This window comes from Ambystoma mexicanum, chromosome 4q (assembly GCF_040938575.1).
Source record: "Ambystoma mexicanum isolate Mex_15411 chromosome 4q, UKY_AmexF1_1, whole genome shotgun sequence".
NCBI classification, from domain to species: Eukaryota; Metazoa; Chordata; class Amphibia; order Caudata; family Ambystomatidae; genus Ambystoma; species Ambystoma mexicanum.
Genome location: NC_090928.1, coordinates 581,374,576 through 581,446,664, shown reverse-complemented (window position 1 = coordinate 581,446,664; position 72,089 = coordinate 581,374,576).

Here is a 72,089-nt window from a genome sequence, read left to right as displayed (position 1 = left end):
AAAAAGGGGGGTAAGGTATCCACATGCTCCTTTGTTTAACAAGAAGTCAAGCTGTTTTAAGAAAAATCAATCTTGGGGGAGTTGTGGAGCAGCTGTGGAAGATGGCCGCTTAGTTGTGAAACTTTGCTAGACGGCGCAAAACCGTAATTAATAATTGCCGTTAATACCATGGTGGCAGCTAGGAGACGAAGATATTCAACGCCTAGTGCGACACTGCACCAGGTACTGGCTGGTGGGAGCCCCTGCGGGTCCATGGTAGTGGTGGTGCTGCCCTCCGACCACCACTGAAAGGAGGACCAGGGCAGATGTCTAACTGGTTGCCCCCCCGGATCTGGATCCGACAACGACCACTGTATGCTGAGTGAGCCTCCTCAGCAGCACTGGTGCTCCCTGCAGGGGACTACGATGAGAGCTGTGCCCGCTCTGGGCATGTAAAGAGAAGCTGCATTGTGGGTGCTGTTACGGCGCGATTGTGGTCATGGTCCCTTGGGTTGTGGTGTATGAATGGCCATCCTGTGGGCCTAGGACAGGACCCGGAGCAGCATCGGTGACCATTTTATAATTAAGGTTTGCCGAGGGAAGGTGGAGACTGCAACAGAGCACAGTAGTAAATCTGGTGTGTCACGAAAATGCAGGGCTTCAGGGAAGGAAGGTCAAGAAGCTGGCATCCCACAAATATTCAGCTACTGTCATGAGGGAGTTGGGAAATATGCCACGGTTGCCCACTAGACCATGCAGGTGACTGCAAATGTAGATCTTGGGGCCTAAGTGATAAGCAGAGGACACTGTTGGGTTGGACATAAGACCGTGGTGTTGCAAGACATTGGGCCTCATTACAAGTCAGGTAGAATTGGTTAACGGGGTCCGCTAATGGATGCGGAGCTGTTATTCCCATTCCGCCTGATTACGAGGTCCCCTCGCGGGACCCGCTAAGGACCCCTGGTAAAACGGCCCGTTGTAACCTCCCTCACCCATTCCCATTGATCCCTATCAGGGATCAAATGGGAATGGGGAAGATCCGGGCCCGGGTTCCCTGAGGGAAGAATTACCAGGCCCTCCAAACTCAGAATGGCCTGGTAATTCCCCATTCAGGGAACCCGGACCCGGTTTTGGAGGCAGCCATGCCACCAGTAGCGGCATGGCTACCGCCAAACCCGTAATGAGGCCCATCGACCCCCCATCATGCAGGCTACCTGGGATGTCTTTGTGCACAGAGACACCAGAGACTGGAATACCTGCCCTGTGACCAGCGTGGGGTATTCTACGTTCAGAAACCAGGAGGTGGTGTTCTGTGCCATTTGATGGGGTGTGGTGCCCGAGAGCTTGGTGGAATTAACAGAACTGCGCTGCCTTGGCACTAACATCCGTCCACTGTGCAACAGGACCAGAGGAGCGGGTGGGGCTAAACAAGCTGGCACAATGGACAAATTCACTAAGGTGGCAACCTGACTGGAAAAGGATGGGTTGGCCCACGCCGCGGCAGCCCTTGAACGACCAGAGGGCACTCCTCTTTCGGAAATGCAGCAAATGATGGCCACTATGACGAAAGGATTTGCTGCAGTTAATGAAAAATTAGACAACATTACACTGAACATTACCACTCTCCGGGGGCAATTGGCTAAAGAAGTCCAGCAAATAAATGAAGCGGTAGAAAGGATCGGGATAATCGAGGATACTGTGGAAAAACTTCAATCAACAGTGCAAGTACTGGCAAAGGACATGAAGTATGTAAAAGCCAAAGGTGATGACCTTGAATCCCACTCCTGGAGAAATAATGTGAATATAATAGGAGTCCCATAAAACACCCTCACAGGAAATATGGAGCAGGCAGTGGAGCAGCTGCTTAAATACCTACTGGGGGATCCCCACTTTTTGTCCTTCTTTGCTGTAGAAAGAGCACATAGGGCGCTGGTCCAAAAGCCAAAGCCTGGAGACTTCCCTAGTCCTATAATTGCTAAAATCATCAGCTGCTGCAACAGAGATTTACTTCTGAAACTGGCAAGGGACAAGACAGGGATCCTGCTTGGCTCCCAGGTCATACGAAGTTTCTTGGGCTTCTCTGTTGCACTTCAGCAGGAGCCCCAACAGTTTCTAGAGGTCAAGAAACTATTGCGGGAGTGCAACATACCATATGCAATGCTCTTCCCAGCCCGCTTGTGTTTTTAATATCTGGGCAAATTGTATTTTTTCACGGTTCCAGATGAGGCTGTGAAATTTTTTGAGGCCAAAATACTGCTTCACCAACTGCCTGCTACACCCTTGGATGATCTGCCGGCAACATGAATGCTTCAATTCCTAATATGCCTTAAGGTGCTTGTCATGTGTATATGTTGATTGTACTGTAAAGAAGTATCAGTGCAACTGTGTACAGCATATACCTGCAGTGATGTTAAGAAATGGGCCAAGCAGTCAACAGTATGCCCCCATTTCAATGGCTTAATGTTTTTTTTACTGTTGGACACCACCCATGGTTCTGAGGCAGTCCCATTTTGGGGTAGGGTTAGGTGGGAGGGCATGGTTCACACTGCTAGTTGGGGGAAGACAGTGAGGGTGCATAGGGAGGGGTTCGGGTGCAGGGGCAGGTTGGCTAGTGAGCGAGTTGGGGAATGGCGGGGGGAAGTGCGCCGAGGGGGGAAAGTTGAAAAACTGTCTTTGCAGACAGGGGAGTGCCTCTGAGTGGTCTAAATTGCACGATTCCTGTGGCAGGATCCTAGGAGGCAGGCATATTTGGGGAAGGAATGTGACTCCTTGGAAGGGAAATGTTGATTAATATGATGAGTTGGAATGTGCAGGGTGTGGGCAACTACACTAAAACCAGAAGTATCATGTCATACGTAAACAGGCATAGGATTAATGTACTATTCCTCCAAGAAACACATGCTATAGCCGGGGTTTGTGTAAACATAGCTCCGTCATGGGGATGAATAGATATTTCACCCCTTACTTGACCCAGTTCCAGGGGGGGGAGCCCTGATTCTTATTCACAAGTTGCTCCAATTCACTGAGAGGAGTATGCATATTGACCCTGAAGGCCACTATGTGATTGTGCATGGCATCTTCAAATGCATGGAGGTACTCCTTGTAAACACATATGCTCCAAATACGGACTCCCCGGAATTTGATACAAATGTAGCAGAGATTGTATCCACATATCCAGGGATACCCATCCTCTGTGGGGGCGATATGAACCTCATCCTTGATCAGAATGCCGAAGGGATGCAGACAACCCATAGGGCCCCTACCATGGCTGCGCGCTGCCTACTAGATCAAATGAACACCTTAGCTGTCCGAGATGTGTGTCATCGCCTGTACCCACAATTACACCTTTTACTCATCAGTGCATAATATGGCATCCTGTATCAACATCTTTTTACTATCCCAGTCGCTCATGGGGAGGGTTTTGTCAGCAGATATCCTCCCATGTACATTGTCAGACCATTCGCCTGCAGTGGTGCGACTGAGGATGGGTGGGGGGCCACTTGGTTCAGAGCGGGTAGACTTAAGTCTGAGGCATTACCAGACATATCGGCCTCATTACGAGGTTGCCGGTCCGGTAACAACAGTGCCGGTAAGCTACCGGCACTGTTGTTACCGGACCGGCAAACTACGAGTTCTGCGGGCGGGTGCCATCTCGCCCGCAAGGTCTGACCTGGAGGGTGGAACGGCACCTGCCCACAGACCTTGACGGATGCACCGGCACCATTTATGAATGGTGCCGGTGCATCCGTCCTCCCCATTCCCATAGAGTCCTATGGGACTCGAATGGGAATGGGGTGTCATTTTTTCCAGCACCCGGCAATGGGGAATTACTGGGCCCGCCGGGGCTGTAATGCCCTGGTAATTCCCCATTACCGGGTGCCGGAAAAAAAAACGACGCTGGCGGCCAGGGTCGTAATGAAGTCCACAGAGTTCAAAATTGATATAGAATATTACATTAAGAATTTCTTCTTGAAAACCTCCCCAAATGACATGCCACATGGCATAGGATGGCAGGCGCTCAAGGTATTCATTAGAGGCATGGCTATTTCTAGACAATTTGGAACTCTCAAGACCATCCGACGAGACTTGCAAATATGCAAGGATAAACTTATGGGGTTGGACAGAGCGTATGCTGTGGCTCATACCCTGGAAACACTTACACATATAGGCGCTGCCTTAGAGCAGTTCCGAGAGCATGCACAGAGGGAGACAAGGGGGGTCATTCCGAGGTTGGTGCTAAGGGAAAAATGATGCCGGTAAAAGAATACCGGCATCGATTACCACTACAGGATATTCTGACTAACCAGACCGCTATTAACGGCATCGTAAAGTACGATGCCGTTAATAGCGGTCTGGGTGCACGCACGTGACCCACCATGCTGGCATTAGCGGCATGCCGTAAACCGGAGTAGATTTCAAGTGAAGCGGACATGCAAATAACGACCTCATGAAGGCAGAAAAAGTGCTTACCGGCATGCCGTAAATACCGGCATCGCCGACCTCCCGTAAAAAGCCCTGAGCAGTGTTCCCAACTGCCACAGGTGCACACTATCAGCACAGGTGGAGGCAATGGAGTCAGGCCCAGCACAAAAGGAGTACACCAACACACCACACCCCCTCCCACACCAAGATGATTCCAATAGTAGTAGCATTACTGGAGCTGGAGGACTTACTTGCATTGCCACAACATCAACAACAACAACAGCAGCTGCCACCACAGAGGAGACGCAGGAGGAGAAGGAGGGTGAGACAGGCCCAGCATGCCCCACCAGTGCAGCCACTGTTACCACGCTGGCAGTCCCCAATTCCTCTCATCAGAGCCAGTCCTTTCAACCTAATCCCTGAGCAGATCCACACCCTGTACCGTCTGGACCGGTACACCATCACCACCATAGTGGACCTGATACACAACGACATAGTGAGCCTCATTCAAATACGGACCGCCATCCCCCCCTCTACTGAAGGTAGTGTCTGTGCTCCTCTTCCTTGCCACAGGCACCTACTAGCACACAGTGGTGCACATGCATAGCATAGCATAACCCTTATTTTCCTGGATTCTGAACCAAGTGCTGGATGCCCTCCTCAAGCACACAAGGGACTACATATCCCTGCCAGAGACTCCCGGGAGATATTTGATACAAAAGTTGCCTTCCATGCACTGGCAGGCATGCCAAATTGTGTAGGTGTCCTCGACTACACCCACGTGGAGTTGGTGGTCCCGCATGCCATGGAGGCGGTGTACCGCAACCGCAAGCAATACCACTCCATCAATGTGCAGATGGTATGTGATGCCAGCAAGATCATCACACGTTGTTGTGCCCGATATCCAGGATCAACTCATGACTCTTTGGTCCTGCGGAACTCCACGCTACCACGCTTCATGGAGCGGCATGCTGGACCATGTGCCTGGCTGCTTGGTAAGTAGCAGGACTGGCACATGGCATTGAAATGGGGGGAGAGATGCACACACCACCATGCTGCCAATGTTGATGTGACTGCACGATGTACACATCACCGGACACTGTGCCCCAAACCATCACAAACCGTACATGACACCCAAATGCCATATGAATGATGTAAGGTCGACTCCTATCACTATGTGGCTAACAGGAAACCACCCCACATCCCACAACACGTGCACCACTCATCAGTGACCCTCAAACTCTGTAATGCCATCCTGCACCATGCAGTGCATATGCACCATGTTGCTGTCTCCAGCATATCACCACATAGGACAAGCATCCCTGGGAGTGCATCAAACTGAACCTACTAGGGAATCCACTGTCTGGCACAGGGCCGGCACACTCACAGGAGTGCTGCATGTCAACATGGGAATGATCAATGCGGATTGCCCAATATTGCACAGACTACTGCCGATTCCTCTAATTAAATCTCACAGGACACAACACCTCATTAATTTGACACCAACACTGCTGTATGCATACACGATGCATGTGCAACAAGATGTCAGTGCACACCATGTATCATCTTGAAGCTGCAACCCACACCATTAGTCCATGGCACAGAACACATTGAGGGACTGAAAATGGCGTCAATGCATCCAGGGACATGTGCATGTGGGCAATAATAACCTGCAGGCATGTGTGACTAGTACAGCTGTCCATCAAGATTCGCCTAACATTTACCTTAATTTCCTTCTCATGCAGGTGATAGTGGCTATCCCTTGAAGCCGTGGCTCCTCAGCCCTATCCGAAACCCACAGAACAGGCACAAGGAGGACTACAATTGTTCCCATACCCGTACCCGTGTGGTCATCGAGCAGACCTTTGGCCTGTTGAAGGCACGATTTTGCTGCCTCAGCTGGTCGGGTGGGGCACTCCTCTACAGGCATGAGAAGGTGGCCAAGATCATCATGGCATGTGTAATGCTGCATAATATGTGCATCCGCCGGAACGTGCCCCTGCCCCCTGACATGGAACTACTACCACCTGATGATGATGATGAAGGGGAGGAGGAAGTCCGTAATGGACCGGCCTAGTGCAGCTAACTCTGTACGCCACTCCTCTCTGCCCTGATGGTTGTCCTGTACAAACTTACAAATGAGTGCAGTGAGCAGGTCAGTCCTCTGCGGCCCTGCGGGTGCACCTGTGGATGTGCTGGGAACCTGGCTGTCATGCCCAGCCTGCTCATCCTCCCCAACACTGAAAACTGGACTGAGATGTCCCCGGGTGTGGTCATGGCCAGACTGCTCTGGGTGGTGGCGTTCCCGGTATCGATCGATGATACTTGGGGGGATACAGTTTGGGTTGGGGTATGGACCACATCAATTATATCGTCCTCCATGGTGCCCCAGATGTCCTCCTGGCTGTCATCCACTGTCAGGGGCGCCGTGGCTGCCACCTCCCCAGCCAAACCAGACTCTTCCGAATGGGGTGTCTCACAGGTGTCTCCAGGCAGACCCGTGGGTGGAGGTGGTGGTGATGCTGTGCCCTCCACGGGCCTTGGTGGCACAGGTGCAATGTGTACCTGCTGTGGCTTTGATGCTGGGGCACAGCACCCCCTGGCTTGTCCCCTGGAGGTTGATGGCTGGTTGCTGTCCTCCTGGGGCCTCTTTCGGGGTGTTGCCTGTGCAGGGGTAGCGTCCTGCCCATCGCTGTCATGGTCACGCGATGACGCTATTTCCGGTTCTGATTATTAGTGGTGACCGTAAATAGCAGTGACCGCTAATTCCGGTCACTGCTATTTACTGTCACCGCTAATGCCGCATTGGACTATGTCGGTAGTGTTATCTGCGCTACGCATGATGCCAGTAAGGGCTTTTTGGGATCCTTTTGCGGCATGCCGCTAGATACCTTACCGGCATGGCGTAAAGCTCGTGCCCGCGAAACGTAATAGTCCTCTATTAGCGGATTGGTGCCAGCACGGACACGCTATTTGCGCCATGCCGGTAAGGGACGTTACTTACCTCCAAACTCGGAATGACCCCCAAGGTACTTTTCCAAACCAGTGGTGGCTAGGAAATATGGGGAGGAGGAGTGACCTGGGAGAATGCTGGCTCGCATGGTATGCTGTGAAACAGTGGCCACTGGTTAGTATTGTGTTGAAGACCATGGCTACGACTAAAGGCCATAGCTAGTGGCTGGTTAGTATTGTATAATACACAGTGTACACGGGTGAAGGCCCTCGCTTATTGCATGTTATTATAGTAAAATGTACAGTGGACATGGCCAAAATATGTACAAACTGCTCAAAGTAAAAGGCCATGGCTAGTGGCCCATTTATATGTTAGAATATATAGTTGGCACAGCCAAAGATTGTGACTATTGGACAGTATTGTGCTAATGTCAATGGCTAGTGCCTGACCAGTCTACATAATATAAAGTGGACACGGTTGAAAGCTGTACCACTGGTAAAGGCCAAAACCTACAGTTGGTAGACTGTTAGTGTTTAACAATATTCAGTGCATATGGGTGAAGGTTGTTACCACTGTTCATAACTGAAGGCCATGACTAGTACCCATTAATGTGTTAAAATATAGTTGGCCATGCACACTGACCATGCTGAAGGCCATGCTTAAGGCCAGTTATTGTTGTAATGTAATTAGTGGTGTCACCAGTGATGGCATCACTGATGTAATTTGTAATGTCATCAGTGTTCTCATACAACATGTGATTAGTGATATCATCAGTGATGTGGTCTGTGATGTCATCATTGTGGTCATAGGCTGTGCAACAGGGGGCACACAGTTAAGGTGGCTTTAACTGAATTTCAGGGGTTTTGTTGCATTATGTTCTCACCATAACATCCCTGCAACTAAAGTTGTTCCTTGAATTTCAAGGGTTTTGTTACAATGTATTGCTCACCTTAACTTCCATGCAACTAAAGTTTTTTCCTTGAATATATATACACACACATATGTGTTCAATAGGAGGGGTTGATCAAGGGATATGGGACCCATCAATTAAAGGATTCAATGCACTCTACTTAATTTTCAATGCCCAATGACAGTAACTATTGCATCCAGTGCTCCCTCAAACCCCCATCCATTTCGTGATTCTTTTGAGTAGGATGGTATAGTCTAGTGTTAGAGACAGCTGAGAAATCAAGGAGAATAACAGATGCCTGATAATCGTCATCAATAGTCATGTAGCGGTCTTCTCATATTTTACATAAAAACAATATACATAACACCAATAATTAATAATAATAATAATAATAATAATTATAATAATAATAATAATAATAATAATAATAATAATAATAATAATAATAATATTACTTTGGGCCCCATTACAAGTTTGGTGGTGCAGGAAAAAAGTGCTGGTAATTCCGTTAACGCCACTTTTCTCGCACCAACAAATTATAATTTTTGCCAGATTTACTGCTGTCTAGGTTATCATGCTTTAAATCCACTGATTTTCAGAGGAAAAGTGGCCGATTCACCTGCAGTTTGTTGCTGGATGTAAACACTCCACTTTACCTCCAGAAATCTGCCGATTTATCGCACAGTAATTCTGCCAGTGGTAAACCTGCCAGAAATCCCCATGGACTCCAACAATAGGGAATTATCACCATTGTAATCCTGTAATAACGCCACAGGACCAAGTGACAGCAACGGTAATTGAGTTTGGTGATATTTTTGGAAGATTTACCACCAGAATACTGCCAAACTCGTACTGAGGCCCTTTGTGTTTTATATAGCATACCATGCCAAGTTTCTACTGGTTCAAAGCACTGTAATAATAGGCATCATTCTTAACCCATTATATTGGTACTTGATTTATCAACCTCGGAAGGATGAATGGCCAAATTGGCCATTCGCTCTGGATACAAACTTGCAAAATGCAGACAGTCCTCTTGGCAGAGAAGTACTCTAATTGTGAGCTATGGATCCAGGCAGTACATCTCTTCTGTTATCACCATTTTAGCAGCTGTGCTGAGCCTTAACCCACACTGGTGGTTTTGAAGTGTGTTGATTTGTTCCATGCATTCCTGGTGCTGACCCATCGCTTCCTTTTAGAGAATTCTGCTGGAGTGTAAGGAGATTTGAGATCAGCCTTTTTGGCTAGAATCTTAGTTTTGGCTGGTGTTGTTTTCAGGAGAGATGGGTTTATTGCTTGTTTCATGAAGGCAGGGATTTTTTCTGTGTGAACAAAGCATTACATATCTAACATCGAGAACCAGTGTGCGGAAGACTTCCTTGTGGCGCGATACAAAATATGGCTCTCTTGGAACGTTGAAATCTATGCTTTTTCTGGCAACATTCAGTACTTTCCATTTTCCTCTTATATTGTGATTATAGGATCAATACCTTTACATAATATCATTTGGCACAAATCTGGGACAAGGACAGCACCTAGACAAGTGCTAGACCACGTGTGTTCGATACTCAGTGACACACTTATTTTGCATTTAGTAATTCTTATTGATTATTATGCTATTGTTCTGATGCATTTTGATGCAGACCACGGGTGCAGTAATTGTTTAAGGTTGCTTTTAAGTTCTTTCTTTCATGTTTACTATTGGAGTCGACAGAACAGTCTTTTTTTCATTGGGTCAGTCATGGCCCAACAAACCCATGGATGCTATGCAAGATCGAGTCATTGGGGCTCATTACGGGGTTGCGGATAAAACCTGCTGAGAGGCAGAGGGTTACCAGCAACCCTGTAAGACCCTTAGCACCACCTCATATCCTGATGCCACTGGGATCTCAGAAGCAGTGGCGGTAATGGTAATCCCCATTTCCATGGAGTCCAATAGGCACATAGAACTCCATGGAAATGGGGTAATTGAAGCACCGGCATCATTGCTATCGGTGCTGATGCTTCAGTGACAATTGTAGAGGAGCAAGTAAATGTTTTCTCACCAGTTCCCGCCCCGTCACCGCCGTCATATTGGAACAATTGAAGAAAAGCCATAGATGGGACCCCCTGTATTGTTCCTATACTGCATCGAGTGTATAAGAGACGTTATGCACTCAGACAGCCATACAGATTGTACCCTTGCACTGAAAGTGTGGAAGAATATTGCATGGAGGAAAGCTACATGGAAGGTTGTCACCTGCCAAGATGTCAGAATGCATATGTGAACATCATGGACAGACGTTAAAGTAAAATCTGATGAGGACAAAGTGATGTCATGAAGAAGATATATGAACCGATGTTGAAACAATATGAAAATATTAAGTAACAATGTATTTGAAGAACTGAGTGTAAAAGGAACCTAAAACTAAAGTAATCATGGATTGAAAGAAAATGAAGTAACTTACTGACCAATAACTGTAAATACTCAGTAACGCAAGGTAGAAAGACAACATATAGAAGCTGTCGATAGAGGATAATATAACATGGCAAGGTCTGCCATATTAGGAAAATGGAGAACAGCTCACGTTGAATTTAACAAAGCTACCTCAGAGACAAGCCAAGGCTGTGAGAATCAGGAGATGTGGAAAGACAGCCCCATGAGAACACCCAATGATAAGTCAAGGTTGGCTCAAATCGAAGATGCTATTTTGGGGGATAAGTACAAAGCACAAAGGGAGTACATGGATAAGCTTTAAATATGGAACATTCTTTATAGATGGAAGAAGACAAAAACATCTGTGAGAGCCAAACTGCTGGTTAGTTACAAGTTTATACAGTTCACATGAGATCGAGTGAGCAATATGTAGAGGCCAAGAGGAGAAATATCACCCTGCATAATTAAATCAAATAGCAGTAAATGGAAGGCTGAAATGAACAAATTTGCTGTCTTTTCACACGTGACTCCGAAGTCAAAAACAAAGGCTATTCATTAGAGCCTTAAGTTAAGATAGTGGTGTGCTCACATTCCCTTCAATGTTCCAGAATAGTGAGCAGCAACAAGGTGAACTACAAACGAAAGACTTTGGCTGATGGCCTACCGAAGACAGATGATAGACTAATTGGAAAAATGGGAAGAAGTCTGATGGGATACACCCACCTATAATTTGTTTCACGTACGTGCTGCTAAGGAGCTAAAAGTCCAAGGTTTGGATATAATGCCAACCAATCAGTGGGGTTGGTGAACAACCTAACATACAAAGTTGCAGGAGCCAATCCACTGATGTTTTTTTCGCTATAATCAGTACTATACAATTTCAGAGGTAGTTCAAGGCATGCCCTACAGACAAGAGGTAGCCAATGAAGCACTGATCCTTATATATTCTATAAGTAGATATGCTCCTTTCACCAATCCCTTCCCTCGATACGTTTTGTGTTTTGCCACATAGAGTGATGTCATAGATGATGCATATTGAGGTATAAGGCATGTAATCAAATTAGGTTGTGAGTGTGCAAGTATCAGTCCGATGTTTGCCAGTTGACCCTGCTTTATTAAACTTAGAATAAAGTATTACTTTGCCATACTCTTTGAGCCTGTCCAATTATTTGGTCAAAGATCTATTATTGTAATTCCATCTAGCACAAAAGACGCTTCAAGGTGCTAGAGCACACAACCATACTGGTAGGGGCCTGAAAACCTGGCAGGTCAGGCCTCCTGGAGGATCTGTGGCCCCTACCAGCATTGTTGTATTATGGCGGTCCGGAAAGGGTGCCGGTACGTTGCTCCCGGCACCCTTATTCCTGGACCGCCATACTTATAATGAGGGTCATTGTTTGAAAATCATGCCAACCACACAGTCCATTAACGGAGCATATTGAGCACCTTGTGTTTTAGTGCAAGGCATATTATCATGCAAGATTTTCATGTTAGTGCTAGAAGCAAAATGTGAACATTGGCTTGTTTGTTTCCTCAACAGGTCATATAGGGGTTTGAAGCCCTGAAACATGTCAGGATATTTATATGGTGGACCATGATGTGATATTTGATAGCATTTACATAATCAAAAGTGCATTTAATTTGCTTATGAATTCAGATTGGAACTCATTTCTGATAACCAGTGAATGTACCACATCGTAGTTAATGAGATTATTTCACCTGCACTAATCAGAACTGTTGAGTGTAGCACATCATGCAATTGCTCAATCAAAAAGCGGTCGGACTTCTGAGTACAGTATTAAACCTCTTCGAGCAACTATAGAAACCTGTTGACTCACCACCGGCTTGCTGGTGTGCAGTTTCAGGTTGTTGATGGGTCCGCCTGTCCAATTCCCCGAGCCACTGGTGGACAGTGCCACAGGCAGATCATCTGTCATTAATTAGTACAGCTTCACCACCCTTTACGGTAACTCGCTGGATCCCAAAGTGAAAGTACATAGAGTCCGACAGCAGATAAACATTGCCCATTTCCATACCTATTCTTGATGTGTGTGTGTGGTGGTATGTGTAGAGTGCATGCACACTGTGAGGCTTTCTGGCACTAGTAGCAAGTCTCCACTGCATCTGGCATAAAGGCAAAAGGGGGTGCAGATAGTAGCAGCCTGTGTGAGCCTGCTCAATATCTATGATTGTAAAGCCCTCCATTGCTTCTAGAAACAAGGCCCAGGCTCAATAAATACCCCGATAATAATAATAAAATCTAGATGTGATGGTAAGGTTTTCCTTAGTGTTCATGGAAGAAAGGAAAACCATCTAATTTCCTTAGGCATCTCACTGTAGTGTGGAATATCTACCAAGGTATTCTGTGGCGAACTGAGACAGCCTGCAGAAATTCAGGGGTTTAGTTGATAACACATTGAAAAAGTAAAGTAGCATAAGTAACCAGAACCCTAATTCCACACTGTCGCTCAGGTAACAGTGGCTGACCCCCCTGCTCTTAGACCCAGGAAAGCTTTAGCTTTAGCAGGTAATCAGAGAGCTGACTTCATGAACAGCAGTACAGCAAGCAACCAGACTCTAGATCACTGCAGTTTTGGCTCCGCCAATTGGTACAATCTGCTGATAACTTGTGTAAATTAAACAAAAAGGCAGTGCCAGATTATCCATTAGGCCAAGTAGGCACTGGCCTATTGGCCCCACTCCTTTTAGGGGCCCCGGCGCCCGTCAGTGCTTCATTTGGATTTTGTATTTGTGCTCAGATTTCACCACAAACAAATTCAGGAAAGTGAAAATGTAAATTGTTGTTGCTTTATTAAAACATTTTTAAAAGTTTTTTTGTTCAATAACAGTAATAATTGTTAATGTTTGGTTTTGTGTAACACAATTGGTTTATTAAAATTGTTGCCTGGTAATAGTTAAAACGTACTAGGAGATAATTTGCAAGGGGGCCCCCGATATTCCGACTGCCTAATGACCTCCACAGGGTTTAATCCAGCACTGCAAAAAGGAAGGGAGGGCACATGCAACGAGAAAAGAATTTATGTGCCTAGCGAGCGAGAAGTGGATGAATTTCTACAAAATGCAACCAGAAGCGCGCATTTCATTCATTAAAAGAAATTAACATAGCGACAAAATCAGATTTACAATGTAGAATTGCAAACTCCTGTGCATATGAAGAATAAAAGGGGATTTGTAGGGTTTAACACACGCGTGAGATACCCGGGATAGATCCCATACATTGAAAAAACACTTTGGTTACGGACCAGGCTGAGAGATCAGATCATGTTATAAGTAACATTCAACACAACTGGAATCGATAATTGGACCAGATGGTCATGTTAGAACGTACTACAAGGACAACACTAAGAGATGACCATTACCTTGAAAACGACCAAGTGTCGAAACACGTGTCGGCTGTAACAAGAAAATAAATCCGGAAAAACACAATCTATGACTCTTAGATTTTATGTATTGCTGAATAGACTAATAAGGAACACTGTGCACCCTATCTTATACAGGCATACCGCGAATCACCAGCACAAGTAATCAACTCCTGTGCATATGATGTCGATACCAGTCACACTATGTGTGCTTTGAAAAGATGGCATCTTTGGCAGAATTAATTTCTAAGAACCATTGACATTCAATTCAGAATTGTAATGCAGATAGTTTAGGAACACAAACTGGCTGAAGAATTTGGTTGCATTTGGTCATGATTTCTATGCAAAACCACAGCCCAGAGTGGAAACACGAATCTCAAACAGGACCCCAGACAGAGAGAAGAGATGGCTGAAATATCCTTTCACGTGTCAGGGTGGGTTGTGGAAATCATATTTAATAATATTTACAGACCACAGCCATTGGTGTATTGCACCATCTCGGGAGGATAGCTAAGCGGCAACGTGCTCCCCTTGGAAGCAAGACGGCACGGCGCACCACAGGTTCGATCCCCGGGTTCGCGCTTAGCAACCTCTGGGTATTAAGCGCGTTATAAATAACCTATCATATCATATCACTGAGAATCAAAGGTGTCAGATACCAACTTTGCATCTCAGGCTGGCATGAGGAGGTTGCCCAAAGTGCTGAATCTTCCAATGTTCACAAAATGCAGTTTGTCTAATTAGTCTACTTCATGGTTCCCCAGAAGTGGGCCTAAAGCGACAAATCTATTCCATGTTTTTAGGATATCCACACAAAATATATTTGTATACAGTGAGATACAGTTACAAAGCCAGTGGTTATCCTAAAAACCTGGTGTGGTTAGGGTTATGGAGGACCAGACCTCGAGACCACTGATCTATTGTAAGTTCTGTTGGTAGCCCCAAAAGAACAGTCAGAGGAAAGAGGCAAATTTATCATGAAATGGACTAAGGAAGGTTAAAATGAACGGATGCTCTGCTAATAGCAATGCATTCCAGCCACCACATGCATGCAAAGGTGACCAATCAGAGTGAAGGACACACTCTCTGACTTAAAGGATAGTTCCGGGACTTTTTTTTTATTGTCCCTACGGTTCGGCCATGTGTTTTTAAGCATAAATCGGTAGATCGTATAAAACTTTCCTATGGACCTTACCCGACTTTTCGTCCATTAACGCACTCGAAATCAGCTGCCATTTTGTGATAATCCTATCACTTTCCGCATCGCCCTGGCTCACCTGCTTTTGCGGCACTAAATCAAATCCCCCGCCCCTGAGCCTGACATCAGCAGACGCGCACCGCCCATTTCCCAACGCCAAAGCACGTCTCGTGTCAACAATCGCTGCACCTCAGCTAATGGAGTGTCGCCATGGAAATGGCAGGACGCCTCTTTCCGCAATAAGTATAAACACACCGTTTCACAACACGCAGCAGCAGATTTTCGATTCCATTCCTCTCTCTGTGTTACTTTGAGTATTCTGTGACTCGTTTCTGTGCTCTGGTCAGCTACCTTCGCTGCTTCTAGGCCTTGTGAACACCTGTACCATCTCTGTAAATTATTTTACTTTCTTTACCACACAATGGCTACAATAATGCCGTATATGTACGAGCCCGAGTACACCGAGGAGGAACTATTGGAAAGGCAAGCACGCGAAAACGATGGGGATTCGGACGGCAGTTGGGAGGACCAGTCAACGGATAAAGAGCCTGGACCATGTCGCATGGACGGCGTCTCCACCTGGTGCACGTGCAATCGGTGCGAGCTAATGCCAACTGAGGAGGAGAACTGCTGCTGCCGTGAAAATTCCGGGTGCTTGGCCTACATTTCGGAAGGCGATCCAAGTGCGCAATGCATCACCGAGCTGCCAGAGTTCAGGGAAGCCTGCCTCTCACGGACCATGTAGAGGATGATGATGGTGCTTATGCACGAACTTCGCGGCACTGTTCGTCCGCGTAATCCGAGTAACGAGTAAGTATACTCTGGTTGTGATGTCAGTGATGCCACTACTATGTCATGGTCGTCTCCCACATAAAAAATTACATCTACATATCATTCGAATGCATGTAAATTGGTTCCATATTGTGCATTTTCTAGATAGAATTTTTTTCAAAGCAGAATGACATTTTTTACCTGAATCGACAGTGATGAGAAAGTTTTGTCATTTTAATACAGTTTGCATCTTTCATTTTCACAGGTGGTACAGGCTGGTGGCCTATCGTTGCTTCACTTGGTGGCTTCACGGGAGGCTCGGACACCGCGTTCGGAGAGTAATACCTGCCTGTGCGGTACTTGCCATTAGACAACATTTCCCCAGCGACAGTGGACAATACCGCGGATTTTCCCTGTATGTGCTGCAACCGGAACTTTACAATGTGTAATGTTTATTATTTATGTTCAATTGAAATTAAGATCTAAAATAAAACCCAACATATATTTTAAAAATGGTTGTTTTGATTTTTTAAATCAATCTAGTGTGTCTCCATTGAATAGTCTTCCTGTGCCTTGTCTTGTCACACCACATGTCTCCGGCCAGCATCCTCCCTCACGCTGGCCGCCCACCTTCAATCCACATAACCGTTGAACCCATATGCAGCAGACATACATATGTTATTTTGCGGGTTGGCATCAAGCCTCCCGGCCTTGCCTCCTCCCCCAAAAATACTTACCACACCACTTTGTTCAAGCGTTGGCAATAAAAGGAAGGCCGTTGGATTTTATTGATACAAAACATGGTTATAGGTAGATAATCCATATGGTTGATCATAATAAATCATCCTTTTGGACACCGGGTACAGAGATGACCCCCTCTGGCCCGTGCCGCCTTGCCACCACAGGCCAGCCTGCTGCTGACTAACTGCCTAGGCATCCAGGGTCTCCAGGGTGAACTGCAGCCATATATTCTCCTGGGAGGGTGAGGTATTTATAAACTCACCCCACTGCCTTCCATGTACTAGATCCTGCAGCCTGCCTCTTACATGCAGTTAGATGGCCTCTCCTTGGTGAGGCCCTGCTGCAAACGAGTCTTGTCTGCACGACCACCGCCCCAATCCACCCCCCGCCCTCTCAAAGGCCGTTCGCACCGGGGTACTTGCGCTGGCAAGTGGAGCTGTCAGGGAGCGATAAAGGCCAAGAGGTGCCAAAGACCATGTACACTTCAAAGTGGTCTATAGAGCATGTGTTGTTGTTCCCATGTCTACCTCCAGACCCCGTGTCTCCTGCCAAGCATCCCCCCTCGCGCTGGACGCCCCCCTGCAATCCACATAAGTGTGTCTCCATTCACAAGTCTTCCCGTGTCTTGTCTGCACGACCAGCGCCCCAATCCACCCCCCCGCCCTATCAAAGGCAGTTCGCACCAGGGTACTTGCGCTGGCAAGTGGAGCTGTCAGGGAGCGATAAAGGCCAAGAGGTGCCAAAGACCATGAACACTTCAAAGTGGTCTATAGAGCATGGGTTGTTGTTCCCATGTCTACCTCCAGACCCCGTGTCTCCTGCCAAGCATCCCCCCTCGCGCTGGACGCCCCCCTGCAATCCACATAATGCCACGACATATACACGTCATTCATTCACAAACACACCCCTGTTTCGAATTCTTTATAACCCACTTCAGATTTCGAATGAGAACTTCTTTGCGCTTTGCTAGTCAACACGTGAAGGTGCTGGTTATCTGCTCTTCGTCTCTGTCAACTTCCGTGACCACTTCGAGCAAACTCGTCAGTTTGCAACGTGTGAACTGCTCCCTGTGCTACGACAAGAAACTACTCTGATCCCTGCATCTAACTGTTTGTTCGTCAAGGTAAGGCCATGTACCATAATCATTTGGCGTCCAATTTTTAAATTTATATCTATTTGCTAGTAGTCATCAAATTAGTAGTGAAAAGTAATCATCAAAGTAGTTTGTAAATTAGTAGTCAAAAGTAATCATCAAAGTACTTTGATGACATCAAAGTAGTCATCAAATAGTCATCAAAGACAGTACATGCAAGAAACTAGTCACATGTTCTGAGTTTAGTCAAATTATTTTTCTATTTTTTTAAAGTTATTCATATACTTATGCACATGTGAATAACGTGTATAGTTCCAAGAACCTAAACGAATCTTGCATTGGACCTTTTATGTGTCATTTAATTTTTTAACACATTGGTATTCATTGAGAATTGTTGATCTTTACTTTTCAGAACTTTCCACAATGCCTGCCTGTTCCATTGGCGGTTGCCCTTCTAAGACCCATGATAAATCTGAAGGTACTATAATGCATGTTTTCCCTAAGACAATAGATCAGATAAGAGAATGGGTTAGATATTGCGGGTATCCACCGTCTGAGCTTGAAAGTAGAGTCCTAGAAGTCTTTGCGGACAAGAGGGGTGATTGATACCGCATCTGCAGCAGGCACTTTAGCTCAGACATGTACTTCACATCATTGCTAATAAAGAAGAACACACCGCGAGCGAGGCGAAAATTGCTCCCAACCGCTATTCCCACTCTATTCGTCCACATCCCTCCACTGGTGAGTCAAGTTTACGGATCTAGCTCTCGGCCTTGCGGTAGTGTGTAGCATTAGCTAACAATAATTTCCACATTTATGTATCCACTCAATATGAAGGCAGAAGATTCTCCATCCGTGTCGTTTTTGCAGTCATCAGCCACTTCAAGCGCCTATCGGGTAATCTTACTTGGCTATTCTGCCACTGACTTGTTTTAGGCATGTAAATCAATAGTTTTAATTTATCGTGTAATTATTTTACCTAATGGTACACCCTTGTACTCGTCCTCTAGTCTTTCTTTTCAGTTATAATTATTGTTATCCAAAATAATGCAAGTACTGTCTTTCAGAGAGATGCTGAGGAGTCCAACGTATTGACGACAACCGTTGATGTCACTCAGATGCTCGAGGTACGTTTCCGGACAGTTCCATCGATGGAGATCATCAGATCTTGCACTCTTGTAGCGTGATTGTTACACACAATGTTTCTTTCCTTTTAGCCATTGATATGTCCTTCTGTCGTCGCCCTCCTATGTGTCTTCTTTTTTCAATATTGTGTTCATTACTAATGAAAGTCCTATGTTTCAGGGAGTCGATGGAGCATTAGTCCAAGAAGAAGGGGGAGCATGCAGTTACGGGTCGGCGCAACAGCTAGCAGAAGTGTGCACCGCAGTTACATCGTCCCTTGATGTTCTTATGCATTTCGAGGTATGGATACTGACAGTTCGATCAAGCGAGATCATATGACGTGATTACATCCGCTATACTTCCTTCTTTATTAAGGCAAGTACTATGTTTCAGGGAGATGACGGAGCTTCTTCTACAAGAACATCACCCCTAGTAGTCGATGCAGATCTCTGGGTGGTGACACTTCCAACGATCGAGCAAATCGAATCATATTTAAATGTCCATTATTTATTTTTGACAACTGATCATTTGTGCATGTCTATTCAGATGAGCCGTTGACGCCTGCACAAAGTTTATGTTCTTTCCATACTAATGCAATTACTGTGTTTCAGGGAGTTGTTGAAGCGTCATCTTCAATAATATCATCAATGGAAGTCTATGCGGAGCCCGAGGTATGGATCTCGACAGTTCCATCTAACTAGATCAACAATGCCTGAATAATCTTCGTTAGAATGTTCTACACAATGCGTTGATTCGTGTATTGCTAATGAGATATACGTGGGTATTGGTCCCCAAGTACATTTTGTGTTTTCAATATTATTATACATACTAATGAAAGTTCTATGTTTCAGGGAGTCGATGGAGCGTCAGTGAGTGATGGATGTGCTAATCGTGAAAATATAGTCGTTGCAGCGCAAGAGGAAGTGGAGACATGCACACACGAGTCGGAGCAACAGCGTCCAGATGTTGAAGTTCGAGGCAAGAAAGTTTCAAAGAAAAGAAAGCAAAAGAAGGTTAGTGTCCCGGTCACTATATTATGTTTTTTTTCACTGTTAATAGTTCAATACTGTAAGTTGTGTTTAAACTGAACATCCCTTTTCCAATCTGTCCTCTAGTTGCGAGTGGGTGTACGAACTAGATCTACACAGACAGTGAAGCGAACGAGAGATGTTGCTTGTCAAACCTTTTGGCAGGGACTTGAGACTGGAGATGCATCGTGCCAATGGGAAGAATATGAAGTGATTGACAACGGAGCTATACCACCACAAATCATTGATAGTGAATGTCCTCCTGGTAGTTCGGATGCAGTCGGAGATAAATTCACAGAATCCACACCCGCAAAAACTAAGACCGCGAGAAAGTTGAAGAAATTGTTTTTTTCTCCCATCGCCGGTGAAGGAACAGATGTTTCAATGGAAGAGAATGTAATGGACGACAATGAAACACCATCAATATCACTGAACATAGCGGAAGATGATATCAGAGATTCTACCTTTCATGTGAGTGACATGTCCTCAACGTTACAGGCCGAACCAGCTGGGATGCAGAGTGACAATATAAGGAAAGAGGCCAAATTCATTGTATTCGATAGTTGTTTGATTGATATTATTATTATTATGCTGAAATGTGGGCATTTGGTTGGTGGGGAAGTATGTGGGGAGCCATTGATTAATGTGACTCGTGCAATTCGAGGCACTAACCTAAAAATACATGCCACCTGTACACAATATCATCCGTTCTCATGGTCTGCACAACCCGTGCTGGGGCAACTGCCAGCAGGCAATCTACTTTGTGCAGCGGCCGCACTTTTTAGTGGTTCAAGTTTTAAAAAGTTAGAGTCTTTCTTTCAGTTTGTGGGAATCCATTTCATTGCGAAAACTCAGTTCTACAAATACCAAACCGATTATCTATTTCCAGCCATTAGCGAAGCTTGGAGAATGGAAAAAATGTCTACTGAAAGTACATTCGCAGGCAAACGGTTCAGGCTAGCCGGTGATGGACAGTGCGACAGCCCAGGATTTTCAGCCAAGTACTGCACCTACCACTTTCAGGACATGGAAAGTAAGAAAATTGTGAGTTCGGTGGTCGTGCAGGTGTCACAAAGTACATCCTCAGTGGCCATGGAGAAAGTTGGCTTTGTAGCATCATTGCAAGAACTACAATCGCGGGGAATGGTGATCGACCTGATAGCCACGGACAGACACGTTTCAATTGCCAAGACAATGAGAGAAGAGTACAAAAATATAAATCACCAATTTGACGTATGGCATCTTGCAAAATCAATCAATAAAAAAATGTCGGCTGCAGGTAAAAAAAAAGATTTGAAAGGTATTACACAGTGGTCCAAGTCAATCAGCAACCATCTTTGGTGGAGCTCAAAAACATGTGGAGGGTCGTTGGAAATTCTACTGGAAAAATGGCGGTCAGTAATGTTACACTGTACCAACGTTCACCGTTGGAACACAAACCAACATTTCCACAATTGTGAACATGGCCATTTGTCCACAGAGGAGGCACGGAAGAAGAAGTGGTTGATTCCTTCATCACCCACTCACAAAGCCATTGAAAAGATTGTATTTGATAAAACTATAACAAAAGATTTGAGGGGACTCACGGAATTCTGCCACACAGGAGATTTGGAGGTGTTCCACAATATGTGCCTAAAGTACAGGCCAAAACGATTGCATTTTGGCATGGAGGGCATGATAAATCGGACTCTTCTAGCGGTCTTGGCACATAACCATAATGTTGGCCGTCAACAAAGTAGGACGACCGGAACTTTAGGGACGCTTCGCTACAATAAGGCCTTCACTAAAAGAAGTAAACAATGGGTGATCAAACCAGTGTTTGAGGATATGCAATATGAGTTTATTGAGAGACTTATTGTCGATGTCATAGATAGGCACATACATGGAGTTGTGAACGAACCTGTGCAGGGGACAACTGCATTGCCACCCAACATTGCCTCTGTTCCATGTCCACCTAAAGCAGAGCTCATTGAGAAATACACATCGCGGTTTAAATGATTGTAATTTGATTGTCTGTTCTCTCGAGTCTCCTCATGTCGCAGGCCCATTGAATGCTATGTATTGTGTAAATAAAAGTGATTGCTCAGCGTACATGCAATGTGTCTCTCCACCCTTGCCCCTCCCTTCACCGTGCAGTAGTGCGAACCACCCGGGTGTCACCTGTGACTTTGCTCTCGAGTCTGCTCATGTCGCAGGCCCATTGAATGCTATGTATTGTGTAAATAAAAGTGATTGCTCAGCGTACATGCAATGGGTCTATTCCACCTTGTTCATTTGCGCATTAAATTAAACCAAACAGTAATATAAATCATTTTTCAAAAAATATAGAATGTCTCCGTATTTATGGTTTTCTGGGGCTGCAAAGCACGCAGACAAAATGCAAAGATGCAGTGTAAATTTCAAGTCCTGTGAGATGGCCTTACACTGAATGTAGCTAACTAGGAATGTGTGCTCGTTCAAAGTGAAGGTCAGCTGCTTTGATTTTTTGCTCGGGTGCCGGAATGGCCCACGACTCAGTATAAGGTTCTATTGTTATTTGACCTTGACAGGCCGGGACCATCCCGAAAGACTTCTTTTTGGGGGTGTGGTGCAGTAACGTGAAAGATAATGAATATAATTTCCGAAACGAAAGCCATTTAATGTTCGTTCATTAGAAGAAATCACGTCGGCATAGAAGGAGTGTTATTTCGTGGCTGCCCGACACACAGATACAATGGAAATTGCAAATATAATGTAAGTAACTCTTTAGATGAGTTTATACCGCAATTTAATTACTATACAGTAGCTTTAAAGACGGGTTAAGTTGTACTTGTTCGTTCTATGTGGCATATTGTTTTGTACAGCGCACTATCTTGAGGAGAACCATCTCCTTTTACGGAAGCACCTCAAAACCTTCCTCTTTGCTTCTGCTTTCTCTCTCCCTCTCCCCTGCTACAACTGGTCCACTGTCTGCGACCTCGGTCCTGGGCCCTTCCACTCTCCACCTGCACTGCCTCCCTGTCAACCCCTGCACTGGGGGACTGTCTCAGTATCCTACAGCCCCCCCTTCCCAGCACTTGTTCTGCACTTACCTTGCACTCGCCACCAGCTGGCCCTATGTATTTATTATTTTATGCTACTTACCTTGTACTCCACTTCCCCCCTCCCCTTCCCCTTGCACTTTTACCTTCCCCCTACCCCTGCACTTGCGCAATCTGAATTACACCTGGCCTAGTAGGGTCGTTGTCTGTCTTCTCCTTGTCCCCCCCCCTCCCTGCCTCGCCACGCCTTGAAACACTTGTGTATAGGCGCGTTGCAAATGCCATATTATATCATATCAGTGACGAAGTGGTCCACTGGCGCTCAGGCGGCTCTGAAAAAGGCGGAGGAGAGGGGGTGGGTTACTGGAAATGACGTATAATACCCAGTTGCACTGTCCTAGCTATGAAACAATTTCCCGACCTAATATATAAAATGAATAATTTTCAATAAAGATCTGATGGTGAGACTAATTTCATTTTTTATGTTTTTAAAACAGGTACATCCTGCATTACTGTCCGTGTCACGAATACCAGACACCGGCGGATGGCTTTTATAGCCGCCAGTTGCTTCTCCGCGTGAACAACGTTACCACCCTGACCATTTTATGGGACGATCGCCAAGTACAAGTATGCCCTTATGCGGTACTAACGGCTAGATGCAACATACATACCATTGTGGTGGCCTAGTGCCTCGTTGTTGGAACAGCCATGCGATGATCAGTGCGACCGAAGAGCTTATTTTATCGTAAACCAACACCCTGTGTACTGCACACGAACATCGCTTGCCTCAAGACAAACTATTTTGGATCGAGAGCAAATAAAAATGCAAATCGCTGAATATTCTCTAAACATTTGATGTCAAATAAATGTACTTCACCAAATTTACAATCTTGCGGTTTGATTTGAAAGTACAGTTTCATATTCCGAATTGTGGCGCGCTGTGTTGTGAGCTGATCTGTGTTGGTTTCCGGGTTCTGTGTGGAGTCGCGTAGAAGACGCCTGGGCGCGTTTGCCTACGCAGCACAGTCACGTCACAGAGAGAGGCGGGGAATATGAATGTTTTGATAAAGTCTGTTTCAAAGGCGAGGGATTTGATTTAGTGCCGCAAAAGCAGGTGAGCCAGGGCGATGCGGAAAGTGATAGGATTATCACAAAATGGCAGCTGATTTCGAGTGCGTTAATGGACGAAAAGTCGGGTAAGGTCCATAGGAAAGTTTTATACGATCTACCGATTTATGCTTAAAAACACATGGCCGAACCGTAGGGACAATAAAAAAAAAGTCCCGGAACGATCCTTTAACACGCATGAGCTATCATGAGCTGGCCCTACTGGTGGAGTTAAAAAAAGAGTACAGACTGATTGGTTCAGCCAGGTCTTTTTCTGATATCAATTGTTTCAGAACATAATAGATGAATGAACTGTGCTGGATTAGCAGACACGTGGTAAATATAGGGCCTCATTACACGGTAGGCGGTAAGGGTTTACCGGTACGGTCCCTTTGCGGGTTGGGGTATTTAACACTTGCTTTTTGTAGGCGTTAAAAACCAACCCGCAAAGGGACCCAGGGAGCTAATGCTTCCCCATTCCAATTATGCCCTATGAGGCAAAAATGGGAATGGGGAAGGGCAGTGGTGGAAGGGGGAATTACTGCCCCGCCAACCTTGGAATGGGGCGGTAATTCCCCTTTCCACCAAGGCGGTGCCGGTATTTTACCGGCATGAACCATGGCGCTAACAGCGCCATGGTTCTCCTCCTACCGTGTAATGAGGCCCATAGTGTGCCCTTCATGATAGATACTCTGTCGGTTGTTTACTGAAACCTTTTGCACAACTTCAGTTGAAACCCTCTTGGCTGCTTACACTAGAAGGAAGTAGGCAAGGTGCATAATGGAAAGTGCTGAGCGGGCTCATGCTCTGAAAAAACGTCAAGATATTGGGCCTCATTTAGAGTTTGGCGGATGCTTAAAACCGCAGTTTTATCGCTGGCATAATTAAGGCTATTTAAAGATAGCACCCCACTAACTTTACACGGGTTTAAAGCTGATGGAAAATCTGCCTGTCTCTATGTATTGCAATGGGGACCGGTGAATTTTCCGCCAGCTTTCCGCCTGCGGAAAACCAGTGTGAAACTATTAGTTATATACCTGTCGAACCATTATCCCTGCAGCTCCTTGTAGCATCTTCATAGTCATAGATGGCGATTCATAACAAGTCTAAACTGGGTTTATTAAAATGATGGGAAACGTGTTGTGCGGTGAAACCGGGTAAGGTCTGTTGGAATGCTGTGGATGGCAGGCTGCAGCCCTACAGACAGGGGCGGTGAACTGCATCTGGAACAGGCCGTTCCGGGTGCTGGAGGGAGTTGTGCCCAGCCACATACACTGAGCGGTGAGTGTGGTTATGTGAATTGCAGTGGAGCACACACCGCTTTAGTTATCCACACAGAGATGACAGTGCATAAAGCTTGGTTTATATGGGGTGCTCCAGTGAGTGGCAGACCCACAGAGTTGCCCAAACAGTGTGCTGATGTCCTGGGGAAGTGAGGGGAGGATACATTTTTTGCTCAAACAGCCTGGACACTCTTATTGGGACATAAACTGGCAGCCATCTTGTCCACCACACTGTCTGAAGAAATCAGCATAAACGCCATTGAGTATTAGCCAGGCCCACCTTATGACATAAAAACATTGAAGGAACGCTTTCCTCATGGAGGCCATATTGGGTCACTACAAACAAGATAGCCAAGAAAAAAGAAAGGAAAACAGAGAAAGTTAGCCCACCTTCAAAGTCTAGCAATGAGCATGAAGCTCAGCAGTCATGAAGCTTTGCTACTAGACATAAACAAATCTGGATCTTGTAATGAGTTCAGCTGGCCTGGTTAGCAGCCAGAAACCCACAGACAAAAAGTCGAATAGCAAAAAAGCTGCTCTGCGGGATGCCAGTGGCATTCTCATTCCAAGCTCTCAGCAGATAGCAAATCAACTCGTGAAATTCTGCGCACAGCTTTACGAAGACCACCCTCAAGTGGCTTTAATAAGTGACTGGCTGCAGATTGCAAAACCAGTAAGGCGCCAGGCCCCAGTGGACTTACGATCACGTTTCATAACACCTTTCAGAACGAAATTGGCAAAGATGCTGCTGCCTTATTCACACGAGCTGTTGCCTAGAGGGCAGTCATGGAAACGACTCCAGAGGCCATGAGAGAGTTCTCAGCTAAGCTTGAAAGGGACCAGAAACAGCCTGCAAATTACTAGCCTTTTTCTTGTTTAAATCAAGATTCAGAAGTGTGCATGAACATTCCTATTTATCATTTAAATATGTATTCAGTTTTGACATTATTCTTGTGAAATTTCGGTGAGTTTTATATTTATCTCAATGTCTGTGTTTTTAGCAAAAAAAGCCTTGTCTTGAAATAGGTACACAGGTTTTTCTCCCCATCATAGTGTGATCATTGTCCAGTTGGTCTAAATAAAATCTTGATACCTTAACTTGTGTCTTTCCTTTTTTGGGTTTTTTATTCATTCAATTTGTGTGTTAAAATTATTAGTCCATATCACAAAGAAACATGCATCACACAATCTAATTTAGGTTTCTTTGTGATATTGATTAATAATTTGAACAGTTATATTGAAAGTTACATTGATGATTTAATTTGTTTTTCTAATTAAAAAAGCACTCCTACGAATGCACGAGGGTGTAGAAGAAGGTGGATTAGTAACAAGGCACGCAGGAAGAAAAAGATATTAGCAGAAGCCAATCAAATCAATAAAGCCCTGGTAGGCAGCTATGGAAGCCCAAAGGACCAAAGAAGCATCTCAAGCATAGGCTCTGATGGGGTCAAGCGATAGGCCAAAGCAAATGTTGCTGCCCCAGCGAGGACCCACTGTTCAAGATGGTATGCCCAGTTCATCCTGAGGTGGTTTTCTCTCATCCTAGATGTGGACACGTGACTCGAAAGGTGAACCTCACCAGATTATAGGGCAGCAGGGAGAGCAAGAGCTCACGCTGACACCTGCAGAGGGAGATTAAGAAGGTGAAGGCAGAGCAGGTAGAGATGCAAGGAAAAACAAACGCTGATAAGCAGGCAGGTAGACAGGCTGAAATGAACAACCGGACAGCAGGTCAGTAGGTAATGAATTACCCGCAGCTGTTAGGATTTAGCGCAACATTATCACTTTTGCTGAGGCAACACTGAAGACTCATGCCGGATGATGTCCTGGATGACCAGGTCTACTCCTGCTCCAGTGCGTGCTACATGTCAACACAGAGAGGCACAACACACAGTCCCATCAATCCATGGTACATCAGTGCCACGGTACCGCGACCATCCGTGCCGTCAACCAGCCAATGCCGACAGGCTCCAGAGGAACAGTTGCCTCACCTGTATGCAGGGCTGAGGGGGGTAGCCTTAATAAAGGAAAGTTGGTAACTGTGCCTGGGAATACCATTGTGCTTAGTACAAATAGAAGCACAGGGTCAACACATAGCAGAAAAGTTGCATAATTGTAGTTAATACAATGTCGTGTAGTATTTAGTATGTAAAAACATCTCGGTTATATGTGGTCTTTGAGGACCGGATGTCTCTGAGGTAGCAGAAAAGTCAGAACGGATGGGGCCCCAATATGGCAAACAAGCTGGAGGTGTAAAATATGCAGAGATGAAAGAGGCGATCGAAGCGGATTAATGACCAGAACCTGGAGACATATCCACAAGTACATATAGATTGGCGACTGTATAAAACAGGCAACATTTTTTTTAAACTCCCCTGATAATCCTCCAAAGGTTTAGAGTACTCGGGTGCACGAGGATAGTGCAAGTTAAGCTGGGAAATAGATTCACCAGCCAATAGCACTAGAGTAGTTTTTACTGCTTTACTACAATTCAGCGGGTACCTTCTTTGTGTGACATTCTTATCCACTTGGGTTTCAGTTTACTAAACAACCCTATATCCTGGTATGAGGATCACCATCTTCTCCCCACTAACCCTACTACAACTCTCCTTACTCCTGCAAACACACTACACACCAACCATCGATGCCACTCTGTCATGGCAAACACAGCAAACTACACCCTCACTGACACCAAACAGAAAAACTCAACTCATCCTCCAATACCTCACACAATTGCAACACAGACAATGAATCCTTCTCCACGGGCGCACAAGACCTCCGACATAGACTCAAGCACCCACATGCCCACTGACTCATACAGAGTGACTGTTTTTTTCTGAAATGAAACTACCAACACAACAGCAAAAGCACTCGTGCCCTATCCCTCTCCTCCCATTAATTTAAACCAACACATTCCTCTTTTTTTCAGATCCGCCTGATCGTCTGGAGACCATGCAAATGGCAGTAGTGCACAGTATAATTCCTGTTAACATAAACAATACAGTAACTCTACAAGGTGGTTTTGAAAGAGATAGCATTAAGGAGGCCAGTGGGATATGCTTTCTGGTTTTCCATTGCCCAAAATGCAGATGCCTGTGGGTTAGGATCCTCCAATAACTTTGGCTGCTATGTTAACAGCAGATGTGGAATACGAAAAGATGCAAACAGGTTATCTGATATTGTGATGGAAAATGTGTTGAACATTATTTGCATTAAAGAAAGTAATAACACATGCAAACAGCTGGGCATGCATTAGGTATGCTATTAGATGCAATTAGATCTAGATTAAAGCACATGCACAGTGGAAAGAACTTACCCTATGCAGTGAAGGAGCTGCTCATGAAATAGTTGGAAAAACCTAACCCTGCCTCCTCTTTTTCAGGTATTCTACAGCGCCTGGTGACAATGCAAAGGGCTGCTGAACACAGTTTAAATCCCAGTAGCAGAACATAACCTAACATACATATCATAGCCTGTATCATCTTCAAATCCTGTTGCATCATCTACAAGGCTGTCACCCTGAAGTCCCAAAGCTACCTCACTGAGAAATTCAGCATCTCCAGGGGCGTGCAATCCACCAGAATTAAGGAAGCGTGCAGACTTGAACTTCGGCGTGTTACAGGAAGGAAATAACCAGAAGACTCCCCAAGACTCTGGAACCTCCTCCCCATCAATATCAGACCTGCCCCATCACTTCTACAGTTCAGGAAAGAGCTCAAGAACTTCCTCTTCCCGGAGCTAGTTCAGCGGGCAATAAATATCCTAATAATAATAATGGTAATAATTATAACCTCACACATGTCTGAAGCTTGCATGGAATGGTCCTATGTGCATTAATTTCTTGCAGATCCCTGAGGGCTGCCTCACAGTCGCTCTGGCTACAATCAGACGACTTGGAAACGGATGCGTGTTGCCTGCCTGCTACATGCAGCACAAGTTGGCAAAGTGAAACCAATCTCATTTGGATGGTACTTCCTTATCCCAGTTGAGTCGGGGCTCAGTTTTCTGCCACTTGTTGCTCTATTTACAAGACGCAGCAATTGGAGCAGCCTACTGCCACATGACGCTGGTTATGCAGACCTCTTGTTTAGGCACCGTGTTGCCCTATCCAGAGGGTGTTTAAACCCTGCTGTTGATGCTAGAGAATACTAATCCTGAATAGCAAGACAGATGCTCTACACGTATTTATGGGATGTTTGTCTTTCAGACAGGGTTTCCTGACAAGTGAGCATGTATCTAAGCCTGAGAGGATCAGTGCCCCTTATGTTTGCATGTAGGTGCGTGGTTTTATATGGTGCAATCTTAGCTGAGTATCAATGGATACACATCCAAGTGTATAGCATGGGCCGGCTGGCTTAGGTCAGGGGGTGGTTCTCCCGATTTGAGAGCTAGGTAATTGTAATTGTTTATTCATATCGATGCTTAATACCCAGAGGTTTTTAAGCACGACCCAGGATCGAACCTGTGTTGCTCCGCATCGTCAGCTCGTTGCCCCTGAGATATCCTGCCCATAGGTCATTCACTAAGTTTGGGGACTTACATCTCCTTACGGATTTCTCTTTTAGATTTTGGAACATACAGAAATGCGATGAACCAGACAGGCCGACACAAACTGCATCCGACTTTTTTTTGTTATCGTTTTTTTTAGTGCCAAGATGTTTGCGCCCTTCGATTGGCGCAGGTGTGCTGCCTGCCAAAACCTGTGTTGTGTGTAGTTGAGTTCCCCACTTAGAGAGAGGCTCAACTCTACTCACCACTGTCTGCTCTGTACTAATAACACACGACGGACTGGCACTTTACCTTTTCTGCAACTGTTATATACAAAAATACACATGTTCCGTTGTTTTTTTAAAAATCTTGTGCTAGAGAATTTAAACTCGTATGTGTATATAAATAATATTATAACAAGCATTGGCAAAGCCAAATGTTTTGGCTTTTGTATAGGCAAATAGGTTAGGCGTTTGTCAGGCACTGCCAAAATGGTACTACCCAGCCATAACATGGAAACAGCTGGAATAGGGTGTGATTACTTGAACACATGAGAGCTTTTCCTGGAAAATGTTAATGTTAAAGGTATTTATACGGCGCACCGTCACCACTGCTGTGGCCCCCAGGTACTCCGGTGGATTTGAAAAGGTGGGTGGGGGGTTAGTAGGGTGTAGTGAGAGTAGGACAGTGAGAGTTTAGATGTCCTGTTGGCCACTTCAGTTTGGTTTGCACCGTTCGCTGAGTTTAAGTGCGCTTTTCGATGGGTGCCAGAAGTCCCATGTGCTGTTGTGGCGGGTTATGTGTTGTTGGTTTGTTGTTGCAATGTGGTGAAGTGCGGATTGCTATGCCGAGAGGTGGTTGTGTAAGTTTCTGTAATGTGAGTATGCGGAAAGTTAAAATTTTGAAGGTAGATTATAATGGTTTTCAAGTATTTGTCGATTTCATACCACTTTGTCTTCACGCTTCTGCACCCAACCTCCACGGCCATCCTGTGTGTTTGGTACTCCAACTTGACAGCCTAGTTGGCAGGCGTGCTGCGCAGTCAGAGCTCTCTTTGTGTGGCTCTAGTGGCTTGAGTATCTACCTCATTTCTGATCCTTTCACTGCCCTGCGGAAAGTGTAGTTTTAGTCACAAGACGTGTCCCTTATTGTCCATCTTGTCAGTTGTCCCCACCCATCCAAGTACCCTTTAGGAGTGGTGGCGTGTGGGCCTGGGTGGGCAGAGCGTGTCCACCCCCACTTTTATAATGGAGGGGAAGCTTAGGGAGTATGGTTTGCTACCGTGGTATTCACGGTTTCGTTTTAGTCCTTTCATCCAAGTTGATTCCTCCTGAATCTGGAGCAAAGAGCCAGGTTTTGAGTAGTTCTCTCAACTCCAAATGACCCCTTGTGTTGCGTATGTTTTTGGTAGTTTATTCCAGGTTGAGGTTGCCAGGGGAGTGAAAGATGATCCTCTGAGTTTTCTTTTGTTGTAGGGTTTTGGAACTAGGCGAATGTTGTTGCTCGATCTGAGTGATCTTGTCAGGTTCTAGATGGTAATGTTCTTCTTTATGAACTCTGCTCCCTGCCTGTGTACAGCTCTGTGCATTATGCACATCATTTTGAACTTTATTCTCTCTTTTATTCTCAGCCAGTTTAACATTTTCAGCACTGGGGCAATCTGTTCTCTTCTCAGTAGGCGGAGCAGGAGTCTTGTCGCAGCATTCTGGATGCGCTGAAGTTTTTTTAACAATCATTCATGCATTCCTAGTTATAGTCTGTTGGCATAGTCTACTGTGGACATGATGAGTACGAAGATGGTGAGTGTTTTGTGGGGGAAAGAGAGGAATGGTAGAATCCTTTTTACTGCATGTAGCAGGAAGAAACACTTCCTGATTATGGCGTTTACTTGTGGTTAAAGTGTTAATTTGTTTTCCATCAAGACTCCCAGGTTTTTTGCTTTTGTTGATGGTGTAGGTGCTGCACCCAGTTCTGTTGGACATGGGATGTAGTGGTTGTTTTCCTCACTTTTCGCTATGATCATTATTGCCTATTTTACCTTGATACACACGCCAAAATTGTTGGCTTTGCCAATACATGTTTTTATTATGGCTTCAGTGGAAGGAACAAATTCCATTACACCAGTAGCGCATCTACAGCTGCAATTAGGCAATTAACTCTCAGAAGACTGCTTAGGAATAACACTGGCAGGAAAAAGTGATAGAGGCAACTTGAAGACATCCCAGGAGGATGAGATTAGAGAGTGAGGGGCGTTTAGTGGTTGAAAATGGCCAGAGGGATTATCTTGGCCCTGGAAAGTCAATGGGTGGGTAAATAATAGAAAAACACCCACAGGCGTCGTGTCTGTACCTATATGTCATCACCCTCCAATGCAATAGTATTGGTTTGTAGATGGCATATACGCACCACCGAAGCGACTTTGAATGCTTTAAATCGAGGGAGAGTAACGAGGTCAGAACCCATAACGACTGGGTGCTGCTCTGTTTATCTCCCCTTGCAATGTGCACAGGGAATGAACTCCCTCCACTGCTAAAAGTATCTACATCCAAAAAGCATTTAATTGACCTGAAGAAGACTGGAACACCAGAAGCAATCTCACACTGTACGGCCGAAACCCATAGGAGTACAAGGAAATGACATGGGTGCAAAGCAACAGGGTTAGGATACCCCGATTTGATATGGATGTTGTGAAGTAGCAAATGTGTTTAAGTTAGATTTCTAAGCAAATATAGGCATTATCGAAATAGTATAATCTATAAAATGGTATGCTACTTTTAACATTGTACCCATATTTTAAATTGTGATTATTGCCAGAAGTCAATACGATTTGTAGACCAAATGTGAAATGCATGACTTTGTGTGCAACTTTTCAGAAAAAAAGTATAGGCCCCTTGTGAGTATTCTAAAAAGATGGACTGCGAACATGGGTTAGATGTTCCCTCTTCAATGGGTATTTCTCTGCAGAATGCATGCACATACCTGTCCATGCATTTTGAGTTATTTTTCACGGGGTTCTTTTTGCAGAAGGTTATTCGGATTGTCTTTTTATGTTTGAAGTAGTTTGAGCAGAAGAGCGCCTTAGCGCTCTTTTATGTTTGCACTGTGATATGGTGGCTGTTTTCCACCCTATTATCAATAAAACAAACTTATGGGAAAAGATTCTCCACTAATGTTCCCTTTAAATTCCCTCAAAACACAGATCCAAGGAATGGCAGAGGTGATGCTTCCATTTTACAAGAAGGGCAGCCTTGTCGAGCTGCTCCTGGAGACAGTACTATAAGCCCACTTCAGGCGGCCCTCTACTGGGCACATGCAGCCTGTCATGCCTTGCAGGAAGTCTGAGAGTGTGCTCAGGGGCCTCAGTGAGCAGTCTAGTATACGCGTGGTGCATTATAAAACACTGACGAATTAATAATAATTACAATAAATACGTGCTTCGCTGTTCATTCCCAAAAAGGCCATTGTAAAAGGATGAGCGACCACCCTTCCCCTATCCCCTATCCCCTCTTCCCCCGACCCATCAAAGCATCCCTTTGCCCGTCTGCCAGAAACTAGAAAGTGGAATATAGATCCCACGAAAGACTGCAAGTTAATTATCCAGAGACCACCTGCTGCACCAGGAGCAATTGGTGTGACATTGCAGACATATGACACAGCGACCAGTGACTCTCAATTTCAGTGTAAGTATTCGAGAAGCTCTGGCTGCTATTTTGAGCTCACCCCCATCCAGTTTGTGATTGTGTAAACACAGCTAGTACCTGGATAAACTGAAAATGGCCTCAGGAGAGCTACCCTGCAATATGAACTGACATCCAGCACAATACATCGTTCCTGTTGGAGGCCTGTGGTGAAGGGCTGCATAGGGAAGCTGCATTCTGAAGTACCAGTAGCTGGCCTTATGATTGCTCCACACAGGAGCTGATGCCAGCCAATGGCAAATCAGAGTGGCCACCAACATGGAGCTGGTGCTCGCCAAGGGCACTGCAGAGCGCCCTCCACGCAGACAACCGGTACACCCAGAGACAACAGACATGCATCTGGTGCCCGCCAAGGAAATACAAAGTACTCTCCATGCAGGTAGTTGGTGCTGAGCACCCTTCACACATGAAGCAAGCTGGTGTCTGCTAGTCACAGTACAGAGCACACTCACCACATGAAGCTGGTGCACGCCAATGACACCACTGAGTAATCTCCACGGTGGAACTGATGCCCGTCAATGACACCACAGAGGGCCCTTCACACACGAAGCTGGTGTCCGGCAAAGACACCACATAGCACCCTCACCACATGATGCTGGTGCCAGCCACTGACATCACAAAGCACTGATCATTTGTATGTCAACAGTGTCCTGATGGCCGCCAGAGACTCTCCAGGTAGTCAGCTGGTGCACATCAATGACTTTATAGAGCTTCCTCCTTACTCATTCCTGCAACAATAAACAATGCTTGAGGTGAAGTGAAAATCATTTACATTTGACAATTTTATGAATTTCTTGACAATTTAGGAATAGTTAGCAGAAATGGCAAAATATTTGGCAAAAAAGAAAGGATTTACCATTTCGTACTCCACACTTTAACTTTTGCTCGAGAATTTTTTAACAAACTCAACCCACTGAGCAACATGCCAAATGTATCCACTTATTTGGCTGGTAGAACAAACTGTAAATTACATTGTGTTGAAAAAGAAACCCGATTTTTTGCTAGGCATTTAATTAACTTTCACTGAAGCCTGTATTTATTTTTTGGGGATGCAAATATTGATATCCTATATAAAAGTACCCAAATATGAAGCATATGTTAAAAAATATCTTCATGTTTTTTGCTGTTGAATTGTTCTCTGTTTTCAATTATGCCTTCTTGCAAGGCATAATTGAAAACAGAGAACAATTCAACGGCAAAAAACATGAAGTCCTGGAGCTTTACCTTTTTTAAGATCAGCGAATGCTACATTAAGATCATTGTCAAGACTTGATTGTCGCATGGATTAGGGTGACCTCCGTCCCTAAGTACCGAACAGGGAGATACCAACAACTTACTGTTCAGTCTTTAGGGCCACAGGTGGCAGGTACAGGAACACCGAAATCCCCAAACGGCTGTTGATGAAACAAGCAATTAGGCATACAAAATACATTGGTCTGTAATACAAGCCAGGCATAATGTTGATATTAGCGAACATGGTCTTACCTATTGATGTGGGTGGGGATTTCGAAAAAAGGGAACCCAAGAGTGATGGTGCTTGATGAAGTATCCCTGAGTGGTGTGTGCTGTACCCTCAGTGAGTGTAGAAGCAGCAGCAAGAGGAGCCCGCGGCAGCCTGCTCCTGGCCGGGTGGAAACACTGACTGGACGCTCTGGTGATGGAAATCCAGGAGAGAGAAGTCACTATCAAGATGAGGTAACACCTGATATGGCAAGAAGTCTGGAAAACAAGAAGCCGTGTTCAGAATCAGGATTGTTAGAATAAGCGTAGATTCAAAATCAGGATGCAGAGCAGTCTGTGGTGAGAAAGCCAAAGTTAAGATTCATCCAAAATATTGGCCGAAAGAAAACCAAGCCAGAGGGGTTAATCAGAGCAAAAATCTGGTAAGCAAAGTCTGAGGTCAATAATCCAGGTGACAAAATGAAGGTTCAAGAGACCAAAACGCCAAATGCTGAAACGAAGCAGCAACTGTGAAGCGTAGCGTGGCGTGATTCGTTGCTACTTAAAGGGTTGCCAGAGACGCCATGTCATGAGACCGTGGGTTTCGTGTCACGTGATGAGTAGCAGACCATGGTTCCCTGGAAACCCAGCGTCTCCTCAGACGCGTCGATAAGCACCAAGGCAACTGTCAATATAGGAACGGGCGTAGACGCCTGAATGGGGGCATATCCTGCGGTATTCTCCAGGAGTGCGAACCTGCCCGTGGAGCCACGCGCACGTCCCTCTGCTGCTGCAGTGAAAAGGAAGGAGGAAGGCAGGTGGGCGTGTTCGGGTATTTTGGGAGTAAAGCAGAGGTGTTATGCGATGTTGAGTGCATGACAATCATCTACAGTAATATTCTTCTGTAATGCAGAATGGTTACAAAGTTTAGGATTAATCATATTTTTTTAAATAATACTTGATGGCTTTGAAGGAAGCTAAAGACTCAGGTGTGCAGAGAGCTTTGAAATAATCATATAAAACATTTGCAATTTCACATCACTATTTCTTTGAACTCAATTTTTATCTACACTACATGTGAAATGATTATTCTCTTCTCTATGTTTTACATAGTTAGCAAGATGCTTACCTGTTTTTATTAGCACCCAGATGAAACTTTGTTATAATCCTGTAATGTGTGCCACAAATCTGTACTGTTAGCAGTGTATTGTAATCAAGCTTTTCATCAGATAAAGGTTTAATTACTGCAGGAGAAGGATTGAAATAAAAACATTTTTCAAGCAGTTTAATATAATGTAGAAACAATTTAGATACTTTGCATTGCTTTTATTAGCTAGACAATGCACACTTTGACCTTGTGAAGTGCTTGGGTCTGAATTCAGTTAATAAGTGAAAGTCACAAACACCAGACCTACACTTTACACTGATTAGTAAAACGTTATTAAACCTCTATAGCTCATGTTTTACCCTGCTGTTCTTACAGCCTATCACTGTGGGGATAGGGGAATTATCTGAAATTGAAAGGAAAACGAGTATAGAGGTGTTAATTGTCTGACCTAAAGATCTGGATAAGCAGATATATGAAAAAGATTTATGTTTTGAAGGAACGAATTAATATTCATGTGACCGAGGGTTACATATTCTCCAAGAATCAATTAGGTGCAATTTGTGGATGCAGTTCAGGAATTATTTCCTACATTTAGAGTTTGTGAAGCAAACTAAGGATTTGCAATTATGTCCATCAACTACCGTTTGATTGAAATCCCGGCATATAATTAAATTGTTCATACCTAGTCATGGAAATGTAATGTTGTAATGTATCCAGAAGTCAGGACCTAGGGCGGTTGGACCATAAATACGAATAACATTGAGCTCAGTCTCTCCAATCTTAAGCGTTGCCTGCACCACACACCTATAGCATTTACTTCATTTTTTTTTTATTAAAGGATAACAACAACATTTTCCTTATCAACTGTGTTTGAAAAGAATATTTCTCCAATCCATCCTCTTTTCATTTCACTATACTCCAAGCAGTTAAGGGCAGATCTTGCAAACAGGCAATGTATGGGCTAAGCTTAGCAAGATGAGTTTAATGGGGCAGCTGAATATGCAGGTATCACCTACCACTTCCTGTCCCTACTCCATACCATTACCGTAAAGTGAAAAACGATACCGGCTGAGGTAGCACTACCGCCCCATGAATCTAGGGGTGAGAGATGAGACAAACTAAGTCAGGTCCTGTTATAAGTAACAATACTCTTTAAACAGTCGATGAACGTGTCTCTGCCATAAAGAATTAGTTAGGCTGTGCGGCACTAGTAGGGATTGAAGTTAGATAGTAGAAAGCACAAGTAGTTGCTGTGTATAGCATACAAGGAAGGAGGATTCCAGAATATCACGAGAAGGACTCACTACAATGACAGGAAAGATGGAATAATAGACATAATTGATGCAGCATACACTGGTAGGGCAATCAACGTATGGCAGATGAACTAGGTAAATGCAACATGAACAGACACAAATATAGATCACCAACATGGATGCAAAAAGCACAGAAGTACAGCAATTTTCCTAAGCACAGGCCACAGCAGGCCAATGAGTTAGCAAGGCCTCAGACATAGATGCTGAATTCATAAAAACACATTTATTTTAGAAGTTTTCAAGCTGCCCAGGCAGTAGTTCGTAGCAAGCGCCCAGGTCAGATGCACGAAAGGGAGAAGTGAATGTGCAGAATGCAGAGACAAGATAACAGTTCCCAGAACTGGAAGCAGTAGACTCCCAAGCTAATAAAAGGTTTAATAAGAGCATAACCAGACATTGATGTCTAGGTGGATGAGATTAGAATGCCAAAAGACTTTGTCACAGATAGATAAAGTGTGTCTCCAGTGACCACAAAGAGTACAAAATGCAAGTTTGAATTAGTTAAAACCCCAGTGAATAAAAAGAAATTCATTCTCCAACACTGTCCCCTAACATGTGATCAAGACATGAAGAGCACTACCTATTCATTATAAGCCAAGCATAGATAAGACACCTGCTGAACTCCCTAGAATGCAAACATACACAAGATGATATACAAGGACAAATACAAAGGAATCGATTGAACACATCGCCTGGGAAGCATGGGGAGTACTTTTATTAGGACCTAGGGCAGACCCTGGACTTCTCTCTCCCCCTACCCAATGTGTATCTTATTTATTTATTTAATGTTCACTTGTTAGGTGCTTATATCGGAAGTAAATACTGGTTCAAAGCACCTATATTTTGATATTTCATCAAAATATCCAAGGTTGGGGAGTAAGGTCCCAACCAATAAAAATCCCTCTTGCCACACCACCCATGAAAAACAAAGACAGCCAATTAGTGGCCAGTATAATGATGTAGTGAAACTATTATCTATGAAGGGCTGTGCTCAGGAGGAGCCATCAGCACTAAACCCAATGAGGAAATTAACACATATGTGATTTGTATGTATCTTAAGATATTAACTAATCCTAACCACTCATAAATAATGTAACTAAAATTGTGGTACAACGTCGTTGGTGACATATTTGAAATACAAAATCCACTCACACTCGTATTTTTTAGAGATACTTGTAAGCTATCCTGGATCTTATTCTGTGCTTTGAATAAAGCTGGTTTTAAAGTCCACTTTGAGTACTACATTATTGAGTATTGTTTTATTATGCTAGTTCGGAAGATTGGGCCCATGTGTACATGAGCAATGATATTTTGATGTTTGGACCCCAAACACCTTTAACATTCCAAAGGAACAACTTTATAGAACTTGAGTCAATATAACAAATTCTATTAAAGCATAGATCAAACAACTGCATAAGAACAAACCTCGGTAAAAATAAATCATTAAACACTGTATTGACAGAACATGCCAAAATATATGCACAAATCAAGTGTAAGGCCTGGAAATCGGAGTAAAAAACAGCAACCACAAAACCACACAAGGATGGGAAAAACATATGGATGAACAAATTATAAACAAGCACTATAAGTGAGCAGTAAAAAAATAAAGTTGAAAAAAAGTTCAAAGAACGTAAAAAAGATTCTGAAACAAAAATATGCTGCACGGGGACAGCTCTACTTAGGCCGGCCAGAACCACAAACATCCATGCTCCCAACTCATATATCGTATGCTATTAAAACGAGCATCACATACAAATACAATCCTAGTTAAAAGCATAGTGTAGAGGAATGAAGGGAGAGAGGAGACCAAAAATAGACACAAAACATATAAGAAGGAACTATGTAATACTGTTTAAGATCCCTGGTCCTTAAAATTAGATAATTTATTAGCAATAGATTTCATTGGGTATCTAGTTTTGTCTCTATGTTTGCCCTTGGATTGAGGATCTCTATCTCAAATAAGAGAATGCACTTTGTTACATGTAGAATGGTGTTTCAATTGCCTTCCCCTGGACAAAAGACTCTGGTGCTGAACCACACGAGTGGAGTACTACAGCATGATGATAATGTCAATACAGAAGCAGATAGAGGAGCAGCAAAGGCCATGTGATCAAGTTCAAAACTTTGAAGCAAGTGGAGGAGTTCATCAGGATCAAGCAACTCTTTTGTGGACCAGTGCACAGGATTTACTAACATCTCAGCTGAATCATTTAGACATACCGATAGCCCAGCCATTTCAAAAGAGGTCTCATCACCACACATTTCTTGTTTATATTTATTGCTATCTTTGAAATATCAGCTGAAATAAATATTCCTTTGCCTTCATAAGTAATCAGAGATTTTTCTTTGCTTCCAGGAGAACCTGTTAAACTTGTATATGCCTCAAAAAGCAGACTATAAATGGGATAGGAGAACCAGATGTATTGGGAATGCTAGAGCAAATGCAATGAGCCAGGAATCAAATTCTTGATACATTTTATAGGATCTTCACCATCTTTTTTCTCTGGAATACTAGAAAACCTAATGTTGTCCCTTGTGCTAATTTTAGTGCTTTAAGCCTGAACTACATATGTCCTATGCCCTCTAATCTACACCTTCTAATTGGAGGAAGCCCTAAAACCTACTTCCTCCAATCAGTTAGAGAAGTACTTCATTTCATTGTATAGATTGCGGATGTCTTCTTTAAGCTCATTAGCCATAATGTTTATTTTGATATGCATATGAGAAATTGAACCTTTAATACTAGAGGGATCCTGAAAAATCTTTGATAAATAATTCTGAGTTAAGAGTGAAGAAGTATCCTGAGATTTAATCGCTATACTTAATGTTGATTGTCAACAGTCTTTTAATCAGAGGTTATGGACAAGGCGTAAATATGATCAGATTAGAGACAAACTGGCTATATAGCTCAAGTCAGAAGTCACCACCATAGAAATATAAAACGTGCTAACAGAAGTGCAATGACAAAAGAATTCAGGAGTATTTGTGCCAACCAATCACAAAAGTAAGCTGATAACTTCAAAGATGAGAATGGCAGTGCAGGAGGTAGTGCTACTATGACATGAACATGGATTTTATCAGTCTTAAATAGAAGCTCTGCCTGAACAGTTGTGAATAAATGATCACAGCGACATGCACAGCTATGTAATCATCCAACAGGCCCCATTAAAGGTCAGAAAGCAACATAAGAATAAAAGTGGAATGCCATGATGCATGATACTTAACTCAACCTGATCTTGGACTGCACGGTACAAAAGCACCACAGACTCTGTTAAAGTGGAAAAGGCCACATTAATGCAACAAGCCCAAGTTTACAAACATTGGCTAACCTAGCTCCTTAGCCTTACATACTAAACTAAATAAGTTAAACATAGATACCATGCTGCAAACACCATATCCCTCCCTCAAGCAATTCCTCCCCTTTTCATTCCTAGCAAGTTAATAACTTGCTGCGATCTGCCCACTGTGCCACAGCAGATCCACTACCACCTAACCCAATGATAGCCTGCCCTTCCGAACAGAACTAACCACTGTCCTTAACAATATAATAACCCCAGATCTTAATAGTATAATAATCCCAAACCAACAAGTAACTGAAAAGGCAGGGCACCCGGCACCCAGGAAAACCCTCTGCAGAGGTGTTATTTCTGCCCCAGCCCACTAAAACACTACTTGTTGTGACAACTCTGATGATATCGTCCCTTCTGCTTTAGGGGCAGACATTTCCCAGGGGACAGGACGGTGCGTCCCCAGTACAATAATCCCCTTGGGGGTGGTCCATGGCGGCAGGCAGTAGAACTCAGTTGAAAATCCTCCAACCCCTTTTCAGGCATTAAATTCCCCTCCCACCTACCCTGATAGGATTGGCATGTTTTACTGTGAGACCGATCCAGCTAGTTCCTTCAGGCAAAGTAAAGATTAAACTAATACTGAAATTGTGTTTTTTGGAAGAGTGGAGCTTGTGGCGGGACTCCCTTTCTCCTGCGCACCCTTTATTCGGTTATTAGTTGAATTAGACCTGCAGCCAGAGTCATAGTTTGTCAAGGAACCAACTCCGAGGTTCCTACTGTCTAGAAAAGTTGTGGGGAGTGACAAACTTTTGGACTGGAAAGGCGCTGGTTGGATTTGATAGTCCAGTATTTGTTTGTAGGCAGTTTGCACAAAAAAATTAGATGGTCCAGGTTGTTGGTGTGTTAAACATGAGATTTTTAGGTTTATTCCTTGTTATAATCAGCACCAATGAAAGACATCATTGGATGTAAATGTAATATTCATAACATGATGATATGTTACACAGCCGACGCGCGTTTCAACCTAAGTCTTTTTCAAGGCTGTGTTTTTGGTGAGGTGGTGATACGGTATACCCAGTGTAGTGACATTCCAAGCCAATTAGTATTAAGGATATTTCATTCACATCCATTATGCATACATAATTTAGGCAGTATCATGAAACATAGACAAGCCAATTGTGATTAGGGCAAAACAGTACAGTGTGACACCCAGGAGAGGTGATTTACCATGTTGAGTGATTGCAGGTGATAGTGACAGTAAAAAATATAGTTAGTTGGACAGGGCAAATTCACAGTTTTAGAAAATCAAGTGCAAATTCACAGTTTTGGTTTAGCAGAATGAAGAGAGAATACTGAAATTGACTTACTACTTCTGAAAACATGTATCGAGACTAGGAAGAGGACTGCAAGGATGACGATCACTTGCATAGACCAAGGTGAGCAGTCTAGTTCTTCAACAAATGTGCTTGGTTCTGAACGACTCCCCTTGCCAACATGGGAGTTTAAATATGGCCCAGCTGAGAGCAAGAGGAGAAGCAGTGACTGGGGAAGCAACACTGTTTCAGGGAGAGCATCACAGGGAGACGGTAGCCCGACACAGAGGCAGGACGCTGTTTACCAGGGAAGGAGAGAACAGACACGGGAGCTTCTTACCATGTCCACAACAATGCCGAGACGGAGGCGGACTGCGAGAAGGACGCGAAATGCTGCAGACAAAGAACAAAACTGAGAGCCAGTCCCAAGGCTACCGGAGACTCAACATGGAATCTTAACGCCCAGAAGACACGGACTGAGAGCAGAGGTACGCGGGCTGGTGAGGATTAACAGGAGGTCCGGTCAAGCAGCTTGAAGTTCAAAAGGGACTAAATAAGGGAAAAGAAGTATTGTGGCCTAAAACACTGAAAAAATATGAATAAGAAAAGGGGCAGATCCCCTTGACATTAACAAGTGCATGACAAGTGGAAACTTAGCTTGGCAGGAGAGTGAACCAGCTGTTACCAACCACGATTGCGAGTCTGGGATCCGCACCCTTATAAAGCAGAAAATATAAGGAAGTCAGACACTCCACATGAAAGTCAGATTGAAAACAAGGAAACAAGGAATGCTACGTTTGGTGGGAGAGTAAACCAAATGAACCAGAGGCTCCATTGCGGCTCTGCGACTCACCGTTAAAGGTGAGATCAAGGATAAAAGGGCAAAGGGCCCCAAACAGAGGAAAGTGGGGCTGAAGCTCAATACATCAAACATAGACAATATATGAATTAACTGGGTCTTGGCAGGAGAGTACACCAAGACCACTTAAGAATTGCAAGTCTGGGATTCACACCCAAATGAAAGGTTGGAATAAAAGTTGTGAAAAGAGAAAAATAATATGAGGCAGGGAAACCCAAAGGAAAAACACCAAACACCGGTTACAAAGGAACATACAAAGTACTTTATTTTAAGGTCAAGCAATGACAAAGTCAATGACAGATCGGATAGCTATCGGCCCTCAGTACAACACAACGAACTTCAACGGGGTTCGATGTATTCAGTGAGAGACTGTACATTGGGACATTCAGGCTTATACACAATTCTCCAGCCTGTTGTCCAACCCCTTCGCGGGTTAACCATTCCATGAATGTATTACTGGTCTAGGGTCTCTGCCAGGTCAACTTTTAATATATACATCAGTATGCGCATAGATCAGTTCCGTTGATACAGGTAATCCATTTACACACAGGTCAACAGAAGGACAAGGTCTCAGTTCAAAACCCTAACAAGTGGCCTGTAGGCAAGTTATACATTAGCTGTACGGAGGTCATGACGACCAGATTCTGTTCGGAATGGCATCGTCCACCATTTTGATGTACAAGGTGACTTTTACACAGCAAGAGAACCTAAAATGGCGGCTTTATTCAAGATGGCGGCTTACATCAATTTCTAAGGTCAAGACCTTGCCGTAGAGAGTTATTCAAGTACAGTTTTAAGCAACTTGGCGTAGTCCAATATACATACAATCGTTATAATAGGAGGCATAATTTAATATCCAGTTTGACAAACCCTCCTTTTGGCCTATGCCAAGTGCTAAGACTACTTCTGATCTCCTTGCAAGTAACTCCATACGTCATCGTCCATACACCCTGAATCGCTGTCAGAGATATCTATGGCCATCAGGTCGTTCACTATGATCTCTTTTAACACATACTCCTTGGAAGTTTTATCCGGGGCATATACTTTATGTCCTATCGTACCTATCGCCTAAGCGATAGGTACGTACCGACATCCCCCTAGCATCGAACATATACTAGGCAGACATTGGTTACAACAAAGGAATAGAAAAACTCCCAAAATGATCAGCAAAACTGAAAGCACCTTCCAACCCCAAGATCGCAAGAAATCCCAAAACCAAGCACTAAGATTCCAGTTCCCCTCGGGGACATGCACTTCTGAGCTAAGGACGTGCAGATTCTGAATTGCTTTGAAAATGGTTGGGGAGGAGTCTGGTACGAAAAGCACAGCAAGCGGACCCCACTAATTTATGTACTCCACCACGTTCAGCCAGAATGACATCTAATGCCATCCGGTTCTGGAGTGCTACTAATCTTATCGCTTTCTGCTCTAATGTCATGTTATAGAGTATATCTGTGGTCCGGTTGATGGTTCTCTCCAGTACTCTCGCTAGTCTCCTGATGTCTTCAGAATTTGCTATCTGCCCCCAAAATGGCACAACTGATTTTGCTATATCTCCCAGGACTTGTGCGGGGATATCACCATTCTCGTCCCGCCGTGGACGAGCCTTTGAAACTTCCAAACTGCTTGCTATGAATACCCCAGTTAACAGGATCCCTAAATAACAGGTTCCCTGCCAGTCCCGGGCAACGAAATGCTACATTACCGCAAATGACATAGACAGGTTCACCTACATACAGAGGTCTGTTTTCCCCGGTCAAATTTGCAAAGTTGGCACAGCTTTTAAAATCTCCCATTGACCGGGTTCCATTCCTCTGTATGCAGAAAGAAACTGAATCGGGGCTATGGTTAACAGAGTAAGAAGGAGGCACAGCATCCTTATTGCCTATCAGAGCCATTTTAAAGGAAACCAAAGATTGGAAAGGACGACATAGTCTATCAGAAGGCCTAACTGAAGCAACGTTGAGTTTATTCCTATTTGCGAAAAGCGAGCATCCCAGGGGAGTCAGAACACGTTTTTCAAAATTATTCAAATTAGTTCCATCAAAATTCTCCGAGATGCTATCATTCCATCGGCCAAAGAACAGTGCTCTAAGAGAGGCATAACAAGCAGTCGTCAAAGGTAAGGGATGAATATACCAACCTAGCCCCTTATCCCCATGTTGCAGTAAATGCGAGCAGACCCAACAATTGATTTTGTTAAAAATGGCATGTGTCGAATTCATAATCAACATCATAGTATTGTTGTGATACTTCTGTCTATGCTGAGAGTCCCTAGGTGACAGAGTATGCAAATGTACAAAAGGAGTAAAAACAGTAGGTACAATTTCAGTTGGCAAAAGAGGCTCCAGAGGATAAATCTCCTCGACGTACCAGAATCCTAAAGCAGTTACTATAAAAACCCCAATTATTATCATCAAAACACAGCAATACGTTTTCGGGGCCCAGGCACATTGTTCATTGTCCAAGTTGGTCACCCCCTTATTTACAAGTCCAATACGGGCAGTAGCGGTGGCAGGCATCGTAGTCTTCAGATGGAAACCCCAATGTTCGTTGCTGGCGACCCCCCGGTCGCGCGGCTTCTTAGTCCTTCCCCAAACCCTAGCCAACAGAACCCTCTTTCTCAAATTTGGGCAAACACAAGCCCTGATGATCCTTTTATTTCTTTGAATGCACAGTCGAACCGTGCCATAGGTCTATGTTCTAAGACGAAGATTATATCTGGTGGTTCCCGGTACTGTTTGATCCGGAAATAAGGTAACGTCACTTCCTGAGGGAAGCAACGTATCGGGGGCAACGGAAGTTGCAGAATTCGGATCAATGGTTTCCGGAAATGACTTTTCCAAAAAGTGTGGAGACAAAATGGACGGTTCCCCAAGCCCCACGGGCTCAGAGAGATTCTCTGACTCGCTCACAGTGCTATTTGCTGCTTCAGGATCATCGATTGCAGCGTTAGTGAGGGGTTCTACTTCTTCTGTAACGTGCGGTGTTGGGTGAGGAAGTTTCTTGACATGCGTCGCGTGTATCCAATTCTTCTTTCCAGCCACCCGCACTGCCGTTTGGGTGACCAACAAGACCTGGAATGGTCCCCGCCAGCGAGGCGCGAGGCAAGAGGACCGCTCGTATGCTCTCACCAGGACCCAGCTTCCAGGCCGGATGTTGTGACCTGGGCCCTCATAGCGTACAGGTAAAGCTGATCGTACCTGATGATAAATGAAATACAGATTTTTAGTCAACTGGTTACAGTAGTCTGAAAGCAATACATTCTCAACACTTCTCAGTGCTTTAAGTCTCGGAAGACCCCAAATATTGGCAGGCCTCCCCATCACCACCTCAAATGGAGAGAGCCCAGTCTTAGTTTGAGGGGTAGTGTGCATGGCTAGTAACACGATCGGTAAGGCATCCGTCCATTTTAGTTTGGTACAGGCACATGTCTTAGCGAGTTTGTTTTTTAGGATACCGTTATGTCTCTCTACCAACCCGGCACTTTGAGGATGTCTAGCCGAATTAAATCGCTTATCAATATGTAGTGCCGTACATATCTGTAAAACTACAGCAGCATAAAAATGTGAACAATTGTCCGACCAAATGACTCTTGGCAACCCAAACCGCTCGAAGTACTCTTTTATCATAATTTTTGCAGTGGTCATGGCTGTAGCATCTTTGACAGGGAAAGCCTCAACCCATTTACAGAAGGCACAAATGACCACAAGGACATATTTTAAACTATTGCACCGCTCCATTTCAATAAAATCAAAATGGATCACTTCAAACGGGGCAGAAGGAGGCCCAAAGCTACCCCTTGGAGTTTCCGTCCCCTTCCCCACATTGTGCTGTAGGCAAATCATGCAATTTTGGACATAATGCTGAGCAATATTCAAAATCTTATCATTTACCTAGACTTTTTCTAACATTTTCGTAATCTGTTGAGCACACACATGTGTGGGACCGTGTGCCATAGTAACCATCATGACTATGTAGGCATTAGGAAGTAACCATTTCCCTTCAACTGTGTCCACCCAAAACCCATCATCATCTAATTTCCCCAAGCCTTCAGCCCATTTCTTAGATTCTTCCATTGTGGCATCAGCTTGGATATCCCGCACAGACCCAATATCCTCGTCCATTACATAGACATCCCTAGTTTCTCTTGAGCATACATTTCTGTGCGAAGATCTGTGGCAGTTTGTCTGGCTATCTGATCAGCGAAAGCATTTCCTTTTCCTACATCATCTGTGATCTTGTGGTGCGCTGCTCATTTCATGATTGCTAACTGACTAGGGAGCGCGAGCGCCGAGAGCAATTGTACTATCAGGGGGCCATGCTGAATCTTGGTCCCATGTGAAGTTAGAAACCCTCTCTCTGACCAAAGTCTCCCAAAGTTGTGAGCTACCCCAAAAGCATACTGACTGTCAGTATATATATTCACCGTTAGTCCTTCGGAAAGCTCACAAGCTCGGGTTAATGCTATAATCTCTGCGGCCTGCGCCGAGTTATGCGTAATTCGCTTGGTCTCTACAACCGTGCTTAATGTAGTGACTGCATAAGCAGCTGTGGATGTACCATCCGGAAGTTTGAAGCAGGAGCCATCACAAAATAGCTCCCCTTGCGCATTATACAAAGGAGTGTCCTTAAGATCAATTCTGCCCTTTGTTTCTTGTTCAGTAGTATACAGGCAGTCATGTGACTCGTCATCACCGCAAACAGTATTTTGCAGGAAAGGTAGGAGTTCAGCTGGATTAAGAACACAACACATCCTAATTTGGATGTGGGGAGCAAACAGAATCAATTCATATCTCGTCAATTGTGCGGAATTGAGGTGTTGCGTTTGGGTTTTGTTCAATAGAACATCTACAGAGTGAGGTACCATCAGGGTTAGATCATGGCCTAGGACCATTCCCTCACTCTGCTTTACAGACGCGGCAGCAGCAGCAACAGCTCGCAAACATCTTGGCAAAGCGCATGCGACAGGATCAAGGGCGGAAGAGTAGTAACCGCACGGCCTATTCTTCCCTCCGTGTTCCTGCGTTAATACAGCCAAAGCACATCCATCACATTCATGCACAAACAACACAAAGGCCTTGTTGTAATTTGGTGTACCCAAAACCGGTGCAGAGCATAATACAGTCTTGAGAAGCTCAAATGATTGTTGATGTTCCGATTTCCATGGAAATGGCGAAGAAATGCCCTTCTTTGTCAAAGCCAACATCGGTTTTATCACTAGTGAAAAGTTTGGGATCCATAACCTACAGTAAGAAGCCATACCTATTAAGGCTCTGACTTCCTTCTGTGTGTTTGGGGCAGACATGCCAGAAATATGTTTTATTCTTTCAGGTGTCAATATTCTTCCCTCCTTTGACAGGAGGTAGCCTAAATAGGCAACCTGCTGGCAACAATATTGTAACTTTTTAAGCGAAGCTTTGTGACCATGCTTCGCTAGATGGATGAGCAACAATACAGTGCCCTCTTTACAAGAGCTCTCAGAATCTGCTGCTAAAAGCAAGTCGTCAACATTCTGAAGCAGCGTACAAGTAGGGGGTAATTCAAGAGTATCAAGCTGTTCTTTCAAGGCCCTACTATAAATGCTAGGACTCTCGGTGTAACCTTGAGGTGCACGAGTAAATGTGAACGAGCATCCCCCTAAGGTGAACGCGAACAAATATCTACTGTCTTTGTGTATAGGAATACTGAAGAAAGCATTCTTCAGGTCCACAACACTAAAGTAAGTAGCCGTAGCTCGAATCATAGTTAATATCGTCGTCACATCAGGCACAATTGGAAATTGCGGAGCGACAACTCTATTGATGGCACGCAAATCAATTATAAAACGAAACGGAATAGCATTATCGCCTTTTTTGTACATGGGTAAGATCGGACTATTGCACAAACTTCCTGTAATGTCCTCAATCACCCCACAATGCACAAAATCGGAAACAATGCTCTTCAAAGCTCGCTCACTTTCAACCGAGATCTTATACTGCAGGATACGTGGCAGCTTAATACCATGTTTCAAGACTATTCTAACAGGCTCAATCTGTAGAACACCGACATCATTGTCGTCAGCCACCCACAAACACTCCGGGACATTACTGAATTCTGGTGGCAAAGGTCTAGTCAAAAATTGTGAAACAGAAAATTGCTATGGTGAAATCGTCAAACGCACTCCATCAGAAGAACAATGAATTACCGCATTTAATTCCTTCAACAGATTCAACCCCAACAAATTCTCTCCACAATTCGCAGTCAAAAGAAATGGACAATGGTCCGTAAAGGGACCCAAAGAAATAGGTACCGGCGAAGACACCGGAAAAATGACTGATGTGCCAGAAAACCCTACGGAGACATTGGTTTGCCCTGACAGTGGAATGTTTGGAACCCAAGAATGATCAATGGAGCACTTCTGTGCTCCAGTGACTATCAAGAACTGATGTTTCCTATTTCCCACTACCATTTCAACTTAGGGACCTTTCTGACTAACGGGAATAGGTGTAGGTTCCAAACCCTGCTTTGGGCAATCCTAACGAAACAGAATATCGTCAAGAGGAAACTCCTCAGAGAGGTAAGCAGCAGAAGGGTGATCGAATATGTTTCTTGTATCCACACTCGAAGTCTGATTGTCCCGTGAAAAAGGTTGCTGAGGATCCTGTGAAAACTGACCTGTACCAGGGCTCCCCACCCCGGGGCGACCTCTGGGTCATCTACCCATACTCCCAAATGTGTTATTCGACCTCTGTCGAAGGACGGGGCATTGTTGTGCCGAGGTTTCCTTCCTGCTGCCCTCCTCCCCTATGCCCACGTTCTCCTCACCTGAGCTGTTGGATTCGCTGGGTTCCTGAAGGCGTCGCCGGGTGAGGTAGTCTCTTTTCTTTTTGAGATGCACTTGCTTGTCACGGAGAGAAGCCAAAGTGACAGCTAAGGAACAGCTGTCCTGTGGCTCCCCTTCCGGAATCAAGCCGGAAAGGGAAAAAATCCCAAAGGGAAAAACCCTTGATGGAGGACAGGCTCTTCTTTAGAAGTCAAATCCCCACTGGTGCTGACTGGAGGAGGTGGAGAAAGTTCCAACCGGAGGAAGTAAAGAGCGATGTCACAGAAGGTAAATTGCAGTCCAGTAGATGGAGATTCTGGACGAGTGAAAAGGAGTAGAAGACTCCACCGGAAGAAGCAGCCGTCCTTACTGTGCAGGGAGGAGAAGGAGGCGGTGAATGCACCAGGTCCAGGAGCGCCGGGAGCAGGTAAGGGCACTACGGAGACCGGGGAAAATGGGAAAGACCCTGAGGGTGAGAGAAAAGAGAGAACGAGCGAGAGATAGCGAGAGAGAGAGGGAGAAAGAGAGAGAGAGAGAGAGAGAGAGAGAGAGGGAGAAAGAGAGGCTCCGTAGAGCCGGAACCGAACACGAGAGAAAAAGTCAATAAGCCAGGCACGGCAGAGAGCCGTAGAGTGAGGAGGAGCAGAGGAGGGAGGGAAGCACAACAGTGCAAAAAGTATCGCCGAAGCGAAATAGCTAGTCACTGGCAGACCCGAAGGAAGCCATAAACCCAAAGCGAGAGGGATCCGGAAACAGGAAGCGTCCTGAATCGAGGGTTGCAACGCAACGCAACGCATCTCCTGTGGGCGGAGCTTAAATACTGCACGGAGCGGTGCGTAAGGAAACAGAAGAGGGACTAAAACCTTCTATGTCGGTTTCGCCAATTCCAATGAGCAAGAATCCGCCAATCTCGTCCTCTGCCATAACGGCGCATGACAGTATGCCCCCTCCTAGATCGCAACCACCCCGGCTTCCTGGGGTGTAAGCAATGGAACTTGGCGAGCAGCTGAGGAGCATTTATCTGAGAAGCCGGTTCCCATGAGTCCTCCGACTCTGGGTACCCCTTCCAGGGTAAAAGATATTCCAGCCTGCCTCGAGAGAACCTGGAGTCCCTGATGGCTGAGACCTCATACTCTTCTGGTCCAGGAGAGGAAACCATAGTTTGCGGAGACTGCGATCTTCGGTAAGAATCTGGGACGTGAGGTTTGAGAAGAGAAAAGTGAAAAACAGGATGAATGCGTTTGAGAGAAGGGGGAAGCTGTAGACGGTAGGCCACAGGGTTAATCTTCGAGAGAATAGAGAAAGGACCCAGAAACCTAGGAGACAGTTTAGAAGGCCTCACCCACTTGGGCAAGAATTTGGTTGATAGCCACACCTTGTCCCCTGGTGACCATGTAGGGCACTCCTTGCGATGTCGGTCTGCTTTCTTCTTATTCTGCTTCCTGCTGTTTTCCAATTTTAGTATGGCAGAACTCTGAGCCTCTTGGATGTTTTGAATAACCTCCTCCGCAGCTGGGGAGTTAGAGAATTGTGGAACATTAGGAATGATAAATCGGGGGTGAACCCCGTAGGTGCAAAAAAAAGGAGACATTCCGGTAGCAGAATGTTTGGCATTATTGTAAGAGTATTCCGCTGTGGGAAGTAGAGAGACCCAATTGTCCTGGTGTTGGGTGATGAAGCACCTAAGATACTGCTCCAGAGTGGCGTTGAGTCTTTCGGTTTGGCCGTTGGTTTGTGGATGAAATCCCGAGGAAAGTGCTTTCTCTATTCCTAATCGTGCACACAACGCCGTCCAGAATTTTGAGATAAACTGACTGCCTCGATCCGAGATTATCTTGTCTGGCAGGCCGTGAAGTCTGAAGACATCTCGTGCAAAGGTCTCTGCCATCTTAGTGGCTGTGGGAACTCCCGGAAGCGGTGAAAAATGCGCCAACTTGGAAAAAGTGTCCACTGTAACCATTATACACGTACACGCCTCGGAAACTGGGAGGTCCACTATAAAGTCCGTGGAGATGATCCCCCACGGTCGAGTCGGAAGTTCTGCTTGTGTGAGGAGACCTAAGGGCTTGCCTGAGGCATATTTAGATCTGGCACAGACTGGACATGAACTGACATACTGCAGTATTTCCTTTCTCATACCTGGCCAAAGGAAGGACCGTGAAAGGATTTCTAGGGTGGTCTCTGCCCCTCGATGTCCTGCTAGGCGAGAATCATGACCCCAATTCAAGATCCTCTTGCGCATTGGTCCTCCTGGGATGAACAACCTCTTCTTATAGAATAACCAGCCATCTTTGACTTGAAAGTCAGAATCTGAGGAGAGCTGGGGCAGGTGATTCATGGTAGCGGTCTTCACGTCTTGGAGAAAAGAACCTATCATTGCCAAGATCTGATTACGGTGGAACATCGGCTCAGCTTTGATCAATGCTCGTTCGTTGCGGGAGTCCTTGCGAGACAATGCGTCCACCAGCTGATTATGAGTTCCCGGAAAATAGGTGATCTGGAAGTCATACTGAGAAAAAAGATAGGCCCATCTTGCCTGTCGGGAGTTAGCACATTCCATCTCTTGTAATGCCTTCAGGTTCTTGTGGTCAGTTCGGATTAAGAATTTGTGTCTGGCCCCCATGAGGAGGTGTCGCCATTCCTCGCATGCCAATTTCATGGCGAGCAATTCTTTTTCCAGAACAGAGTAGTTTAGTTGGCTGGGAGAAAGCGTCTTGGATAGGTATGCCACCGGGTGTTCCATTTCCTGTACCTTCTGTAGCAGAACTGCCCCTATGGCAATGGCTGAAGCATCTGTTTCCAATATAAACGGTAAGGATTGATTGGGATGCTGTAGAATGGGACCGGAACAAAAAAGACCTTTGAGATGACCAAAACTCCTTTCTGCCGCGGTAGACCAGGAAAAGGGGAGAGCTTCTTTCTTGAGTAGTCGCGTTATGGGGTAAACGACTTCCGAGAAATTGGGGATAAACCTTTGGTAGTAATTAGAAAGACCTAGGAACCTTTGGACCTCTCGAACCAAGGTGGGGGTTGGCCAATCTAGGATTTCCCGGACCTTGTCCTGATCCATAGCAGTCCCCTCTTCCGAAATAATATACCCCAGGTAGTACACCGTGGGAACTGCAAATCTGCATTTTTCCGCCTTGACCTTCAATTTGTTCCGTTGTAGATGATCTAACACTCGTCTGACCTGTTCGATATGAACCTCCGTGTTGGGAGAAAAAACCAGGATGTCATCCAGGTAGATGATGACTGAAAGAGATAGCAAATCGGAAAACAATCGGTCCATGAACCTCTGAAATGCAGCTGGTGCGTTGACTAGCCCAAACGGCATTACCTGGTATTCATAGAGGCAGAAACGGGTGCGAAAGGCTGTCTTCCACTCGTCTCCTTTGGTGATGCGGAGCAGATGATAAGCATTCCGAAGATCGAGTTTAGTGAAAACTTTGGCGCCTTGTACAGCCTCAATAATGTCCGAAATGAGAGGCATGGGATACCTATCCTGAATAGTGACCTTATTGAGACCCCGGTAATCAATACAAGGACGGAGCTCCGTGGTGTCTCTTTTCTTGATGAAAAACAGGGGGGCACCTGCTGGTGATTTAGAAGGTCGTATGAGTCCATTCTTCAAATTTACGTCTAAGTACTGCCGCAGGACCTGTTTCTCCGTCTGAGTGAGGGAAAACATCCTACCAAATGGAACCAGGGCGTTAGGTTCCAGATCGATAGAACAGTCTTCTGGCCGATGAGGTGGCAGACTAGCATGGGGGCATTCTTGGAAGACTTCCAAAAACCCTGAACAGAAACTGGGTAGGACGTGGATACCGATGTGGTTTTCTGTGCTTATCTTTACCGGCTGTAGATCACCCCTACTTTCCAGCGGAAAACAGTTGGAAGTACAGTATGGGGAAGTGAAGCTCAGTTGATTCTCCGTCCAGTTTATCAACGGATTGTGTCTGCGAAGCCAAGGAATGCCTAGAATGATAGGAAAATGGGCTGCTCTGATGATGTCAAAATACAAAACCTCCGTTTGATGGTTAATGGTAAGAGAGAGACCCTCTATGGTATGTGTGATGAGACCAGAGGACAATGGTGAGCCATCCACACCTTCCACTTTCTGTCCTTCCTTCCAGGCCACCCTACGAAGACCCACCTTGTCAGCCCATAGGGTGTCTATAAAGTTCCCAGCTGCTCCACAGTCCAATAAAGCTAAAGTCTGTACTGGTCTGCCCTCTATGTCAAGGTGAACTACCATGAGTCTAGAGTCTTCCTTGGATTCGGAGGAGGATACCGAGAGGGAGACATAGGGACGATGATGAAAATCTGGAGACCCCCGGTCGCTGGTCCCTACTGGCGCCAGGGGGGAAGCGTTTCCCGAACTCTTGCCTGGCAACGCAGTGCATTCTTTCAGAAGATGTTGGTCTGTGCCACAGTATGCACAAAGTCCTTTCTCACGTCTTCGGCGTCTTTCAGCGCTGACAGGGGAGCTCTGGTAGCACCGATCTGCATCGGTTCATCCGAAGAGGGAGTAGCAGGATGACTGGGAGAAGTATGCGTAGAGGGGTCAGGAAGAAAACCTCTTTGCTTTCGGCGTTCTGATCTTCTTTCTTGCAGACGAAATTCGATGTGAAGAGCAGCAGCAAGCAGATCCGAGAAAGTGGGTGAGCGTGGGGATCTGGCCAGCTCATCCTTAATTTCCTCCTTCAAACCTCTCCTAAAGATAGCATATTGGACAGTCTCTGGCCAACCTGCTCCGGCTGCTAAGGTCTTAAATGAAGAGATGTAGGACAGAACATCTAAAGAGCCCTGCTTGGCGTCCAATAATTCCTCACAGGCTGTAAAGGATAATTCTGGCTGCTCGAAAGTTTGCTTAAGTAGGGTTTGAAACCCGGCAAAATCCTGGAGGATGAGGTTCCCACTGGTTACTAATGGAGTCGCCCAGGACAATGGATTATCAGTCATGTTAGAAATTAGGAAACCCACCTTGGCTTGATCGGTAATGAAAGTACGAGGCCGGAAGGTGAAATAGACCATACAGGCCTCTAAGAATTCTCTCACCTTTTTAGGAGAGCCATCAAACTTCCCCGAGGACAACGCCATGGGAGGTAATTCGGGAGGAGGGGCCGGTTCCCTGGCCAACACCATCTGTTTGAGTAGAGCATTTTCAGTCTTAACTCCTTGCAGTTCCTGGGACATGGCCTGAAAGGCCTTCCACAATTCCTGTACTTGTTCCTGCGTGGACATTTTTGAACTTGTTGGCGTTGCAAACTGTGCCGAGGTTTCCTTCCTGCTGCCCTCCTCCCCTATGCCCACGTTCTCCTCACCTGAGCTGTTGGATTCGCTGGATTCCTGAAGGCGTCGCCGGGTGAGGTAGTCTCTTTTCTTTTTGAGATGCACTTGCTTGTCACAGAGAGAAGCCACAGTGACAGCTAAGGAACAGCTGCCCTGTGGCTCCCCTTCCGGAATCAAGCCGGAAAGGGAAAAAACCCAGGAGGGAAAAACCCTTGATTGAGGACAGGCTCTTCTTTAGAAGTCAAATCCCCACTGGTGCTGACTGGAGGAGGTGGAGAAAGTTCCAACCGGAGGAAGTAAGGAGCGATTTCACAGAAGGTAAATTGCAGTCCAGTAGATGGAGATTCTGGATGAGTGAAAAGGAGTAGAAGACTCCACCGGAAGAAGCAGCCGTCCTTACTGTGCAGGGAGGAGAAGAAGGCGGTGAATGCACCAGGTCCAGGAGCGCCGGGAGCAGGTAAGGGCACTACGGAGACCCGGGAAAAAGGGAAAGACCCTGAGGGTGAGAGAAAAGAGAGAACGAGCGAGAGATAGCGAGAGAGGGAGAGAGAGAGAGGGAGAGAGAGAGAGAGAGGGAGAAAGAGAGGCTCCGTAGAGCCGGAACCGAACACGAGAGAAAAAGTAAATAAGCCAGGCATGGCAGAGAGCCATAGAGTGAGGAGGAGCAGAGGAGGGAGGGAAGCACAACAGTGCAAAAAGTATCGCCAAAGCGAAATAGCTAGTCACTGGCAGACCCGAAGGAAGCCAGAAACCCAAAGCGAGAGGGACCCGGAAACAGGAAGCGTCCTGAATCGAGGGTTGCAACGCAACACATCTCCTGTGGGCGGAGCTTAAATACTGCACAGAGCGGTGTGTAAGGAAACAGAAGAGGGACTAAAACCTTCTATGTCGGTTTCGCCAATTCCAATGAGCAAGAATCCGCCAATCTCGTCCTCTGCCATAACGGCGGATGACAATTGTGCACGCCAATGACCCTCCTGGCGACAATAGGCACACTGGTTAATGTTCACAGGACCCAATGGCACGTTCCCTTGTGGGAAATACTGACTTCTAATCTGCCCACTACCCCCTCTGGGGCCTCTAACAATTTGTTGTAACAATACTTTAGTCTTTAAGTCTCCTTTTCTCTTCTCGACTCTATCTTTTTCATTATTGACACGGTTCTCGTAGTACTGAGCCATGTGCAGTACTTCTGATTGGGATTTTGCCTGCCAAGCGCTCTAGGAAGACATAATCTGTGACTGGATGTCAGGCAGCAATCCACGCACAAATTTGTCCACAAATAATCTTTTCCCAGACTCTGTGCCTAAATCCTGTCCACTGAAATCCGAGAATACTTGTTCGAACCGATTAAAGAACTCGGTGGCACCCTCAGATTTTCCTTAGACACAGGCCGTAAACTTGTCCCAAATAATTCTTTTTTCGGGAATTGTAGTTTTTAATTTTGCAATGATTCTGTCAGGCAAAGTGAGTATCACCTGAGGCGGTCTTTCACCAGCTGGCCTTTCCCCGTCAAGCCTAGTTATATTAGCCCACGTATCTCCCAACCCAGGTGCATCATCTATTGTTCTAACCTGCTTCCACAAATCTACGGGCAGGAGTCCAGGGAATAACAAGTCAATATCGCCTAGGGTGAACACTGAGGACTGCAGGACGGACTCTATCTCTTTATAGAATCCTGTCAGATTTTTCCTAATGTCGGGAATAGACTGCCTAATAGTGTTCACTTCCTGTCGCGAAAACGGGACATGAACAAACTGTGATACATAATGTGCGGGAATGTCCACAGCAGCTATACCTGCTGCAACATTAGCGGCAATCTCAACTTTTGGGACGAATGTCGGAGGTACCTCTCTCATAGGCAACTGAGATATGGGCAACTCCGAACGCTTACTAAGCAACATAGCTAAGTCGAGCGCTAAAGCAGTCGAAGAAGTGTCAAGTGAAAAAGCTCTCTTATAAATACCCAGTAACTCTGTGGGACAACTAACCTTCTTCCTCACACACTCATCCTGTAGGTACTCTACCATTACCTGAATCACCTTCCTTTGCATTTCTAGCGTATATTGACTGAATGTGTCATATACCTCAACCGGAGTTATCAATAAATCCGAAATCCATCTAATCGCATCTCTTGTACAAATTCGTGCTTCCTCAGATGCCCATTTGCGACACGGAAGAAATCGTTTCTGTACATACATATTCTCTTCTTCATCATCCTCATTCCGTAACTTCTCCAAATCTCTCCTATACTCAAACAACCTCTCGACATGCTCATGTACTTTCTCCACAGTGTCTCTTGAAAGTGCTAAAGTATTCAGATCCCTCAGCCCTTGTGGGAGATCCACATTATTCAATTTACCCCACATTGCGCATAAATGAATCCCTAAACCTTCAATAAAAACATTTTTCTCAGGAAAATTATCCATATTAGACAGTGTGGCAAAAACATTAGTTCGATCATCTCTCTCCATACAATGCTTAGCCCATGCAAACAAATCCTGCTTTTTATCTGTAGGGACAGTATTACGAGTAACAGCCTTCGACCCTGCACCGCAATCAACTATAGTCGGTACAGAACTACTCGGGAGTGGGGGTACAGGCAGATTCAATGGAGGTGTTATTACTGGTGCAATGGGAAGAGGTAGTAGAGCAGGTGGAGGAACAACAGCCGGAAGAATAGGAACAACAGGTTGAGCAGGGAGAGCAGGAATAACAGCAGGAAGAGGCAAAGCAACAGGAAGAGGATCATACGGAGGTGGTGCAGAGGCACCAGGCCTTCGCTCGTTTAACAATTTGTCGCGAAACTCATCAGAAACATGAAGGTCTTCAGAAGGATAGATTTTCTGAATACCGAATGAGAAAGCCCTATCCATATTCCTAACTGACTCAGACTGTTTGTCCTGATCATATAACAACGCCTTTTCAGCGTTCGTTTTATGACGGCGCGCATGTTTTTCCCTACTCTTAAGCTGCTGCAACGCTTCTTTTTTCCATTTCTGTAGAACATCAAATGCTGCGGGCCTGGCCTTTTTCTTTAACAAGACCGACTCTAAGTATTCGATACAAGGGATATCAAAACTACCATTGATTGGCCACTGAAGTTCGGAGGCATGTCTGGTTTGTCTGTGCCAAATATCATTAAATACTACACTTCCAATGCCATGTTTACAATACATAGTAAAAGCCGGCGACCCCTCTTGTGGTGCTGGGTGGCTAAATTCCAAAGATTGTCGATCGCTGCGGAATAATGCGCTAAAGCAGCTCGACAATTTCCCAGGCATTTCTCAAATAATTGGTGTTACCTGGTCAATAATTGTGTCTGCAGATACAATGCGCCAAATTCAAATTGTCAGGGTTAAATTAAGAGTCGGGTCACGACTCACCTGACCAAACCTAAGGAGGACTGTACGGTTTATCAAAGAATTTACCTAATTAATTTTACCTTGTGTTTGGTGATTTCGGCAAATCTGCCCGCCTCAAAAGTGGACCCTCGTCAAGATGCCTTCTCAGACCGCACGGCTATCGTCCAATGATCGGATCGTGCAGCGCTGTAGAGGTGTCACGTCTCATTCAGTCGGGCCTGTAGTATCACACCGTCCGATCCCGGGCCGATAGCATACATCAACCTTCAATGGTCCGGCATCAATCTTGAGGGTCCCTATTCGGGCGCCAACTGTGAAAAGAGAAAAATAATATGAGGCCGGGAAACCCAAAGGAAACACACCAAACACCGGTTACAAAGGAACATACAAAGTACTTTATTTTAAGGTCAAGCAATGACAAAGTCAATGACAGATCGGATAGCTATCGGCCCTCAGTACAACACAACGAACTTCAATGGGGTTCGATGTATTCAGTGAGAAACTGTACATTGGGACGTTCAGGCTTATATACATTTCTCCAGCCTGTTGTCCAACCCCTTCGCGGGTTAACGATTCCATGAATGTATTACTGGTCTAGGGTCTCTGCCAGGTCAACTTTTAATATATACATCAGTATGCGCATAGATCAGTTCCGTTCATACAGGTAATCCATTTACACACAGGTCAACAGAAGGACAAGGTCTCAGTTCACGACCCTAACAAGTGGCCTGTAGGCAAGTTATACATTTGCTGTACAGAGGTCATGACGACCAGATTCTGTTCGGAATGGCATCGTCCTCCATTTTGATGTACAGGGTGACTTTTACACAGCAAGAGAACCTAAAATGGCGGCTTTATTCAAGATGGTGGCTTACATCAATTTCTAAGGTCAAGACCTTGCCGTAGATAGTTATTCGCGTACAGTTTTAAGCAACTTGGCGTAGGCCAATATACATACAATCGTTACAATAGGAGGCATAATTTAATATCCAGTTTGACAAAGTGGTTTAGAACCTGGGACTAAGGAACATGTTTTACTTTTGGAGAAACCTTGTTATTTTATACAAAGAGACTAAAAAGACATTTGTCCTTTTTAAATCTAGGGGAAAAGAGCAACCCCCTAGTATTGAAACATTATATTATCTTAAATGTCTAGCTGAGAATATTTATGTTACCTGGATGAACAATATTTTGTTTAGCGAAAGATCACCTTTGCACCATTTGTTAGTTTAAATTGAGAGGGACAGAGGTTTGGGGACATGACTGGGACAGACTTTTTTCTTTTGTACATCCTGACTGTTTTCGCTAGTTCTTTTAAGGCAGGGATAGCCCTCTTAGACATAGGGAAAGGTAGGAGTTTCTCCAACCCCCACCCTTTTACTTTCAATAGAGGTCTACACCTATAAATATACTACCCATGTGTGAGAACATTGCTGCTGGTATCTCACATAGTATAAACCTTGTACCACCCCTTCCAATGCCATCCTCAGATCTAGTTCGTAAAACTAGTTCCTCATCATTGACAGGTGCACACAATCCTTCCTAAATAAATTAAGCTCTTCATATCTAATGTCTTGGTGCTCCAATACCTTAACCTCTCAAATACTGCAAGACTTTTTCATTTTGCAATTGATGTTCCTCCTTGTCATGTCCACCGCTACCTCCATCATAACTTCTCTTCAAGCACTCTTCAGTAAAAGTTCAGTCCAGTACAAAACAACATCTGGCCAGTCCCCCATTATGGACATAATATCTCTCTTCATCTTCTTTAGCAGCACAACCCCAAGATCCTTAGCCAGATCCCTTTCCCTTGCATGCAAAATAACATTGACAATTGCTGATCCTATATGAGACCTACAAAAGCTGACTGTCTTACCACTATGTCCTGATAGCTACAGCCAATCTGCGTCCCAGAAACTCTCCTCCCCGCCTGTTGACCCTCCCATTTAGCCAATGAGTATCAACAAATATATGACTCCGGCAATCCATCCCTTAATTGGATCATGTCTGGAAAGAGAAAAGAACAGCCAGACTCCACTCTTGTAATTTGTACACCACATTTATTATTTTATTTTTAGCTGAGTGCCCTGCCATCTGCCCACTTAAATGTTTCTAATGTAACCCTTCTACAGACTAGATCTCCGTTGGTCCAATTTCTTCAACTCAGGTTCCAATATCCGTAATGTCCTACCTTCCAATGCAGCCCCTATTCTAAAAGAACAGGTCAGAAAATGGCTGCTTCTTCCCTGAAAAATGTCAAGGCCTTCCCCAATTTCAAGAAAGTTCCACAAAAGTCTTGAGATTACCTTTCCCAAGTTCAAAACAGTTCCACAAATCCTTGAAGTTCCCTTCCCCAAGTTCAAGGCAATACGGTTCCACACAAGCCTCGGGGTTCCCTTCCCCAAGTCCGAAGAAACATGGTTAAAAAGAAAAGGGTCTTGAGGCTCTGTCCTCAAGACAAGATTTGCAGTTCATCAACTCTCTGGGTTCCTTATTACCAAGACTTCAACCTAGCAACTTGTACTTGTTTCAATCTCAATGTTCAACACAACTCCAGGTCAACTTGACCCTCCTTCTGGATTGCATCAATAGTTCACTCATATTGCTCCTTCTTGGTTTGTTTCACTATGTCTCTGACTTTCACAATTTTAGGGCTCGCTGGTCTAGGCGCAATTGTCAGACCACACAATCCACCCATCACAGGTTGCACAATCAGGAACCTTAGGCTCTTGAGCCCACACAGGTTCTTCTGTACTTGCCCCTGTGTATAGATCCACATTTACTTAGCTTCTCGTTGGTAGCTTCTTGGCTTCATGTGCTGGTTCACACTCTCCTGGTTTCTCCGGGTTAGCCTCCCTGCTTTGTCATCACATGTAACACATTTCATGCCAGTTTTGCACCTTGCCACACTGTATCCATTCATAAAGTTAATTCTATGTTGGTCTCTTTTATTCCCCACCTTTCTGCCATGCTTTCATTTGTGCACTTTTATTTCGTAGATTATTTTCAAAAGGGCACTCTCCCTTTTCACTTTCATCAGCTAATAGCTTTGCCCGCACAAAGTTTTCATGCATTTCAATATGCAATATGTGTGATTTCAAGTTTTCTTTCAGTTTGGTTTTCAGTATGTGTAATTTAGCTTTACTTCAAGTTTAATTCAGTGCAGTAAAACATTTCTCATGGGTAGCCCTGTGAAAAAGCATTTATTTCAGATTAGCTTAAGATCCCCTATTTTGTTTCATGCACTCACTCATCTTGAAAAAATCTCCTATTTGTAACTGCAGGGAATTGCTGCACAAGAGTGCTGAGTTTGTTGTTGCAAAGAAATTAGCTCATTGTTATTACAGCCTTGGCTTCCACAAGTGCGAATAAATGTTTTCGTTTGAAGCTCTTTAATTGCATGGATCTCACAAATATGCATACTCATAAGTATAATAATTTATGAAACAGGAAATGTTCTTTTCTGTGCTGTTCTGTTTGTAGCAGGAAAGGGTTACCCCAAACAAACTGCAAAAACATGCCGCTAGGCAAGTAACCCTCGGTCATCAAAACAAAAGCTAATGTTGGTAGGAATGTTTTCCTTTCTGTATGAACAGTCTGTTGTCTTGCAAGGTCGGAAAGTGAGCACTTACAGCGCATGGAATCACTCACAGAAATATATGCATGTTTCACAGAAAACCCGATACGTAGCATGGAGCTGTAAACTGTCTATGTCATCTTTGACATCACACTCACAGCAGAACCTATGTAAACTGGAGCGCATAAAAGGATGTAATTTTCTTTCTGTAAATTGCTCACTTCTGCACAGCTATTGCTGGGTAGAACCTGAGTCCGCTTGAAGGGAATAAACCTTTGTTGTTTATACTCATAACTGTGTCTGTTGGTCTCTTATCTTGTTTGAAGTGCAGTTACCAGTATTTGGTTTCACAATTGGCACCTGGGATGTGGGCCCTCTCGAGGATGATCCATCGTATTTTCGAGGACAGAATGACCATGTTGGGACCGTTGAGTACCGGGGATCACTGCCAAATCTGAGACGAAGTTTCTCGCAGCTGCTACTAGTGAACCACATTGGTCGCTCTGCCCAGCGATCATTTCGGCGAGGGTTCCGGACTGTAGCTGTGCGACTGTGTTTTGCCCTTTTGGAGACCACAGCCACGGATTTCATTTAATGGGGGTGATTGTCTTGATTGAAATCAGATGTGTTTATTTTGAGTTGGTTGTAAAAAAAATATTTTGCAAAATACGTTTCCAGGTGAGGAATACCATTTTGTGTAAAATACCTGGGTTCAGTAAAATGCGTACTTGTTGGGCAATGCTGTGCTCTTGTAGAAAATAAACCACTGGGTTAGAATATGAACAGCCTGCCCCACCTGAAGGTTCACACTCATATGAAATTTACATAAAATATGGGTTAGGAGCAATTGCTTTTAAGTCTTTGGCATCACCAGACCAGACATGTACAGCATTTGCAATGACCTGATTGTGGGTCGTTTGAACTAGAAAGGATACAGCTTTTGGAGTCAGCTTTATTGCAGAAAAAAGCTAAGCCTTTCAGACAGAAGCAAGTTCGCAAACATACGACCCAAACACAAAAGGCTTTAGTGCATGACCAAAAGCAACAGGAAGACTTTGATAGGGCAACAAATAGAGCAATACAGTTGGACATATGCAGAATATACCCATCTAAAGAGTTGCAAAGAGCTGATAAATTAATGGATGCACTAACGAGTGAAAGACAAGAACATCTGACTGCTCCACCTCCCTATGTACCAGCGGTGCCTCAACCAGTACTGCATGTACCCGACACCGACTCTTGGCCTGCTGCACCTCCCAAAGCGGAGATTCTTAAGGCTTTGCAACCTAGCTCCCCTACCACTTCCAAATCTGATACCCCTCTATTGCAATATTCATGCCCACTTAGTGATCCAAGAGCTGGGCTTTGTAGCGCACTGACAGAGAATAAAAAAAACAATGTTAGAAGTAACAGCAGAAGACAATATACTGGAAGGGACTGAATTACCGGTCTCACATATCTTGACTGACTACCATACCCATGAACAAAAGTATTTATTAGAAGAACACATGGGAAAAACACTTGCCCGAGGATGGTGCAACCTCACTGATACCACAGTACCCAGAGCATTGCAACATTTAAATTATTCAGCACCTATCTGAGCTGTTCTCACAGAAAGAGGAACTTCATGAACTACAGATAGCAAAGCTAGATGCTTTAGGAATATCTTGTCCTTTAATAAAAACTGCATTCATTCATAAGAGCACTGTCCTCAAACACAGTGAAGATAGTGCAGAGAAACCCATAATCTTTAGAGGCGCTCGTAGAGGGATTTCAAATCCATCCCTTTCCCCTATGGAGATCCATGAAACTTTTAAGCAATAATCCCCATCCATTCAGAAACAGGTATTACAAATAATCGCTGCATACCTACAAGACAAATACATTAAAAGGAAATTGTGTTGTACAGCAGATTTTATGAAAATATATACGCACACTTTCCCAAATGACACTGCACTCTCTTCCCTGTCTCTCAAATTGGCTTTACTGCTCAGCAATAGGATTGATAAGGCCACCACTCAGATTCCCAGTAGAGAGTGGCCTCAACACTTGTCCCGCAAATAGAGGAGCCATCCAATGATGATGTGCCTTCTAGAACAGTTGCTGCACCCTATATTGAGCAATTTCTATATTTCCCCTTTTCCAGACAAGAAGTTTAAGCTATCCATCACAGACATAAGGAAGAATCCTGCCAGGTTCTATAAGGAAGTACAGTCGGTCTTTGCTTCTTCAGTTTTTACCTTAAAAGATATAGATTTGTTATTTCCCGTCATTTTACCTTCCGATTTATGGAGGTAAATCAGGAACATAGATGATAACGGGGCATTGGCGGGGAACTCATGGCTGCCGACATACAGAGAAAACCAGCTGAGAAACCTCCAGAGAAAATATTAGCATTACCTAATGCCAACCTTTATAAACATAAGACTTTAGTACCAATGAAAAAGATTATATGGGACAAATTAACAGCCTACATGCAAAGGAAATCTGAGGGGGCAACAGAGCATTTCAATAGATTTGAGCAGGTATCTGCTGACTACAGCCGACAGGATTTGAGCACTGAATCGGGATAGAGATTGTTTGTTGACAAGTTTGTACATGCTCTCTTGCCCGAAATTCAGTCTCAAATCACAGCTCCAGAGAGTGCCTGGCAAGCAAAGACACCTTCTGAAATACTGCCGATGGCCCCGAATAATGAGAACAGAGTTAACACTGAAAAGGAAAGAATAGAAAAGAAAAAAGTAGATGTGAAGACTAGGGTGTTGTTACGGGTAGCTACATACTAGGGTACTAGGGTAGCTACGGAGGATATGCCCCAAATAGGGCACAGGTTATGCCACACACTGGGATAGTGAATGAAACCCAGCGTGCCTACTGTAAGCAGGAAGGCCACTGGAGGGCACAATGCCCAATACTCCAGCAGAAGGGAAACAATATGTACGCGAGCTGAGGAAGAGGACATAGTAATGGCATGCAGGGACTGAATAGAAGCCAGTTTTCTCCCCCTCCACAATTCAGCAATAATACAGCAAATACAGACATGCAACACCCAACTAAGCCCGCCAAAATGTTCGATAACACTCCCTCACAGAATTATTTTTCAGACTACACATCTGACGAGATATTCTTTGGCTAGGACAGCCTGAAACAGGGGCTGGAACCTCCCCCTATCCCTGTCAATCAAAAAGGACACTACCTTACAATGAAAGTTAGGGATAGGCCACACACATTTCTAGTTGATACGCATGCACAGAAGTGCACCATTGATCACCTATTGGTTCTAGATATTCCTCTGTCAGGGCAACAAAATGTTTCTGTAGGGTTCGCTGACACACATGTAAGAAGTCCGGTCTCCAAACCGGCACCTCTTTCTCGTGGGACCCTTCACTGATGCATGTCCTTTTCTATGGACAACTAACTGCAGTGAAAACTTGTTAGGTTTGAATTTACTGAAGAAATTATATGCTATTATTTACTGCTCAACTGATGATGTATATTTGACTATTTCACTGCAGCACACTTCTACATTTCAGTTGTTAGCACTCCCACTACCCATAGAATTGCAAAGTGTACCCACTCATTTATGTGCCCTTAGCGATAATGACATGTTAAGGCCTGATTTTGAACCAGTACGCATTCAGTTAAAGCATAATGTTACATTACCACGCATACCACAATACAAGATTTCAGTGGACGTAGAAGCCACACTGAAAATAATAATTTCAGCACTTGTAACAGTCCTGTACTTCCTGCGTACAAAAAGTGTGACAACACACTGCCTTACTGTTTTGTAATTCACTTGCAGGCTATCAATAAAATTGTTGTCCCCAATTTCCCATTGTACCTGACATCACAACTTTTTTGACTATGATTCCTGCCCAGGCCACTCCTTTTTATGTTGTAGATTTAAAGAATGCATTTTTTAACATACCGATATATGCTGACAGTAGGTACTTATCGCCTTTTCTCCGGGAGGGTTATCATTTACATTCACTAGAATTCCCCAAGAATACACTGAAAGCCCAAGCATTTATAGGGCACTCAAAGAACAACTGGACACTTTAGAATGACCTTCATCTTGCACATTGATACAGTACATTGATGACCTACTTATTATCATGGATTGTAAGGAAGCTTGTAAAGACGACACTGTGTTGTTTTTAACACACTTGGCTAACAACGGTTTGTTTGTTTGTTTGTTTGTTTGTTTTATTATTTATATTGCGCACCAGACCCAGGGGTATTCGGGTGCAAAAGCATAAGAGGGTTGTTAAGCTTAGGTTAAAGGGTATTCAAAGATAAGTACAGCTAAGGTTACAATGCTGTACAGATGAAACAGGTAAATCAAAAGAGAATATACAATGTGTGGCGTAAATCAGTGTGACATACATAAATATAACGAAGGCAGTAAGTTCTCATATATACAGTGGGGACAGGATGGATGCATGTGAGGTATGGTCAGACATCCTGTTCCTTTAGCCAATGGATGAGACTAGCTCTGAATTGTATGTAGGGTAAATCTTCCCTTGGAGCGGGGGGAGGGAGTTCCAATATTGAGCTGCTTTAATGGGGAAGCTACTCCCACCGGACTTGGTGAGCTTAAATCTAGGTACTAGTAGGAGGTTGGAGTTAGCCTTTCTAAGTGGGCGAGAGGCTGTGTGTCTATTAAATCTGTCTATGAGGTATTGTGGGTCTGCGTTGTTGAGGCATTTGCGTGTCAGGGATGCAATTTTGAGAGAGATTTTGTCTTTTGTGCATAGCCAATTGACGGATCTCCTAAGGTCAGATATGTGGGTCTTTTTAGGGAGACTTAGGGCAGCTCTCAGGGCATTATTTTGAAGAGTCTGGATTTTGGAGATGATATATTTATTGCTGCCAATGTATAGGGCATTGCAATAATCCAATTTAGATAAGATTATGGCTCGTGCTAAAATGATAAAGTTATTGGGCGAGAGGAAGGGCTTAGCTGCTCTGATTAGCTTGCAAGTATAGGATGTGGCTGAGGCTAGAGTATTAACTTGTTTGCCAAATGAGAGCGTGGAATCTATGTGGAAGACAAGTGTTTTGACTACCTTGGCCACAGTGATATTGTTATTGTCAATTGTGAACGAAGCATAGTTAGGGCCTAATTTTTTGATGTTGGATGGTGTACCTAGAATGAGGAGTTCTGTTTTGCCATCATTCAGGCATAGACCGTGCGAGGCCTGGATGATGAGGTAGACTCCGTTTTCAAATGTCACGTCTCGGCTAAATTGGAAACTGCCTTGGCGATTGTCTGAGCGCTATCGGCACGTAAAACCCTTTGAAACTACAACTCCCACAACTCTTGCTATTATAGCCACGTGACATACACGCATGACGTTGCTGTGTTTTCATTCGTTTGTGAACTGCATTTAACTCCCGTCTATCCGGAGATCGGGTGCTCCTAAACTGTTGTTAGTTACGAGCTTCTGTTCCCGGACTCCTGTTTGCATCCTTGACTACCCGGCACTCGAATGAAGTTGTTGTCTCTGCCTTGTCCTTGTCTGCCTCCCGACGCCTGCCTCCCTCGATTGTTACCCTTGGATTATATGAACCCGGTTTGCTCATTATTGACCTCCCATTTCTGAATCCTTAAGTTTTGGTGACCTGATAACCCGAACATTTCCGTAAGGGAAATAGCGTGAGGTGAACGCCCGCTTCCCTGATCATTTCATTTGTTTTCCTTGTCCACTCCTGTTACTTTGAACACTTTTGGGACGCTCTGCTGCTTACACTTTGGATTGCTTTGGATTGATTTGAACCATTTTGGGACGCTCTGCTGTTTACACTCCGGATTGCTTTGAACATTTTTTGGGACGCTCTGCTGCATTAACTCTGGATTGCTTTGAACACTTTTTGGGACGCTCTGCTGCTTTCACCGTGGTGTTCCTAGGATACTGGCACACCTTCCCTTCACCAGACAACCTCCTTGTTTCTGCATTTCGATACTAGTAGGTTACTGGTACATTGTTCCTACGGAGCAGGTAAGAGTGAGTAATTGTGGGCGGTGTTGGCTGTTTGTTCTCCGGCACTACTTAGCTGCATTTCCTGAACAACTGTTTTGTTCTTTGTCCCTCTAGCTCTGACGATTCTGCTCTGGCCTTTTCACTCAAGCCCCCGGCCTGCCAGGTGTATTGATCCCTGTAGGCTGAGCTCTTGGGAGGGAAGTCTTTGGCACATCACCATAAAGATTTCAGATTCCTTGAGTGAAATGAACTTCCCCAGAAGAGTGGGGAAGTATTGTCTGCAACGACCAGAAAACAATCTCTGAGTTGTGACAACAAAGGCCAAATCCTTGTCATAATCTCCCGTCAGCAGGATGAGGATCTGTGTATCATCAGCGTAATTAGTTTAGGTGATACCTAGACCATCTAGGGGGAGGCAGGCTCACTTCCTGGTGAGGTGGTCTAATGGCTGTGATAGCACGTATAAAAGTTACGGTGGGTTCAGGTTGCAGGTTAAAGGGTTGTTTACGTGAGTGTCTACAAGGTAATAAGTTAGGGGACTGTGCACAGGCGTTTAGCGGGCTGCAGGTTGAATGTAGCATGCAGACAATGGTGGATATAACTCTAAACTATAGCACTAGTGGTAGTCGGAATTCCATGCATAAACAAAGCTTATCCATTGCTGTGGAGTGAGCGTCTGGACTAGGCAGTATTACAGTGATAAAGTACGAGTACGTGTTTGATAGTAATGGTAGTGCTGTATAAGTCTGTGAATGTTAGCTCGCGTGGAGCCAGAGCGTGGCACAGGGGGTCTGGCAGATGGCAGACACAGGCACGAAACAGGCATGAAACAGGAGCCAGCCTTGTTTCTGTGGGCCTTGGGTGAGGTGGGCCGGCTACGCCTGCCAGCGGCCAATCGGAGAGGAAATAGACAGGGCAGCCTATCAGGAAGCGGTGAAGGTTGCTGGGGCCTGGGCCTGGATGGTCACAAGGCTTCTTTAAAGAAATTCCAATATTGTCAACAGGAGGTTGCCTACTTAGGTAACCGCCTTTTGAAGCAGGGTAGGTGCCTTGCTCCAGAAAGAATACAGACTATCTCTGACATAACGGTTATCAGGATGACTTTTTATTGCAAGCAATGGTTTCCGAATTTCTCCCTTTTTATTAAGCCATTGTTAGCACTAACGAAGAAAGATGTAGCTCTACCTCTACCTTGGGATACAGCTTTTCAAGATGCTTTTGATATGCTCAAAACTGCTCTGTGTTCCGCGCTAGTATTGGATACTCCCAATTACACTAAGAAGTTTGTGTTATTTGTGCATTAAAGAGATGGTTGTGCTTTGGCTGTTTTAATGCAGGAACATGGGGGAACGAAGAGCCGTGTGGCTATTTTTCCTTCACGTTGGATCCCTGTTGGATGCGCTTTGCCAAAATGTCTTAAAACTGTGGCTGCTGCCGCTGTATCAGTAAAACAGAGCTAAGGCATGGTTTTGGGTCACTCCCTAACCGTCATGATGCCTCACTCATAAGATGTACCATTGAACAGAATGCAAACACAGCATCTCACATCTGCTCGCCTCACTAGACACAAGCTCATTTTGTTTGCACCTTGCATCAAAATTAAATGAAGTAACTCGTTAAACCCAGCTGAACTGTTACCTCCCATAGAGCTGAGTAGCATTCCTGATATCAGGCATGATTGCATTTGTATCACTGAAAATGAAACAAAAGGAAGAATCGATTTGATTGATTGATTGATTGATTTATTTATAGAGCGCATTACACCGATTTGACTGACACATCTCTGCAATTCCCAGATGGAGAAATATTTTGTGATGGTTCTTGCCTTAAACCTCCAGACAGCACTTCTACTGCTGCCTATGCAACCACCATACTAGATACAGTGGTAGAAACTAGGAGGATTCCTTAAAACTCTGCCCAAGCAGTAGAAAAAATTGCCTGACTGAAGCTTGTGAGATATCTCAAGGGTTGAAAGTAAATATTTATACAGACAGTCAGTACATCTTTGGTGTAGCTCACAATTTTGGGAAACTATGGGCCGAAAGGGGATTTCTGACATCCCATAGCACCAAGTTTCAGCATGGTCCCTTGATAGTGCAGCTTTTATCACCACTAGCATTACCTGTACAGCTAGCATTAATGAAATGTGCAGCCCACCAGAAAGTCACTGACAGTATTGGAAAAGGCAATGCTTTCGCAGACCGAATTGCCAAACAAACAGCCACAGACGTACATTTTGGAATGTACCTATCCTGCTAGATGGGTCGCTGAGAGTGGGATGATGGAAGATGGCATTAGAAGTGTAAAAGAGATTCAGGCCAAGGCCACAGCCGAAGAAATGAAAGAGTGGGGATCAGGACCAGCCCACATAGATGAGGAATGTTGCTGGGTTGACCATGACAAACAGAGATGGATGCAAACAGAGATGGATGTTACCGAATGCATATTTACAAGCTATAGTGACCATGGCCCAGCCCACTTAAGCCCAAAAGGCATTTGTAAACACCTAGACCTGGTATGGAGGAACTCCAACATACCCAAAATAGCGGACCGGCTGGTCAAGAATTGCATCATCTTTTTACAGCATAACATTGGGAAGGGAACAACAATACCCAAGGGCAACTTCGGTCCACCTTCCAAGCCTTTTGAAGCAATAAACTTTGATTTCATTGAGATTGAAAGATGTCAGAATGTTAAATAGGTTCTAGTGGCAGTTTGTGCATTTAGCAAATGGGTCGAAGCTTTCTGCAATAAAACTGCAATATCTACAGTAAAAGTAATGCTAAAATAGTACTTTCCCCGTTTTGGTTTACCAAGGGTAATCTGGTCAGACAATGGTTCACACTTTATAGCATCAGCCACCAAGCACGTGTGTGAGGGATTACAGATAAGAAAGAAATGTAATTCTGCAAACTATCACAAATCGGCAGGATTAGTTGAGAGACACAACAGTACCCCAAATAATAGGCTAGCAAAGATATGTGCACAGAGCCAGCTAGAATGGCCTGAAGCCCTTCCATTAGCTTTAATGTCAATGAGAATGACAGCCCAAGCAAAAACAGGTATGTCCCCATATGAGATTGTGATGGGGAGACCTGCTAATGTGTGGAATGTACCCAGGCCGAAAAAATTGCCTGAGATTGAGCATCCATTATTGGTAGACTATTGTAACCAGTTGACTCAAAACTTGCATTTGATTCACTAGAAAGTACAATAAGCGTTGCCTGATCGATGCGGGGATCCTGGCCACACCATGCGGCCTGGCGACTACGTTCTGGTGAAAGACTTTCAGTGGAAATCCAGCCTTGAACCACACTGGAAGGGGCCACTCCAGGTCCTATTGGCCACCCAGACAGCTGTGTGTGTAGACGGGAAGAAGCACTGGATACATGCTGCAAATCTGAAACAAGTACTTTTGCCCTATGACAGATAGGTAAAGGAGGGGGTAGCTGATTCAGAACACAAATAGGTTCCTCCACACATACCTTTCTGTGACAGAGAATACACTAACCCAAATTTTAAGCAGCCATGCATTTCAACTTTGCCAATCACTGACACCTTGTTTGAGGAACACTCCATGCTTCGAGTGTCCAATGTTCGACCACGGAAATAGCTAGGGAAGGACTTCTTGTGAGTAGGAAAGTGTGTTTTTTTTTTAAGTATGGCACCCACAAGAAACCAACGATATTCCCTCCATATACCCCAAAGACGCCTGGAGGTACAAACATTTGCCACTGGAATGACCAGGTCCAAAGTATTTTCAACTTTGCCAAACACTGACACCTTGTTTGAGGATCACTCCATGCCCCGGGTGTCCAATCTTCGACCACGGAAATAGCTAGGGAAGGACTTATTTTGAATAGGAAAGTGTGGTATTTTTTTTAAGTATGGCACCCACAAGAAACCAACGATATTCCCTCCATATACCCCAAAGACGCCTGGAGGTACAGGGAGGCAGGGAAAAGAAGTCTCCAAGCAGGATAGGCCACGTGGTCAGGTGCCACCCACGGATGAACTGATAAATCCTATATCAGTGAGGCTTCTTAACAGACACTGAAAGACTATGCCTCTGTCTGGGGTAAGCAGAAACGATGAAATACAAACTTTTGACACTGGAATGACCAGGTCCAA